This window comes from Muntiacus reevesi, chromosome 9 (genome assembly GCF_963930625.1).
Source record: "Muntiacus reevesi chromosome 9, mMunRee1.1, whole genome shotgun sequence".
Lineage (NCBI taxonomy): Eukaryota > Metazoa > Chordata > Mammalia > Artiodactyla > Cervidae > Muntiacus > Muntiacus reevesi.
In genome coordinates, this window is record NC_089257.1 from 68375820 (window position 1) to 68447908 (window position 72089).

Consider the following 72089-nt stretch of genomic DNA (forward strand, 5'->3'; position numbering starts at 1 on the left):
TCCACCATCCCCGGAGATCTCGTCAGCCTCCTGGGCCAGGCTTCTGGTGGCAGCATCTTCACTCAGTCGGCAGAAAAGTCAGGGTTCCATCCTCAGCGACGCATTCACTGGTGCAGGTGCCTCCATGTTTCTTGGCGGGAGAAGCCAGTTTCCTGCCTGGAGTACCTGAGCAGCTGGATCTGCACTGATAACACCAAACCTTATACATCTGAAAGCCATTCATGTGGGAATCACAGGATTTTGATACAGCCTTGCCCTGAGTGGCGGGTCCCATGTCCCTCCTCCCCTCCACTTGCCCAGCACTTACCTCCATGCTGCCTGCTGAGGCATCGCTTGTGTTAAGACTCATGAGCAGCTCTCTTCATTGACAGGTGGGCATGGCTGGAGGATGCAGACGGGGAAAGCCGTCACCTTGGTTGAGAACCCATCACCCATGCCCAGGTTCTGAAGGGCAGACACGTGTCCAGCACCCCTGTCTGGAGGGGCTGAGTGGGTTGGGAGAACTCCCAGGAGCAAGCTGTCTTCTGAATTGAATGACATTCTGCAGAACTGCGGAATCTGGGAAAGTCAAGAGCATCTCTACCTGCAGGCTGGCTTCTATCCCCCTAGGGAACAGCCTGTGCATGATGAGATCCTAGTTGTCTTGACTTTGGAGTGTTTCCGGAGTGTAGCAGAGTGTTGCATGCAGAGTGAAAAATATTGTACCTGGAAGCCAATATGTGGAGAGGTCTCAGAGGCCAGATTCTGCTCCATCACTTACAACTGAAGATGGGTGGTAGGGAGGCTCTGCCTCCGTCTCCATGTCTATAGAATAGATGTTCCTCATCGCTGTTGTGAAGGTTGACTGGAATCATTTATATAAAGTGCCCAGCCCGATACCTAGCACAGAATGATCAGTAACTGGTTATTTTTATAGCTTTCTGGCTGCACACACTTGACAGAGCGTGTAAGTTAATGGAAAGGGCAGAGACCTTGGAGGCGCGGAGACTAGGCTCAAGTTCCACTTCAGCCCCTCTCAGTAGTTATGACCCTGGACATGTGCTATAAGAATAACCATATATATATACACCTATGGCTGATTTATGACAGGAACCAATACAGTACTGCAAAGCAGTTATCCTCCAGTTAAAAATAAATAGAAAAAGATTAACCACCATCACCAGCAACTACAGTTAATGCAGTTACCCTCATGTACCAGGTACTTGTCCTAAGATACCATTTCATTATTGCTAACAAAGGGTTAAGTCACTTGTTCACATTTCTGCTACTTGAAGAAGCAGAGATAGGATTCAGGTTCATGGGCTTAGTTCATGTTTCCAACCTCTGCCTTTCTTTACTGTGCAATTTCCCCTAAAGGCCTGGAGCCTCAGTTTCCTCATTTGCAAAATGGGGATGACAATGCTCACTTCTGAGGTTTAAGATGAGAATTAAAGAAGATGACACAGGAAGGACATCCCCCAGATAGGAATCTTTCTACTACTACTAACTTCAGAAGGCAACATTTAACATGAAAAATTCCAGTGTGCAGTCAGAGACTCTGGGGCTGGAAAGAGATTTTTACAGAATCATTTGACTCCAACCTCCTTCAGCACCGATGTCAGAAGTGAGACAGCTGCTGGGCTTGGCATGACCCTCTGGCTGATTTCTGGGAGAGGCCAGACTGTTCCAGAAGATAATGAAGGTGTCCAACCAGGATTTGAGGATTATGTTAGGGAACTCTGTGGAGCTGAACATTAGGCCAAGTCCCAAGTTTCCCGCTCTTGTATTCCTTCCCCACTTTGCCCCTGCAAAACTCCTCCTTGTTGGAGAGGACCCAGGCTGCATTTGCAGGGATGCTATCGGTTCTCTGTCACTTGGGGCTATGAAGTGACAGGCTATGGCCCCAGCCTGTCCTTCCCCTGCTCCGACTTCATCACAACCCAAAGACTGTGGAGGTGATGTCTCCTGGGACATCTCCTTGGCTGGGTTTTGTACAGGAACCTTCTCTGGGCTGGGGCCATGGCTTCTGTTTCTGATGGGAAAAGAGGCCACTTGGAACCCAGGGGACCTGTGGTTTTTATTGATGGGACAGGAGGCTGAAGACACGAGAGTCAGGGAGAGTCCTCCCCTCGTTGCTGGCCCTGACTCCCCTTTGACTTCCCTGGGGAGGATGGACCACTTGTCTAGCCCTGGTCCCCTGAGGTTTGGAAGGGCAGCAGAAGCTGTGTGATACGAAACCCGAAGGCTGCCGGACGTCACCACATGTGATAAATTCACAGAGGTAGCAAGAATAAAACCCTGATTACTGATGGCTGTGCAGCTGTGAGAGGTAAAGTTTCCAGAATTGCAATGAGCAGCCTTGTGCTGGGGTTTTATATCATTTGCTTTCAATTCCGTTTACAGTTATTTCTTGTTTTTATATCATGTTTTATTGAAATCCATTTTTTACTTTAATGCTTTGGGTTCAGTCATGGATCTCTTCTCCCCTCCCCGTCTCTTGCCTCCTGAGCACGCGAAAGTTCACATTATGCAAACACCACAGAAAAGAGTTTTGAAGCATCATGGAATTTTTGTCCCTTTCTGGTTTTCTCAGAGGTGAGGATTTTTTTGGAAGCGGGCTGGGGATGGAGCTGTGTGTTCGGGTGTAGCTCAGAACCCACGCTGGGCTCTCTTGGGTGGGCGGGGCCCGCCCCCTCTCACGTCTGTAACTCTCTGGGCACTCAGTCTGGTCCTGGGCTCACAGTGGGTTGCAGCTGCATCACCAGCTAATTGACCAATAGACTAGCTGTTTTCCTACTCTGAACTACAGGTCCTTCAGGCAGAAAGGAGAAACAAGACTGTGGCCTTTGAGGCTCTGAGGCAAACCGGAACTGGTCTGGAAATGGAACCCAAACAGGGATCAGATGGTCTTCTCTGTTCCTGAAGCCCTCACCCAGGACCCTCATGACGTCTTACTTGGCTGCCTCCCACAGGGCTGCCTGCCTCCTCCAGCTCTTCCAACGAGGAGGATGTCCCCCAAATGCCACAGTCCTGGAGCATCTCCTAGCTCCTAGCCTCTGGGCTCCACCATCACTCATTCTCTCCATGGGACTCTCCAGACCTGCTCACAGCCTTGGTGACCAGCAGGCCAGGCCCTTCGCTTCAAGGCCAGCTCCGCTCATTTGGCCAGTGGTCCTATCCATACAGAACGGCTTTGCTTTCTGGTCCGTCTCTCCAGAAAGCTCTCTTGTCCCACTCTGACTGCTGCTGCCCTTTCTAAACTGTGACTATTTGAACAGCTTCCCTGGTGGCTCAGATGGTAAAGAATCCACTGACAATGCAGGAGACCAGGATTTGATCCCTGATTTGAGAAGATCCCCTAGCAGAGGGCATGGCAACCCACTCCAGTATTCTTGCCTGAGAAATCCCATGGACAGAGGAGCCTAGCAGCCTACAGTCTGTGGGGTTGCAAAGAGTTGGACACAACTGAGCAGCTGACACTATACTATTTTATCCCAAATCAGGCAGTTATCACATGGAGGAAGGCTGAAAACTAAGTTTTCAGAGGAGAAACCAGGGGAAGTGCCTGAGAAACTGACCTGCCTTTTGTGAGCTAGAATTAGGATGGACACTGGGGACTTAGAAGACTTTCTATTTTTTCTGTTTGTATTTTTTATAACTATTTTCGTCTTGCAAAGCTTTGGTATTTTATAAAGTTCTCTAATCATGTAGAGACAGTTTCTTTTTATCTCTGTTTCTCAGTGCCTTGCCTTATCGTGTGCTAAATATATTTCACCGTCTTATTTACAAAAGTAACTGCAGCTATTTAGACACTGTCCCCTATGCCTCATGTTGATATAAACTGTGTCCTGAGTGTATTGTCCCTTGATGAAATTTGCATAAGACTTGCTGTAGGTAGAATCTGACTATGAATCCACAAGGACTGTATTATTTCATATTGTTTGGTCTGCGAAGACAATCAACTCAGGTACTCTCTTTGTGTCTCACTTTCCTCATCCATAAACTGGAGATCATTATAGTGCCTAACTTACAAAGATGTTTAAAAATTAAATGAGTTACTATGTTAATACATAGATCAGAACAGTATTTGAAAGTGAAAGTCACTCAGTCGTGTCCAGCTCTTTGCAACCCCATGAACTATACAGTCCATGGAATTCTCCAGGACAGAATACTGGAGTGGGTAGCCTTTCCCTTCTCCATGGGATCTTCCCAACCCAGGGATCAAACCCAGATCTCCTGCATTGCAGGTGGATTCTTTACCAGCTGAGCTGCAAGGGAAGCCCAAGAATACTGGAGTGGGTAACCTATCCCTTCTCCAGTGGATCTTCCCAACTGAGGAATCAAACCAGCATCTCCTGAGTTGCAGGTGGACTCTGTATCAACTGAGCTATCAGGGAAGCCCCTGAATAGTATTCAACATAAAGTAAATACAATATAAGTAAAAGCTTTTATTATTATTAGTTCTAAATAACAAAAATAAACTCAAGACAGCTTAATGTTTTAAAGGATAATTTATTATCATAAGGAAGTTCTACAAATGTCTTGTAGAACCTAAGTGCTGGGGTGGACCTGGTCTCGGGTCGGTGTTGGTGCCAGGTGGGAGGCGTGACCTAGGTCACTCTGTGAGTTTCACCTCTGCCTCTTGGACCTCTAGCAGGAAACACGGCCACCTGTAGCTCGTGGGTTACCTGCCCAGCCATATGGACAGAGAGAGCTCGCCTTACAAATTTTTTGGGGAAACTGCTGATTGGCTTAACCTTCATCCAAACAACTCTCTCCAAGGGAACATGGCAAGACCACACTGTACGAAGTGGCCACAGGAGCACTGTGGTTAGGTGTGTGTGTGCAGATGCAGGGGGTGGCCAGCAGGAGAAATAATGAGGCTCCAGTCAGCCACCAGTCACACTGTGTCTCTCCCAGGAACAGAGAGCTCTCTCTACGTGTCCTATATTAGATCACATGTAGCAAGGTGTGCCTCACACACAACCAGTCCTTATTACAGCTTAACCAAGGTCTAGATGCAGACTCAAAAAGCAATGATCATAGCTCTTTGGATTTTCTCATTAAAGTTTGGAACGAGTTATAGTCAGAGAAATGTCCAGAGCTCCCTGGGGCTTGAAACGATGAAACGACTCTTGCTCCTGCTTCTCCTTTGCCCACCCCCACCCCCCACCGCATGCCAAGATATTAGCCAGTGGAAACCGCTTCAATGAGGAAAGATTGCATTCAGAACTTTGGAAATGTGCGGTTAGCAACACTCTCTTTGTGCTAAGAGCCAGCAGAGGCCTGTACTGCCCACTCAGCTGGCCGTGACCTCCCTTCTCCTACAATGAATGGTCTATCAGACCACAGGCACTGGAAGTTTTCCTTCGGGCACTGACTGGGTGAGCATCGGCCAGGGAGGTCTGTGCAGCGAGGTAACAGAGAAGGCGATGGAAGGGTGCCTGAGCCTACGTCACACACAGGAGTGAGATCAGACTCCAGGGAGGAGTGAAGACCGGCCTCCTTCACCTGGGTCCCAGATCGCCCAACTTTTCACACTCAGCTCATTCTCACCAACAGAGAAACCCACAGAGTCTGCCAGCGCCTATGTTACTTATCTTCATTCCATAGAGCAGTGGTTCCCCACCTTGGCTCTGCTGTGGAATCAGCTGTGAGGTTTGGGTGGGGGTGGAGGTTAAAAATCCCAATTCCCAGGCAGCACCCCAGACTGATATGACTCAGATTCCCTGGGAGGTGGACCAGGCACCCTTCAGCATTTTTAAAGCTCCCAGGTGGTTCCAATAAGCAACCAATTTCGAAAACCACTCATTCATTCATCAGTGTGATTTTACCTCTTAGGTGACTTGAGAACCTGTCTCACCAGCCCTACACGTGCCTGCTCTCATCCCATACTTCTCACTGCCGAGGTGGATCCTCTCTCGGGTAACTGATGGACGTGTGAAAATTATTACAGGTTCTGAATTCTTGTTTCTTCCCTTCCAATTTCCTTATCACCATTTCAAGCTCTTTCCTGCCTTGTCATCAAACGCTGGTTCAGAGCTTGGCTAATCTGCTCACTTCTCTCCTCAGCACCTTCACTTGTGTAAACACTCCATTTGGGCTGCATTAGCTGCTGCTTATGTTGCTTTATTAAAATATCAGTTATTATAAGCTTCTGGAAGGCAGGAAGGAACCATGTTCTCTACTTCTGTGCTTTGCATACCTTCTTAGAGTACCTAGTAAAAGGTTGACTCCCAGTTAATGCAGTTGCCAGCATGGGTGGTTTAAGCAGAGCCAAGTAGACGCCTGCTAGGGCTACAGGGCCTCTTCTAGCCCTCTTAATCCAAGAGGGCAGTACACCAGCCAAGGGCAAAGAAAGAGCTTTATCTCTTATATCTGAGAGTGGTTAAGTATTACAGGAACCTGGAAATGTGTGCTGGGAAGTTCTGTGGGTTTGATTATAAAGGAGGAAGCTTAATAATAATAGGTACGACTGATTGAGTACTCAACTTTGTGTCGGGCTCTTTATACACAATTATTTACAACAGTTGTATTATTTAGATGTTTCTGAACCTCAGGGAGTTTAAGTTATTTGCCCAACGTAAATGGCAGGGTTCCAAAGGTCCCATCCGGTTTTAGTAAGCTGACTTCAGGTAGGGACAAGAGAACCAGGCAGACAGGTGGGTTTGTCCCACTTCCAATCAATCTTCTCCTTCACACTTAAGGACAGTGGCCTGGGTAAAGTTTTGCTTATGGTCCTGGGGTTATGTGGATCACTATCTTTTTAAGAGGAAGACAAGCCACATTTTGGGGGGAAACTGAAATCAAAAATAAAATCTACCTTTCTGCACATATAATAATCATTGTGGTCATCATCATTATTGTTTTTCTAGTGAGAACTAATTGGTTGCAAGTAACAGACACCAACTCAAGTTGACTTAAGTAAAATGAGGGAAACATTGGGCTTACAGGGTCATGATGTGGCAGCCAGAGAAAGGATGTAGCTGAACGCTAGGAAGGGGCTGGGTACCACCAGCCTCCCCTTTCTTCCATCTCTGTCTTTCTGTCTCCCTCTATCTCCCCTGGGACCTGCAGACCTGCTTCCTCTGCTCCCCTGCAAACACTGCCTTGACATAGTACCCAGAACCTTTGGCTTTGCTTGTTACAATCTTTTACACCTGGAAAGCTTGGCTTCCCTCTTGGCTCCATTTCTAACTTTGCAGAGAAGAGCCTCCCTCTGGCCCATATTAGGTCATATGCCTCCTGACAGCATCCTTTTTCCCATCATGCTGGTTGGTGGTGTTTTGACCAGCATTCCCATGTCTCTAGATAGGAAGAAAATGATCAGGGGAAACAGAGAGGACGGTGAATTGGAAAGGTGCCTCAGCAAGGGGTTAAAATAGCAAAAACAATATTTTATTGATGCAGACCCTAGGTTAGAGGTTTTCAGTTTTTCTCTAATTCTCACAACAACTATTCAAGGTAGACATTGTTATTCCCATTTTTTAGAGAAGGCAGTTAGAGATTATCAAGCCCTGACCCCCTGATACTGGTAAATTCAAGCACTTTTGATATCTTCTTTGGGAGATGCTGCAGGGCTATATGTCAGCTATGTTTATTCTTCAGGGTTTGCTCCTAGCAGTAAGATGTACTTGAGTGTGTGTGTTCGCACACGCGCGCGCACTCCCTCTGTGAGTCTACATGTACTTGCTTTTTCCATGGCTGTGTGTGTCCTGTGATTCTGAGAACGCACATTTTTCAACAGGGTGAGAATGTTCAGATGGAGCCCGCCAGCCTGAGTCAGCCTGGAGCCAGAGGCCTGGCAGGAGTGGACAAAGATGCTCTTTATCCCCCAGGAATGCAGTGACCTCACTATGGCTCTCCTCTGCTGGCAGCTGCTTGGGTTAAGCAGAAGGAGAGAGATTTGGGGTTGCTGCTCAGTGCTTGGCCCTTTGGGTTTCTCTGTTCACGTGCTCCTCTGTTCCCCTTTCTTTCCCCTCATCAGCCAGTGTGGATGGAGGCCAGGAGCTCTGGTTTCAGGGCTATGAGGCTAAAATGGAGATTACGTTGGAGCTGGGGCTCCAGCAAACTGTGAAGCAGAGACACCCAGAGCAGAAGGGTTGAGGACTCAAGAATGAGGAGACCTGGTTCCCACCTAGCTTTCTCTAGGCACCCATGAGATTCCATTCAGATCATGTCACCACTCTAGATTTCAGTATCGTGAGGGATCAGAGGATCCTTCGGGAGGGAATGGTTACCCACTGCAGTCTTCTTGCCTGGAGAATCCCAGGGATAAAGGAGCCTGGCGGGCTACAGTCCATGGGGTCGCAGAGTCAGACACAACTGAGTGACTAACACTTTCACTTCACACTTGGAAGGTTAACCCTCTCATCTACAACTGCTCTAGCCCTATTCTTCTGTTCTTTAGGGAAAGCCACAGCTTAGAATGAGTAAAGCAGGTGGGCCTGGCGGTCTTCTTCAGGCTGACATAGAGCACAGGTATGTAGAAGGTCATCCTGCATGTCACTTTAAGCTAGAGATGGAGGGGTGTCAGGAGGTCGTGAATGAGACTAGTTTCTTTAACAAGGAGAGTTAGGAAGTCATGGACTACCTGTGTTACTAACTTTCACCTTTGGGTCCCACCTTCCTCGGCTATAAAAAGAAATTGCCCAAGTAGATGGTTTTCAAGGTTTTTTTCAGCTTTGCATGCCGCGGGTTACTTGGGGAGCCTGAGGACACCCACCCTTTAGAAATCTTTCCCCTGCTTCTGTTTATGCTTACTTTGAACACACCCATTTTATAGTCCACAGTGGTCCAATCATTATGGCAAGAGAAAGAATATTTGCGTTGTGTATGCGAGAGAGAGGGAGTGGGGGGGGGGGGGTGATTGGGAGAGAGAGAGAAAGGCATGGACGGACACTAGGGGAAAAGACAAGAGAATGAATTTTCAAGGCTCCAGGAATCTGTCATGTGTTAATTGGTTCTCATAAACCAAAGCCATCAACTCTTCCACAGAAAACACTCGTCTGGGTAATAAACTAGACATGATGGTCTGAATTGTTTAAACCTTTCATATTTTCAGGACACAATCACCCACATTTGATCCCAAATTCGGATAGACATTGGCTTGGAGACCAGCAGCAGATCTCTGTGCCAGCAGGGGACACTCGGCCTGGGGGCTGGTGCTGGTGTGAGGCCACTGCCAGGGGCTCCTCATCCGATCCTACTTCATGCTGGTAATTTAGCAAGCATCAGAGCTGTTGATGCAGAACCAAAGGTAAATTGCATTTGCAATCAGCGTGTATTTGAGGCGTATCTGTAAAGGGCCGCTACTTCTTGTGGGAGCAGTTACAATTTGGACACCACTTTGCATGTATGCATGCTAAGTTGCTTCAGTGGTGTCCACTTCCTTGCGACCCTAGAGACTGTAGACCTTCCGGTTCCTCTGTCCAAGGGATTCTCCAGGCAAGCATACTGGAGTGGGTTGCTATGCCCTCCTCCAGGGGATCTTCCCCACCCAGGGATCAAACCCATGTCTCCCGCAGCTCTTGAATTGCAGGCAATTTTTTTTTTAACTGCTGAGCCACCAGAGAAGACTGGACACTACTTTGCAAGTGGTACAAAACCTGGATTATTTCATTGGAGCATTTTTCTTATAATTTGTAAATGGTGTTTTATTGGGACACTCAAAGGGATTAGCTGAGAAGAACTGAACTCTCACATTTGGAAATAAGCGGCACACAGAGAAAAAGCTTTAATGCCGCCAATTACAGAGGATATTCAGATATGAAGATCCCATAGGGCTGGTGTTAACTACCAATCTCTCTAAGGATGGTGGTGGTAGGACCTGGGGTGGAGGCCGGGAGGGAGAACAAGAGGCAGGGAGTGCCTGTGACCTGGCCTGACGTGCAGCCTCCTCCTTGTCACCTCATTCTGAATCTGTCACTGCATCATCTCCTCTGAACCTCAGCCTGGCATCCACCAGAAAGGCTGCTTTCAGGCACCAGCGATGATGCCAGATTATGGAGATTTCTCAGGTCTGTCTGCAGCTGCTCAGTACATGTAAGATAACTGCTTTGGCCAAATAGAATCCATCAATCATACTACTCTTTCACCATCAATTTTCATTCCTAAACGTCATTGCACAGACCTCCATGCCACAGGTACCTCAGAAAGGACAACTTCCAAGTGCAAGAGTCTTCAGAAAGTCTTGGGATGTCTATTTTGGTGGTGGGAGGGCTTTCATGATCTCCCAAGGTATTGCTTAGAACTCAGCGTAATTTAAGAGCTTAATGATGTATAGGAAAGACTTCTCATTTTATTCAAAAGCCCCTTCCTCTAGGCTTGTTTTTTATGGTCTCTCTTTGAATCAACTCCTCCCTCTCCTTCCCCTCCCATCTCCTCCATCACACACACACACACACACACACACACACACACACACACACACACACCCCAGCTGCAGTCACTGAATTAAAAAGCTGCCCCTCATAGCAAATTCCACTTCACCAAAACGTTATTCTTTATTTGTTCTTAATTTCAATTATGTGAAAAAACTTTCTATGAAATGCTGTGGGACCCTCCCCACTTATAAAGCTAACCACCAGGGCAAGACTAATTATAAATAGGAAACTTAAAATGCTCTTGAGTTTGGTTAGACAGTTACATGGTGAAAGTTGCATGTTTCTAACTCTTACCTTATTGCTCTTAGAGACCTCCTAGCCTCCCCAAATCAAAGATGTCTGGGTTTGTGAGGCACTGTGTCCCGGGCTGAGTGTTCATGAGGTACTGAGAGCTCTTGGCTGCTGTAATCACCCTCCCGTCTCATCCACCAGCACCTGACTCTCCCCACCAGACTGTAACCCACGGTGGCATCTGAGAGCACTCCCATCTCTGTGCCCCATTACCTCGTAGCTGTGACCAATGCTCACTGATGAGATATGCCTCTTCAAGAGTTTAATTGATCAATAATTCTGTTTGAAACTAGCAGGTCTCTTCAGCAAGTTCATTTTTTCTCCCTGCTGGTAACTGTGTTTCAGTTTTCTTCTTTTTTGCTATGGATGATGATGTCCCATGGATGCACGATGCCAGTGTGGGTTTGGAGGACACTAACATGGCCATACCAGACTACCTGACCTGCCTCTTGAGAAACCTGTATGCAGGTCAGGAAGCAACAGTTAGAACTGGACATGGAACAACAGACTGGTTCCAAATAAGGAAAGGGGTACGTCAAGGCTGTATATTGTCACCCTGCTGATTTAACTTATATGCAGAGTACATCATGAGAAAGGATGGGCTGGAAGAAGCACAAGATGGAATCAAGATTGCTGGAAGAAATATCAATAACCTCAGATATGCAGATGACACCATCCTTATGGCAGAAAGTGAAGAAGAACTAAAAAGTCTCTTTATGAAAGTGAAAGAGGAGAGTGAAAAAGCTGACTTAAAGTTCAACATTCAGAAAACTAAGATCATGGCATCTGGTCCCATCACTTCATGGCAAATAGATGGGGAAACAGTGGAAACAGTGTCAGACTTTAGTTTTTTGGGCTCCAAACTGCAGCCAAGAAATTAAAAGACGCTTACTCCTTGGAAGGAAAGTTATGACCAACCTCGATAGCATATTAAAAAGCAGAGACATTACTTTGCCAACAAAGGTCCATCTAGTCAAGGCTATGGTTTTTCCAGTGGTCATGTATGGATGTGAGAGTTGGACTGTGAAGAAAGCTGAGCGCCGAAAAATTGATGCTTTTGAACTGTGGTGTTGGAGAAGACTCTTGAGGGTCCCTTGGACTGCAAGGAGATGCAACCAGTCCATCCTAAAGGAGATCAGTGCTGGGTGTTCATTGGAAGGACTAATGCTGAAACTCCAATACTTTGGCCACCTCATGCGAAGAGTTGACTCATTGGAAAAGACCATGATGCTCAGAGGAACTGGGGGCAGGAGGAGAAGGGGACGACAGAGGATGAGATGGCTGGATGGCATCACCGACTCGATGGACATGAGTTTGAGTAAACTCCGGGAGTTGGTGATGGACAGGGAGGCCTGGCTTGCTGCAATTCATGGGGTCGCAAAGAGTTGGACACGACTGAGCGACTGAACTGACTGAACCGAACATGGCCACGGGTCAGAACAAAAGTTCTGACAATAATGATTAAGACAGGGTTAAGATAATCGTAGGGGAAGTATCTGGTACATTCCTTGGGAAAAAGAAACATAAAAATCAGATGAGAAAGGAGAGAGGAAATGTGATGAGAAGTTTCACATTAGAGAGAAAGTACAGGGAAGTATGTCCATGGGATCACAAAGAGTTGGACGTGACTGAGTGATTGAGGACACACACACACACACACACACAGACACATAGACACACACACAGACACAGACACACACAGATACACAGACACACACAGACACACACACACAGACACATAGACACACACACACAGACACAGAGACAGACACACACAGACACAGACAAACACACACACATAGACACACACACAGACACACACACACACAGACACACAGACACAGACACACACACAGAGACACACACAGAGACACACACAGACAGACAGACAGACAGACAGACAGACAGACACACACACACACACACACACGTGCATATTGCTTCAACCAAGGGTGAAAACTTTGTTGAGCAGATAGAATACTTGACATTGTGTGGTACTTGGAAAAGAAGTTTCCTGGTCTTGCATAAAAGGAGATTCAAATTGCTCTGGAGGGTCCAGGTGCTTTTGTAATTGGGACTTGTGCCTGGTACTTTCTGCAAATAGCTTTGCTTCCTGAAGGACGGGTGTGGGTAAAGCTTACTGAGGGGTCATCTGACTGTGGCGGGGGGTGCCTTGGCGGAGGGGATGACTTTGGATAAATTAAAAGCAACTGTATGTCGCATGCGTAAGGTCAATAAGGCTAGATTCTGAATCCCTGGTACACACAGAATATTCTTATCAAAATGTATTCTGGAAATTCCCACTGTACTAGAGGTATTTCAACTCAGCTTGCAGGTACCCTTTTCTAGGAAGCCTTGCCTTATCTCCTCCCCTTATTGTTTTTTATTTTCTCCTCTTTATTGCCATAGCCTGGGTGACTAGATGTGCTCATTTACCCAGAACAGTCCTAGTTTGCATCTGTTGCCTTGACATTATCATGAATACAGTAAGTCCCCTACATACAAACAAATTCCCTTCTGAGAGCACAGTCAATAGTCCAATTTATTCACAAGTCCTGAAAAGTTAGCCTAGGTACCCACTTAACATAATTAGCTATATAGTCCTGCACTGTAATAGGGTTATAAAACTTTTCACACAAATACTACATACACTAGAACTAAACACAAAAAATAAGAAAACATTTAATCTTACAGGACAGTGTCTTGAAAAGCATAGTAGTACAGTACAACAGCTCGCATACAGGGCTGGCATCACGTTCAAGTCTTTAAAAGTTCTCAACTTGAAGGTTCATCTGTGGAGGACACTTACTATAAGGCATCCTTTTATTCTTCTAAGTAGCCTAGTTTGGACAATAAATTGCATGGTAACCTTATCGTTGTACCTCTGGACTTCTCCATCTTATAGCCCTCATTGATCTGTATATGATCTGATTGATCTAAATCCTTCATCATACACCATCACATATCAAGATTTTTATGTGCGGGTACCATGACTGCCTTGTTTACTGTTGGATCCTCAGTATCTGGTACAGAGCCAGGCATGCTCTTGGTGCCGAAGATGTTTATTAGATAGATGGATGCTGTGCTGTGTTTAGCTGCTCAGTCGTGTCCAACTCTGCAACCCCATGAACTGTAGCCTGCCAGGCTCCTCTGTCCATGGAGATTCTCCAGGCAAGAACAATGGAGTGGGTTGCCATGCCCTCCTCCAGGGGATCTTCCCGACTCAGGAATCGAACCCGAGTCTCCTGCACTGCAGGTGGATTCTTTACCAGATGAGCTACCAGGGAAGCCCCAGTAGATGGATGAGTGCCCATAATCCTATTCAGATTCCCAGGGGTTGCCCAGCTAGAAATGCTTCATGAATTGTTCTGAGCAAGGTAGAAATCACATAGAGATTAAGGGAAAAGAGTCATCACACACTGTCCCCATTCCACTGTTAAATAACCTGATTCACCTGCACCGGCAGAGCTCAGTTCCCTCTGTCACCTGGGTGTGGTTCCCACAGGCAGTCCAGGTCTTCCTCCTCTTTGCAGTCATTGCTCTATCCCAGCTCCCCTGCAGGCTGGCGTCCACATAAATTACTCCCTGGAAATGATGCTGATCTAAGAGGCCGGCAGCCCGAGGACAAACAAGGTTGAGGCGGGGTGCAGTGGGGGCGGGGGGGGGATGTCAGCAGGAGCTCTAGTGGCAGAGTCCAGCTTTGCCGTTCAATAGCTTTGTGACCTTGGTCAAAGCCCTTGGCCTCTCTGACCTTGCAAGAGGAAGATTTCCCTCCAGCTGTCACCCTGAGTCAACGGTTGTCCTGGGAGTCACTGGTAAATAGGAGCCAAAGGCTGTGAGCCAAGATTGCAATAACATGTTCTGCTTGTGCAAATGCCGTGGAGCGAGTGGCATGGCCTTCGGAATTCTCCATCTCTGCCTCCTCCCCAGCCCAGGGCACGCAGTGCTGAAGCCCCCGAAAAGCCCCCAAAATTCTGTCTGATAGGACTTCTTACTTAGCAGCGCCTTACTTCCCAGGCCTCTATTCTTCCTTCAGATTTCTGTTCACCAATCCTAAGGCATTGGCTGTTCTGCTCCATCAGAGACCTGGCAGAGATGGGAAGGATTTAGGGGTGCATGATCCCAGGTGACCACGTGGGTGTTACCCAGCCTGGCCCAGAGCAGAGTCACTGGGGGAAAATTCTGAGCTACAGGTTGAGAAAGAATGCAAAGGATGAATCAGAGGTGGAAGTAAAGCCAAAAACAGGAAAATGGCATTATGAGATCATAACTGGAACTCTTTGGTTCAATTTAGGAAGCAGAGGGCAAAAATGGTGAAGGTGGAGAGTGGTGTGGAGGCTGCAAGGCAGAAGACTCAGTGAGTGCTGTGCCCTCGTGGGGTTTAGCTGCGTGGGAACCCCCACTGCTGAGAAGGACTGGAACATTAATGGGTAATAGGGTTCACATGGTACTGTGCTTGGGGTTCTTTGAAATCAAACAGAAGCTTCCTAGAGATGCCACACCTTCATTCAGAGCGCTGATAGACTCTCAGACAGTGTGGTGAGCCTGGAAAGGGAGATATTTGCAGCCACTAAAATTGGACCATAAGGCCCCTTGATCTTCCCTTAAAACCGGACTTAGTAAGAGAAGTAGGATCTGGGAGGCGGGGTTATTGAATATGACAAAAGGTGAAAGGTTGTACAGGTTTGCCATGCTACCTCACTTGAAAGCTGAAGACAACAGCTAGTCAGTTGTGAGTGAAGAAGAAGGTCTAACTCTGTGCTTCTAAAACTATCCCTTAGAGCAGAGAAGGGTGCACATGTGCCCTGGGATTCCGGAGGGCAGAGCTTGAAGTCATTCCTTAAGAAATCTGAGGTTCTGAAACTGGTGGTTACTGGAGGGGAGAGGAGTGAGAGAGTCTGGGGGAAATAGGTGAAGAGGATTAAGAGGTACAAACTTCCAATTATAACATAAACAATTCACAGGAATGCAATGTACAGCACAGGGAATGTAACAACTTTGTGTGGTGACAGATGGCTACCAGACTTATCATGGTGATCAATCCATGATGTATATAAATGTTGAATCACGATGTTGTTTGCACCTGAAACTAGTTTAATATTGTATGTCAACCATACTTCAATTTATAAACACATAAGCACATACAAATTTTAAAAAGTAAAGGTTCTTGTGACACCTGCCCTCTTACCTGGGAGGGAATGGGCTGCATCTCAGATACTGTGAAACTGAGGACCCTTGATTGGCGGCTGCTGCTTACTTTTTTTTTTTTTTTGTATTGGAGTATAGCCGATTAACAATGTTGTGATCGTTTCAGGTGAAAAGTAAAGGGACTCAGCCATACATACACATGTATCCATTCCTCCTCCCACCAAACACCCCTCTTGGGGGCTGCTTCTGGGGGACCCCTGACTCTGAGAGTGGCTTCCAATGGACCTTGAAACTCACACAGCCCCTGGGAGCTTCCTCAGAAATCAGCAAAGCCAGGATGGCGCAGAGAACTGCTAGCTGCCTCCCTGCCACCTCTCAATCGTGGCGTTTAAGAATCTCCCTGACAGTCTGGCAACATTCTAGGTGAAGGCGGCAGAGCTAATTTATTAATCTGCCAGGGCCGCGTCCAACATCCTTCTGTGCGCTGACACCCGAGTCCTCGGAAGGCACTAGCTCAGCCGCAGCTCGCCTGCTGCAACTAAGCCACGGCCTTCTCTGCATAATTCATCTATGCATGAAATGGAAGCTTAATAGCCTAAGTAAAGCACTAAGCAGAAATTGGTGGTAAATGTCTTCTTTAAGTCTTAAAGATAGACTCTACTTCACTCATAAAGCCCAACTTGGTTGTACTTAATGGCATAAAATGTTTTTCTCTGAAGCTATATCTACTGAGTGCTTTTTGATCCCCCACCAAGCCCCCCTTTACCCAGCCCTTGCCTGCTGAGATGGGTCCATCACCCTCTCCGTCTCCCCAGCTCTCCAGCCATCTCTTTCCACCTGGCGCTGAGCCCCGCACCCTCACAGGACCCCATACCGTCCCCCAGGGGGCGCTCTAGCAGCAGAGGCTGGAGACACCCAAAGGTCAGGCACAGCCAGGCCTGGGGGTTTTTGGCATGTGGGTCGCTGAGACCAGCGAGGTTCCAGAGTGAGTGCAGACGGACATTAGCATCCATCGTGGGTCGGGAGCCGGAGAGCTGGAGGAGTTGCCTTCTATTCCTGCAGAATCAGGAATGCCTCTGATGAGCTGGTTCTCAATAGATCGACTTTCAGCTGAGCTGCGCGTGCAGAACTGGGTAGGTGCTGAGATGAGTCAGACTCCAGCAGAACTGACCTCTTGCATTGTGAGTTTCATTCCAGTTATCTGCTGCTGCACACACAAAAAATTAAAATACAGTGACTTGAAACAGTCACGAGTCACATTCCCCCTGACAGCAGAACTTTTGAGCCTTTTCATGCTAAAAGAATGCCTGCTTTGTTTTGACCTTAAGTTAGTTATAAAGCTTCCCTGTCTTTACAAGGCACAATGCCTAATTACTGCTAATTCATTCCATTCTGTTTTCTTTTTCCCTAACGGTAGTAGGTGAGGAAAGGCAAGTCAGCCACAGTGAAGTGATCCTTCGAGTCATTGTTTCTTCAGGGCCTGATTCCACCGCAGGACAGTAAGCTCCAGAATGGCAGTGGCTTTGTCTGTTTTGTTCCTTGTGGCTAAGCGGTATGTGGGACCACAGATTCCAGCGTGTGGAAGCACTCACCAAGTGGATGGATGAATGAATTCAGCAGTTCTCATATGCCAGGCACTGTGCTGGGTGCCAGGAATCTAGTAAGGAATAAGATACAGTCCCTACCCTCCCAGAGCTCAGATCCAGTCTCTGTAAGTCCATGTGTATTTCTTGGGTGTTTCTTCCTCAGACCCAGGATCCAGGCATTGCTCAAAAACAATCTGACCATATGGGGACCATCTCTCTGTACAACAGCCCAGATGGTGGCTTCACTAGGCAGGATTATTTAGGGGTGATCTCCCAACCTCCCTCTTCTCAGCCCTCACTTAATTACCCAGCATGCCTCATAAATAAAGGGGGGAGGGATTGCCTTCGCCTTGTGAGCATAAATGTTTTCTAAATGATATTGTTCCTGCAGCTTCCGAGAGCCTCGTAAACATGCCTGGCCCTGGATTTATAACCCGACGATAATCCCGTTTAGCCAGCTGCTGAGATTCACAGTTCTGACCCCTACTCTGGCACCCCACCCTCACCATCACCCCTCGAAGGTGAACTAGGGGCCAAAGGTGAAAGGTCGCAGAGCCTCAGGGACTGTGCCTGGGGCCGGCCTCCAGCAGGCTGATGCTCTCAACCAAGATGAGTGTTGCTGCCTCTTGCCATTACATCTGCCCTCAAAGCAATGGAGCCAGCCTTCCCCCTGGGCCAACCTCCAGGAGTTCTGTGGCAGCAAGACAGACAGGGAGCAAGGGGACCCCGCACAGCCCTGTTGCTCTGCCTCGCATGTTCATCCTTGCAAAGCCTCTTTAACAGAACCCAGCCCACCTGCATCTCTCCTGGGAATGCTTGGATCGCTGCGGACATCAGTGGGTTGCTCCAGCATTCTTCCCCCCTCTCTTGCCCACCCGGTTTGCAGCTTTTCCATGTTCAAGACCCTCTCACACTCATTTTGGCTCCATCATTCAGGTTCTTTCCCTTGGTACTGACAGCCTGGTTTGGGACCAGCTCTCCCAGTTGGCCTCAGAACCTCAACTAACTATGACGTCTGTTCTCTGTGATTTTATTTCAGATGTGTGGATGAGAGATCCAGCAGCCCAGAGGCACCCTCTTGTCTGGTGGCCTTCCTGACCGAAGAAGTACCTTGGACTTCAGGGACTGATTACTGTGACACTGAGACCCTGTTGTCAGCATTTCTGGAACGCACATCCTGTTATCTGTGTGGGCAAATGAGTGTCATCCAAATATATCTGAGCCATACTGCTTCAGCCTCAAGGCCTGGTTTCCTACAGCGCCACATTAAAAAGAAAAACAAATCTAACTCTAAAAGCTGTGAAATAGCAGTGTAATTTTTTTTTCCCCTTAAGGTTCTTGGAGAGATGGCAAAGGAGAACGAACATATATCACATCACACAGAGGAAAGCATTCTAAAGTCCCTGGTTACTCATCCGTCTCTCTGTGGGCCTACCGTATCCAGCAGCAGAGTTGCAATATACAGTTACGCAGGTTGTGCACTGCACAACTTGAGGGGGTGCCACACACATTTGTAGCTATCACAGATAAGTATTTATTATTGCAGTTTTCTGGCAGATGGTACTAACATGTCTTGAAGAAAACAATGGCTTTTCCACTTTTCTATATAGCAGCTTCTCTAATTCTTCTTTTCCATCTCTCTTCCCTCATCTCCGCCCTTTGCTGGATCTCCTGCTCTACTACTTACATTTCTCTCACCCAGGTCTTTTCTTTGAAGTGCAGTGCATACGCTCCCTGGGCCATCAGTTTAACCTCAGCCTCTTCCAGGTCTTTTCCATCTTCTGTCATCACCATTACCCATGACCAGGTCTGCAAGGACTCCCCTCTTCAAAATGATATTGTTACCTCTCAGATCCCAGGGGTGATGTTGTCTAGAAGAAGATTTAGGAACCTAGAGGAGACAGAAGAAGAAAGCTCACTGCTGCGGCAGGAGGCCTCTGGTCTGTTGCCTGCCACACCTCCAGCCAGTCCTTCCAGCCAGGCATATCTGGGGATCTGAAAGGGCTCCATGGAAATGCTCCCAGGGCCTCTCTCTCATGCCTCCCAGCATCTCAGATTATCTCTGCAGAGTGACTTTCATTTCTTTCTCAGGAATCTAAGTGTCTCCCCTGGCAACTTAAGCCATAGCCTCTGGTTCAGACCCACAGTGGAGAAGGGATTTCTGCTGGTGCTCCTCAGAATAAAATTTCTATGCCAGCCATCTCCTCTTTAGACAATATATCCCAAAGTATGGGTTGAGAGGGGAAAGAGTGGCCCTAATAAAACCTCTAACTGGAGGCTGCTCTGAGAGTGGTCCCTGATGCCCATCTGTCCCTTATCTTCTTAGGTCTTGCTTTCAAAATCAGCATATTCTCCCTCTCTCTCTATCTCAGTCCTGCTTGGAACAGTCTCCATCAGACTCTGATGTTTGGAGAAGAGGCTCCATTGTACCTTTCATCATTTAGCCAGTGCTTGCAGAAGGACCTGCTTCCCCACTCCCCACCATGCTGCTCAGTTCTGCAGATGCTGCCCTGTGCTGGGCGCTTGCTTTCTCAGGGGTGGGCAGTGGATTTCCCCCAACCTTTGCCGCCCAGATCAGCCTCCACTCAGTACAGTTGATTGCTCTTAACTTAAGCTGGAACAGCCCCCCCACCCACCCCCAACACCCCACCCCATGCAGTGCATTAACCCTTTCAGAGGAGCCAGTTCCAGAGAGAGAATTCCTTTCATTGGAGTCTCCAGAACAATCCCCACAACATGGAAGACAGCCGAGTTCTCCTGCTTCCCCAAGGTCTCTTGGGGGCTACCGGTTGACCGGTCCTTGCCTGCGGTTCAGACATGAGTAGGTGAACCCCCGTCTAGAGCCCACGAGGGGGACAGGGTCTGCTCTCTCTCCCGCCATCATCCCCTTCATTTCCTCTTTGCCTCCATTCCCCCACCTCTCCATCTTCTCCCTAAAAAACGCATCACAGTCTAACTGAATCAATCACCCTCGCTCAACATCCTTTCCAGGTAGCTTCTTTGGAGAACATGGTACAGTCTTCCTGTCACTTTCTCATCTGCTAAAACCCAGTAGAGATGAGCTGCCGTTCCTGTCGGCACCATCTACTTGGAATGGGGTGGAGGAGCAGAGAGCCGGCAAAGCAAACGCAAGTCCTTGTCTTCTGCTTTCATTCCTACTGGGATGAGCTGGGCTCTGGAACCCGCGCATCGCCTGCCACACACATGCATATGTCCCCACGAATTCCAGAACCAGCATTTGAGGCTTCATCCCCTGGGACAGTCAGCCTCTCTATTCATCTGTCATAGCATTTAGAGATGGAATCATAAGGAGGGTGTCATATGGGTGGGGAAGATCGGAGGAGGACAGAGGCTGGGACACAGTTAGATCTCGAGCTTGGAGGTGAGAAAACGCATGCTGGATCCAAAGCGTCAGATGGAACTGTTGAGGGAACTCGGCTACTGAGGCCTAAACCCAGAAGGAAGAGGTGGAAAGGAGGTCAGAGATGATTGTGGGAGGCTTGGAGAACTGGCTAATAAGAGGTGGACATTTTATTCTGCGGGTGGTTGGGAATCTGGTTGCTTGTGGGTGGTCTGACCCTCAGAGAGCAGCCAAGCCTGGCTTAGATATCGTGTCTCCAGTCCCTCTGCCCCATCCCCACTCTAGGCTGGCATCATCCCACTCTTCCACCCCGGCTGTCCTATATCGAGCTGCCAAAGAATCCTTCCTGAACTCAGTTCCAAATGTGCTGCTCACGCTCAGAAAGTTGCACCGGCCCCACACCCTCCCCCACTGCCCATCAACAGATTCTTTATCTTGACCTAGCCCAGCTTTCCGTGCCCCCCATGCCTTAGATTTTCTCTTTCAGCCTAGCCTTATTTCCACGTCAGGTAACCTTGGATCCATCCAAACCAAAGCCACCAACTGGCCCATCCTGTGTCCTAATCAGAACTCTGATGTCCAAACCATCCCCACTTTTCCAGGTCCGGTTCAGAGACCACCTCGGGTGGGAAGGTTCTCTGATCGCTTTCTCCTCTGTGCTCCCAGAGCACTTTGCTTCTGCCCCTTTGGTCACTTTCTATCTTGACTTACTATTATTTGTGTGCCTCACCACCCCTATTCTATACCCCCAAGGGGCGGGGTCTGCATCTGTCTCCTCCCCTGGGGTGAGATCAGAGCCTGGACAATCAGCAAGCATCGTGGCTCTGTCCCGGGTAAAGACTCCTTTAAGTCATAGGTTAGTGGACATCAGTGGTCACCTTGGCTTCTGTTCTAAAGATAAATAAATAAATAGGAAAAAGACAGACATGAGATGGAGGCTCCGAGAGACAGAAGTAAGAAGAGCTGGGAGTGTATTTCTGGCTTCCCCAGTTGTTTATTATCAGCTGCTCTCAGGTACAGAACACTCTTCACATCCTCACCAACAATTATTGAGGAAGCATTCAACTAATTTCCTCAACTCCAACTGCCTCTAGGACAATCTAATTTTAACATTACTCCCAACTGTTTTTCAAAGATGCAAATAAGCTGACATAGCAGGTGCCTGCCTGCCTGTCTGTCTGTCTTTCCATGGGTGGGCCAGGAGATGCACAGACTTTAGGCGCTGCCACGCTGCCTCTGTTCCCCAAAAACTGGCCAGACAGAGACTCGTCCACTCCCTGGCTCCAACAGGGGAAGCAACCCAAATAATGACTTTTCTAAACTTCTCAAGTCATCAACCATCTGTAGATGTCTCCACAGAAAGCCAAGAGCCCTGCTGTCTGCCCTGTGTCGAAGAGCAAATGGTTTAATTACCCTGATTGTTGGGCAGAGAGTGAGTGCGATGTGGTAGAAGGTGGATGATGAAAGTGAGAAGTTGGCCACTGGCAGCAGACTTTCCTTGCAAGAAGCCTTAAGGTACAAGGACCACCGAGGAGTCTTCTGGCTCATTCTCTGCACCCTGACGGGGCTCCTGGCCCTTAGGGAAGAAAGCCAACCGACTTCTTTGTCACCTGCCCCAGGCTTTCTAACATTCATGCCAAGATTTTCTTTTTTTCTCCTGTACCTCCTTCCTCTTACTGCAGCTTCAGTCAAATTGTACTTTTTCCTTCTCTCAGAGGAGACAAAGAATTGCTTTTTTTGCTCAATGTTGCTTTCTATAAAAATAAAACTGGCTGAACAGCGCTACATCAACATCTTCTACAAACTTCGAAGAGTGTATATATTTTACAAACAAAATGTACACAACACTATACACCTTTTTGAACAAGATTATATTAGACATACTGTGCCTCCCAGCCTACTAAGTATTTCTTCCACCTACATTGTTTCATTTACTCTTTACAACAATCCCATGATTCAGGTACCTTTGTAATCTCCTTTTTCTCTGTTGAAAGAAAAAAGCGAACCAACTCTCCAGGGCTTCGCAGTCAACTTGGACCCGGGTCTCAAGGTTTCAAAGCCAGCATTTCTACCACGCTAGGCTGTCTCTCATTAAATGCCTTCTAAAGGTTGCTTTGAAATGGGTAGCACCAGCCTCACACTGTTAAGTGCCTCTCCCAACCTTGAGAACTATTCATTCATTGGATAAACACTGCTTGAGCACTACTTACTCTGTCTTAGGCACTGGATGGACACTTAACATCGCAGTTAATTAATCAGTCAAGTGTAATTCTGATAAAAGCTGCACTACCCGCCCCCTGACCCCGCCCACCATCACCCTCTGGTTTCTAGATGCTCTGTCTGCACATACTCTGCCTTTCTTCCCTGCCCTTTTTCAAAATCAAAATCAAAATCACAGTCATTGATTCCTCAGAAACTGCATGAACCCACCAAGGCACTCTGAGAGTTAATGACTGACAGCTGAGTGTCTTAGCTTTCCTCTAAGAATTTCGAGAGAGCTTTTTTAAAGAGTATCAAGTCTCCAAACTAAGGTACACCTAGATGTACACGAAGATGTTCTAAGAGATCGTGAGCTTGGATACAGGAAAGGGAATTAATTTCCACCTCTTCACCACCCAGCAGACTCCTACCTAAAACTGCTCTGCTGAGGAACAAGCTTCCTGCTGAGATGTCATGCTGTTTCTACCTTCCCACTTCCCTTTTCACAATCACGTTTCTCCCATTTTACAAAAGAAAAGCATCTTTCTTGCTTGTTCTAAATCTTTCTCTAATGCATGATTTGTGCAAAGGTAAACCACTTCCAGGGCATCAAGAAAAGAGACAACTCAAAATATCAATATACCAGTCAGGGATTAGTGCAGGAAACAGAAACCAAGCAAGAAGGAATTTAGAGCAAGAAGCTAGGTACTTATAAAACCACTAGGAAGGCTGCAAGTGCAGAGTCTAGGCTGGATCCCTTGGAATGATTTCTGGAACAGTAGAGGGCTAGTCCGTAGGGCTGCCTCTGAGCCACCACTGGATCAATGCTCATCTGGTACAGAAGCCACCATCATGGCTCGAGCAGCTCTGGCACCCCAGGAAATTGCATGTGGGCTCCGGAAACTGTGATCTGGGATTAGTGATGCCAAGGGGTCGCCAATGCCATGGCTGTTGCTTGGCACACAGAAAGCAGGAGAATGAACACTAGAATGTGCCACAGACAAATTTCTACCTTTCTGACCTGGGAGATCAGCAGAAGCCTCAGAAAGGCTGCTACCATCTCACTTCCACCTTCCAGGTTCCACACAAGCGCATCAAATGGCAGAAATCAACTGCACCCCCGATCCTACCTGCAAGGGAGCATCAACAATGTAGTTGCTAGCTTTCCATCCTCTCCACATAAGAGTGTGAAATGTAGACTGAAGAGCTACTCCAAGTACATGCTGCAGTTGGTGTCCACAAAACCTTGAAACGCCATAAACTTTCCGGGTGCTCCCGTCCTTCTTTGCCTTATATGTGTTTCTGTTAAACATAAGGTATAGCATGTTGGAAAGTTCTGAATGCATGGGCTGATGGAGTTTCAGTTTAAAAAACCTCACATCTTCTATCCCCAACTCCCAAGGGACAAACTTGCAAGCAAAGAGCCGTGAGAGCATAAGTAGGAAATATGAAGGCAGCTTTATTTCATCCAGGTAACAAATTCATGGCAAGGCACTACACAGCTTAGAATTAGAACGCTGGAGATTTATGAAAAGCTAGCTGAGAAGTTTCAGTCTCCTAATGAGGCATCCAGTCTTCATGTTCACCGTTCTCAATCATGAGAAAGGACTTGATGAGCGACTCTTATTCACCCACGGCTCATTCGTGTCTCAGTTACACAGTTTGCATGGTCGCAAGGAGAAGGAAAGAAGTCCCCACTTGCATCTGACTGCTCAATATTGCACTTTCAAGTCACATTCATTCATCATTTGGGCACCATCTCCTCCTCGTCATCATCCACTTCTCTGCTCAGTTATTCATTCCTTCCATGAGCTTATGAGATGGAGATTAATTTAATGAAAATATATTGTGGATCTTACTGTAAAAAATGCTCTTCACTTCAATCAGTAATAAATATACTATGGTAAGCCCCCATCTACTTATCATTCAACCCCTTCTCTGCTTCTGTTATTAATATTGTAGCAATAGTCAACAGTTATCCATAGACACAAATTAATTGTACAAAGGAGGCTCATGTTGCCCCTTAAGAGACAATTTTTTAAAATATTCTCCTCTGTTTATTTAATGCTTTAACTAAAAAATGTTATATGTGTATGCTGTTTTTAATAAATTATATAATACTAATTATTTTAAAAGTATTTTAATGTGAAGGAAAATACATTACCATTTAGAAACTTATGGTCACAGGAATTTTTTAAAATTAGTTTTGATATATATATATGATGGGATGAGCAATGAGCATTTTTAAGTATAATAGCATAATATCGTTATAGTAAAATTCTGTGGGGAAGTGACATGGAATTTGAGGAGAGAAAGGAGTACCTACCTGTTAAAGAATTTGAGTTTTTTGTTGTTTCTGTTGCTGTGTTTTTTAGGAAGACGAGGGTACGTATCAACTTGCCCTGGTATTTAACTTCCTTCTGACACTTTTGAAAGAGTTCCATAGTGATTTCATTATAAAATGGCAATATTTGTAATAACCTGAGAATCACATCTTATGAAACTATTTAAACTTACGATATAAAAAGTATTAGATGTCAGCTTGAAAATATGCAAGGCAGTACTTGGTTTTTCTCATTTCTTTTTGGGAGCCCACGAGTCAAATGCTTGAGGATCCCTAGTCTGGAGCCAGCAATGGCCAAACCTGAGGGGTGAACCTGCCTGAAGACATTTTGAGCACTGTTGGAGGGCAAAGGGGAAATACTTTTGACCAGGGGCAGTGTGAGGAGGTGACGTTTGTTCACCAGGTCTTTCACTTGCAATGTCTCCTTTCAAGGCCTTCCCTACGGGAGGCATTTGCGATGAGTGCAGCTCTGGAGCCACACTGCCTGGATTCCAACCCTGGCTCTTAGAGCCTGCCTACCAGATGACCCTGGACCCATGCCTTGAACTCTCTGAAAACTGGTCCCTCATAGTTTCTAGGAGGACTGGATGCATCTCCCAGGGGCTGCCGTGAGGACCCAGTGTGATGACTCATGCAAAGTCCTTAGCTTGGCACCGGCCCTGGAAAGGACTCAGTGGACACTTGTTATTTGTATCCTCACCTCTGTTTCCAGGAAGGAGACTGAGGCCCAGAGGAGCTAAATGCCTTGGGACTTGACCCAGTGATCCCCATTGCAGGCCCTGCGCCGCCATCTGCAGAACTGATGGTGACGGCTGGGGCCATGGTCACCTACTGCTGCTGGCCAGCTGTGGCTCTTTCCCCCTGCACCTTCCTGCTTCCCGGGCTTCTCTCCTTCCCCATCTCCATGGAGGGAGGTGGCACAGAAGCGCCCGCCAGGCAGGTGTTCTGGCAGCGGGCACACGGGGGGAGCTGGTGTGACTGGGGAGGTGGGGATGAGGGCAAAGTACACAGTGCCCTTCAGCCTGCCGGGAGATATGCCCATCCACCTGTCAGTTTCAGTTCTTTCATCAAAATTTGCAAAACACCTGCCTCTGATTTGAAGAACTTTCTTGCCCTTATGGGCATCTGAATATATCAAATCTTAGTACATTTCCAAAGGGGTGAAAAGCAAGGGAATGGTGAGCAGATTGAGGTGTCAGCTTGTCACTTTTTCTCACAATTTATCCCAGACCCCAGACTCTGCTACCCCAAAACAAATCAGGGAAGAGAGAGACCTACAGGCTCTGGAAGCCATTGACTGAAGTCAGTGGATGCCCCACTTCCATCTGTGATTCACCCTGTGGACAGAGCTTGGCAGAGCCAGGCTGAGGGGAGACCAGGAACAGGAGAGAGACTCAGCTGCCCCCTGGGCATCTTTGTTCCAGGTCCCCAGACGCCTCAGTCAACAGGGCTCCAACCCTCAATACTCCTGAATCAAAGTTCTTCGGACCAGCCTCCTGTTTCTCCTATGTGTTAACACAAGCCCTTGACAAATTTGTTTGTTTGCTGGTTTTTACCCCTAGAGGAGGGATGAGTGAGTAAGGGCTAATGAGTGCTAAGTCATTTCAGTTGTGTCTGATTCTTTGTGACCCTGTGGATTGTAGCCCACCAGGCCCCTCTGTCCATGGGATTCTGCAGGCAAGAATACTGGAGTGGATTGCCATGCCCTCCTCCAGGAGATGGTCCCGAACCAGGGATTGAACACTTGTCTCTGGCTCCTTACCACTAGCACCACCTGGGAAGCCCAAAAGGAGAGATATGATAATAAATCAGAGGGATACTAACGATAAATCTCAGCATGTCAGGGATCTTGTGTTTTGCCACTGTTTAGCACAGCCTCTAGCACATAGCAGGTGCTCCATAAATGTTGAGATGTTCACTAACAGTTGACTGCATACTGAAAGGCTTCCATCACCTTCATGGACCTGGCCTGGCCCCTTATCCCCTCGACACCCAAACTGACACGTTCACCATTAATTCATCAAAGATTCAGGGAACTCTGGGAATATGCCAGACCCTGTAATAGACATCAGGTAGACAAGGAGCTTGCAATGCAAGAGAGGGACAGAGATTAAATGAGTAAGCAGATGCTTGCCACATTTACCCATCTGGTGGTCTGTGAAGGCAAAGAGGGAGTAATAAGAGAGAGGAAAATTGGGGTGGTGTCTAGTTTAGAATGTGGGGCCAGCAAAGATGTGAGAGATGACTCTAGCAAAGGGAAAGGGAAGAGGCTTTGCAGGCAGACAGAACAGTGTGCAGATGCTTGGAGACAGAAGGATACCCACGTGGTGGCTGAAGAGTGAGCGAGGTGGGGTACCACTGCCTCAGACTGGAGAGGTGGGAGGGGGCCAGAGGGCACAGAACCCACTGACGCGCTTTGTTACAGATGTTTGCTTTTTTTCTCACGCTGTGAAAAGCCTTGGAGAGTGTTGCATGGGAGAGTCACGTGATCCCATTTGTAGTTTAGAAAGATCTCTGACTGTTGAGCGGAAAACAGATGAAAGATGGGCAAGAGTGGAGATGCAGAGACTGGTTAGGGAACCCTTGAAGAAGTGCAGGTAAGAGAGAGAACTCTGGTGGCTTTGACGTAATTTCTGCTCCTCTTAGATGTGGACCTCCAGTGACAAGATCATTTCTTCATTCATTCCTTCACAGTTTATTCATCCTCAAACTCATTATTGATAACTTTGTATGGCAGGTGCTGGGAATACACCCAACAAGGCAGACATGGTCCTTGCCTCCGCGGAGCTTAGGATCTAGCAAGAGAAACAGACCATTAAACCCACACATCCAGCCTTCCAGCCGCCTGAGAGGGGGCCTGCAGGAGCGGAGGGAGGGAGGGAGGTAAGGGGGCCTCAGGAGAGGTACCCGACTGACTTGGGATGTCAGGGACTGTCAGGGTAAGGAGATCTACCCCAGGATTATAAAAGCCCAGGTACCCATGAACTCAACCCGTGTCTGTCTCCTCAAAGAACCAAGGGGTCTCCGTGTTTAGCCATCTGATCGCCTGCTGACTAACTCCACCAAGCAGGCCACGGGCAAATCGTAATGTGGCCGAAATCGTCCCCACGCTCAAACCTGTCCCTCCACTGTCATCTTTGACTCAAAGAACGACATTTCCCTCTGCACAGTTATCCAAGCCATCAACCCTGGCAGCCCTCTCTCACCCCTTGTCTCCCATCGCTGCTCACTGAGACCTATTCATTCAGTTTCCCAGAGGCCTCTTACCTTTCTCTCCTCTCTTGATCCCATGACCATTCATCTGCTCCAGGCACCACCATCTCCTGCCTAGTTGCTGCAATACCTCTGCTTCTTTGCCCACCTCCAATATTCCAAACAACTCCCCATGCATCCAGGGGGGCTTTTCCAAACATGCGCTTCTGCCTGGAGGTCTTCTGGTTTCTCCCCCGAGCTTCATTCAGCTCAGTTGTCACTCCCTTTGGGGAGACCCCTCTGAGCCCTTCTCTGGTTTGGGCTCCCCCAGCCCGAGATGCCCTAACACAGGGCCTTTCCCATTTACAGCCACAGTCACATGTTACTTCACGGGCAGTCTCCCCCATCAGACTCCACCCTTCGATGGCGAGTGTGGTGGCTTTCTAGCCCACCACACTTTGTAAACAACTCCATCCCCTTCGAACAGAAATTTCTATAAAGGGTCATCTTACAAGGGAGCGGGGATCCCTTAGTTGGAGAGTCTGGAGGACTGTCCTGATCTTGTGTGGGTGAGAAGCCCACAGTGGGGGCCCCTCACCCAGCCTGGGCTCCCCCTTCCCCAGCCTTTCTTCTCCTTCACTTTCCTTCCTCCCTGAGCTGGCTGCTGTGACCACAGATGGAGAAAGGAAACACAATTTATACTTCTTTATTTGGTTTGGAGAGTGCTGTGACAGACAGAAATAAATTCTCTCTCTCCTCACCCCACCCCCAAGTTTCTTCTCCTTTGGTTTGTGAATCTTTGAAGGCAGCTATCTGAAAGAGGCTGACAGGCAGGTGCTGGAGGCAGGGAGAGAGCTGGAGGGTGTTTTGACTGGGAGGAGGGTGCTAATGCCTCTTCGGCTGCCACCACCACCGTGACAATTATGGTTACGGAGGAGCTTCCATGGAGGAAAAAGAGAGGCGAGAAATTGTCTCGTATGTGTCAGAGGTGAGAGCAGGGTATGTGGAGGCTGGGGCCTCTCACTGCCTCTGAAGATCTTCAAGGACAAAAATAGACAAACAAGCAAAAACACACACATACACAAACCCAAACCCAGGTCTGTCTGCACCTGGGGAGCATCAAACTGCCCTGATGTGGTGACCTGAGGGGTACCATGTTCTTTTTGTTGCTCCACCTGCAGACCCTTCAGTGGAAACTTCTAGTAACTCAGTACTGAGGCTTGGCCCTGTGCCCCCTGCCCCAGAGTCCCTACTCCTACCCTTAAAGTCCAGGGAATGCAAGGTGATCCCTGAACTCTGCCCTTATTTTACCTAGCCTTTGTCTTCTTCAGATCATGTGCACTTTCAATTTTTTTTTTTTTAAACTTACTTAAATGGAGAAAGGGGGAGATATGCTAGAACTGAGAAAGTGCTGAGAGCTAAAATGTACTGTCAGACCCAAGAGCTCTGTTTAACTGCACAGGCCTATCTGAGAACACACAGAGCCAGCAAATGAGAGAGAGAACAGAAATGTACTAGAGCCCTGAGTCTTCCTGACAGTGAAACCAGAGCTGGAAAATGTCAGCTGACGTCTGCACGTCTGCCGCAGAGGCAGACAGGAGGGGGGCGAGGGCTCAGGATGAGCAGTGCAGGCCCCTCCATCGGCTCCACCCATCTCTGGGAGGGTTCAGGCTCTCCTGGGAGCCAGGCAGGCAGACACAGTCTCTGTTGTCAGATTCTGGGGAAAGGCAAGTGACACCGTGTTGTGTTCCCGCCCTTCCTAAATAGCTAGGTTCTGCTACCCTTTCATCTGCTTGCACCCCAACACACACACACACACACACACACACACACACACACACACACACACACACACACACACCCTACTCCTCTGCCTCCCGCCCCCCACCACCACCACCACCAACCAACCGCAGCTTTCGCTGGGCAGCTGTGTCAGGTAACTTACATCATATTGGTAACTAACCAAAGGGAAGAAGCTAAAATCAAGCCCAAGACCTGGTGGTGTCTCAGTTCCATAAAGGACTCCAATCTTCATAGTCTTTGCCCACCACAGAAGATAACAGAAACAGAACAATTTATTTAGTGCTACAACAGTCCCAGCATAAGCACTTTTAAAGGAGGTGGCCAGGTGGAGAGGGAGGTGGGATGGGAGACCTGGATGGGGAATTCGTGTAACTCTATGGCTGATTCACATCAATGTATGACAAAACCCACTGAAAAATAAAAAAAAATTTAAAAAAATAAATAAATAAATAAAGGAGGTGGCCATTACAGCCATTACCCCTGCTGTAGTCTGGCCTGAGGCCAAACTACAGGGCGGGAACACAGTCCCACCTGTCAACAGCAAATTGGATTAAAGACTTACTGAGCATGGCCCCGCCCATCAGAGCAAGACCCAGATTCCCCCACAGCCAGTCCCTTCCATTAGAAAGCTCCCACAAGTCTCTTATCCTTAATCATCAGAGGGCAGACAAAATGGAAACCACAATTATAGAAAAGGAACCAAAGTGATCACTTGGGTCACAGCCTTGTCTAACTCAATGATACTATGAGTCATGCCATGTAGGGCCACCCAAGACAGATGGGTCATAGTGGAGAGGTCTGACAAAACATGGTCCACTGGAGAAGGAAATGGCAAACCACTTCAGTATTCTTGCCTTGAGAACCCCATGAACAGTACGAAAAGGCAAAAAGATACGACACTGAAAGATTAACTCCCCAGGTCGGTAGGTGTCCAATATGCTATTGGAGATGAGTGGAGAAATAACTCAAGAAAGAATGACGAGATGGAGCCAAAGCAAAAGCAACACCCAGTTGTGAATGTGACTGGTGATGGAAGTAAAGTCCAACACTGTAAAGAACAGTATTACATAGGAACCTGGAACATTAGGTCCATGAATCAAGGTAAATTGAAAGTGATCAAACAGGAAATGGCAAGAGTGAACAATGGCATTTTAGGAATCAGTGAACTAAAATGCACTGGAATGGGCAATTTTAATTCAGATGACCATTACATCTACCACTGTGGGCAAGAATCCCTTAGAAGAAATGGAGTAGCCATCATAGTCAACAAAAGAGTCTGAAATGCAGTACTTGGGTGCAATCTCAAAAATGACAGAATGAGCTCTGTTCTTTTCCAAGGCAAACCACTCAATATCACAGCAATCCAAGTCTATGCCAAACCACTAATGCCAAAGAAGCTGAAGCCAAATGATTCTATGATGACCTACAAGACCTTCTAGAACTAACACCAAAAAAGATGTCCTTTTCATCATAGGAGACTCAAATGCAAAAGTAGGAAGTCAAGAGATCCCTGGAGTAATAGGCAAGTTTGACCTTGGAGTACAAAATGAAGCAGGGCAAAGGCTAACAGAGCTTTGCCAAGAGAACACACTAGTCATGGAAAACATCCTCTTCCAACAACACAAGAGACGACTCTACACAAGGAAATCACCAGATGGTCAATACCGAAATCAGACTGATTATATTCTTTGCAGCCGAAGGAGAAGCTCTATACAGTCAGCAAAAACAAGACCAGGAGCTGACTGTGGCTCAGGTCATGAACTCCTTATTGCAAAATTCAGACTTAAATTGAAGAAAGTAGGAAAACCACTAGAGCATTCAGGTATGATCTAAATCAAATCCCTTACAATAATATAGTGGAAGTGACAAATAGATTCAAGGAATTAGATCTGATAGATAGAGAGCCTGAAGAACTATGGATAGAGGTTTGTAACATTGTACAGGAGACAATGATCAAAACCACCCCCAAGAAGAAGAAATGCAAAAATGCAAAATGGTTGTTTGAAGAGGACTTACAAACAGTTATGAAAAGAAAAGAACCTAAAGGCAAAGGAGAAAAGGAAATAGTTATCCATCTGAATGCAGGGTTCCAAAGAATAACAAGGAGAGATAAAAAAGCCTTTCTCAGTGATCAATGCAAAGAAATAGAGGAAAACAATAGAATGGGAAAGACTAGAGATCTTTTCAAGAAAATTAGAGATATCAAGGGAACACTTCATGCAAAGATGGGCACAATAAAGGAAGGAAATGGTATGGACCTAACAGAAGCAGAAGATATTAAGAAGAGGTGGCAAAAATACACAGAAGAACTATACAGAAAAGATTTTCATGATCCAGGTAACCACGATGGTGTGATCAGTCACCTAGAGCCAGACATCCTGGAATGTGAAGTCAAGTGGGCCTTAGGAAGCATCACTATGAACAAAGCTAGTGGAAGTGATGGAATTCCAGTTAAGCTATTTCAAATCCTCAAATATGATGCTTTAAAGTGCTGCACTCAATATGCCAACACATTTGGAAAACTCAGCAGTGGCCACAGGACTGGAAAAGGTGTTTTCATTCCAATCCCAAAGAAAGGCAATGCCAAAAATGTTAACTACCACACAATTGCATTCTTCTCACATGCTAGCCAAGTAGTGCTCAAAATTCTCCAAGTGAGGCTTCAATAGAACATGAAACAAAAATTTCCAGATGTTCAAACTGGATTTAGAAAAGGCAGAGGAACCAGAGATCAAATTGCCAACATCCACTGGATCAAAGAAAAAGCAAGAGAACTCCAGAAAAACATCTATTTCTGCTTCATTGACTACACCAAAGCCTTTGATTGTGTGAATCACAACAAAATGCGGTGGGAATACCAGACCACCTTACCTGCCTCCTGAGAAATCTGTTTGCAGGTCAAGAAGCAACAGTTAGAACCAGTCATGAAACAATGGACTGGTTCCAAATTGGCAAAGGAGTTCATCAAGGCAGTATATTGTAACCATGCTTCTTTAACATATGCAGAATACATCATGTGAAATGCCAGGCTGCATGAAGCACAAGCTGGACTCAAGATTGCTGGGAGAAATATCAATAACTTCAGATATGCAGATGACACCACTCTTATGGCAGAAAGCAACGAGGAAATAAAGAGCCTCTTGATGAAAGTGAAAGAGGAGAGTGAAAAAGCTGGCTTAAAACTCATTCTAAAGCATTCTAAAAATGAAGATCATGGCATCTGGACCCGTGACTTCATGTCAAATAGATGGGGAAACAGTGGAAACAGTGACAGATTTTTATCTTCTTGGGCTCCAATATCACTGTAGAAAGTGACTGCAGCCATGAAATCAAAAGACACTTGCTCCTTGGAAGAAAAGCTATGACAAACCTATACAGCATATTAAAAAGCAGAGACATCGCTTTACCGAAAAAGGTCTGTCTAGTCAAAGCTATGGTTTTTCCAGTAGTCATGTATAGATGTGAGAGTTTGACCATAAAGAAAGTTGAACGCCGAAGAACTGATAATTTTGAACTGTTGTGTTGGAGAAGACTCTTGAGAATCCATTGGACAGCAAGGAGATCAAATCAGTGAATCCTAAAGGAAATCAGTCCTGAATCTTCATTGGAGGGACTGATGCTGAAGCTGAAGCTCCATTACTTTCACCCCCTGATGTGAAGAGTCTACTCATTTGAAAAGACCCTGTTGCTGGGAAAGGTTAAAGGTGGGAGGAGAAGGGGATGACAGAGGATGAAATGGTTGGATGGCATCACCATCTTGACGGACATGAGTTTGAGCAAGCTCTGGGAGTGGGTGATAGACAGGGGGGAAGTCAGGCATGCTGCAGTCCATGGGGGCGAAAAGAGTCAGACATCACTGAGTGACTGAGCTGAACTGAGGGCTAGGTACTGTGCTGAATACTTTGCAAGACTTATCTTGCCTTATCCCCACAATGACTCTCTTGATAATTTCAGTTATTAACTTCATTGTTTTTAGATGAAGTACTGAGGCTAGAAACTAAACAGACAAATAAAGCAAGGTAACCAAAAATCCTGTGTATTGGGTTAGCCAAAATATTTGTTTGAGTTTTTTTTACAGCTTGGGGAAAACCTGAACTAACTTTCTGGCCAACCCAGTAGCTACTAAGGGTCATGGCCTCCAATAAGTCTTCTCTGATTTCCTGTAGCTGACTTTGATGCCTTTCCTTGGGTTTCTAGTAGGATCTTAGCACTTTCACACAGATTATAATTAGAAATTTATACGCTGTAACCAGGGGCTTCCCAGGTGGCTCAGTGGTAAAGCCTCTGCCTGCACTGCAGGTGATGCTGGAAATGAGGGTTCAATCCCTGGGTTGGGAAGATCCCCTGGAGGAGGGTATGGCAACCCACTCCAGTATTCTTGCCTGGAGAATCCCAAGCACAGAGGAGCCTGGCAGTTTAGAGCCCATGGTGTCACAAAGCCTTGGACACAAATGAAACAACTGAGAATGCATGCATGTGCTATAACCAAGCAGGGCCCTATGGAGCCTTCCTGAGACAGATGCCACCACATCCTCTGCCTATCTCTTGCCTGTAGAAAATCTTTAGTCAAATAATAAATTTAATCGGAGAAATGAAAAAATTCAGAAACAGAGGAAAACAGTCAAATAAGACAAAATAATAGTAGTTTATCCAGTAAGTTTCCCTGGTGACTCAGACGGTAAAGAATTCGCCTGCAGTATGGCAAACCATGGTTTGATCCCTGGGTTGGGAAAGATTTCCTGGAGAAGGGAATGGCTACCCTCTCCAGTATTCTTGCCTAGAGAATTCCATGGACAGAGGAGCCTGGCAGGCTACAGTTCATGGGGTCACAAAGAGTCCGACACAACTGAGCAACTTTCACTTCACTAGCCAGTAAGCAAAGTCAAGAACTTTTATTTCCTCCTCAAAAACTATAGATAATATTCTAAGCCATATCCTGCAAGCTGTCTTATACTGAAACCCCTACCAGGAAGAAGTTAACTATATAATAGCCAGACTGTAGCCATGATATAAGCTGCCAAAATTCTGAGAAGTGGACTCAAAAAAAAAAAAGGAGGGGGGGAACTGACCCTGGAACTGAAGATCAACTGTACTTAAAACAATCAAGATGATGCTGATCAGACCACTGATGACCAATTTCAAGAGCTGACTGTGCTGCTCTGTACGTAGCCCCCTTCCTCTGCATATACACCCCTGGAATTCCCCTTTAAAAGTTCCTGCTCCCGATTGAAAGCGGGGAGTTGACTTTTGGACATGAATCCACATTCTCCCCAGGTTGCCAGTTTCTTGCATAAAGCAACCCTTTCTTTTCTTCCAATACTTATATCTCTAGTATTGGTTTGTGAGCAGCTAACAGCCAAACCTGAGTCCAGTAACAATTTCATGACCAGATTCTCACTAATCTAACATCAGTTGAAGCTACAAGTGTAATTTTTAAGGCCTATGTGCACCTGTGACTCAGCTTCAACCATGTACACAAAAGTAATGCCCTACAACAGTGGTTCTGAAACTTGGATACCATTGGACTGAATGTGTAACCAAGTTCAAGAACTACTGCTTTAGAAGATACTGGACAAACAAGATGGAAGGAACCTGGGTCCCTGGATGACTGTCTGTAGCAGAATCTCTTGCCAGTAGGAACATCTGCCTTGAAGAGTTATGTGAGAGACATCAACCTCTATCATATTTACCATCACAAATATCATGGAGAAGATGCTTAAGGAATAATAAGGAAAATCTGATAGCACTTGAATGCCTGGAATGTCAACTATTGCTCAGGAAATGCGAATGCAGGCATCAGCAATCACTTGCTTGTAAACACACTTGTGCATACGTGCACACACACACACACACACACACACAGCTCACATACTTTTCCAAGTGACTTTCTCTTCCTAGCCACTCTTAGAGCAGCACTCAGCTAGAACCACAGCTTCCCTGGCTTCCCACCAGATTCTGATTAATGGGGAACTTCTCAACCCACCTTCTCCCACCCCGAGGCAAGCTAATCTCCAACTTCCTCCTCTTCCTGATCCTATAAAGCAATTAAAAAAAAAATTTCCTGTAGACTCTGCTTTTCCTGTTTTCTCTTTTAGAACCTGGCTCAGATTCTTCTGGTTCTCGATCCACAACTTTCTTCTTCCAGTTCAGAAGGTGAGGAAATTCCACAGTGACACTGACTGCAGTGGGGCCTCGGGCACCAGCGTTGGTGTAAAGCTCAGGTAGAATCCTGCTCCTTGGCAGTGTGGGGCCAGACCAGCTCAGTGGCCTGGCAATATAGGAATAGGGCTCCCAGCAGGCAGGGCCCTGAGTATGAGGAATACTTAGAGGAACGGCAGCAATTCCTCCGGGACCCAAAGTGCTAGAGTCTGAGTCCAGAACAACGGACAGGGAAGAGCTGAGCTGAGCAACGTGTGCACAGGAAGACAGGTCTTTCTCTGACTACTAGGAAGAAGCTACGCCCTGCCTGGGAAATCAGCACCAGGAGAAGACACCTTAGACATCATGCCCTCCATAAATAGGAGATGGTGCCTCTTGGAGATCTGGGTTCAAAACAGAAATGTCAGTGAAAACCATATACAGTGATGCAAGCAATCCTGGAAAAGGTCCCAGCCATGAGGTGACTTCAGTTGCACGGAACAAAGGATGCTATAGAGCTCCATTAGGGCTTTTCTGGTGGCTCAAATGGTAAGGAATTTGCCTGCAAAGTAGAAGACCTGGGTTCGATCCCTGGGTTGGGAAGATACCCTGGAAAAGGGAATGGCTACCCACTCCAGTATTCCATGGACAAAGGAGCCTGTTGGGCTATAGTCCATAGGGTCACAGAGTTGGACATGACTGAGCAACTGATGCTATCACATAAGCTCCATGAGGGAGATACTTGCACCCAAGCTAAAGTCCCCTCCTGCTCCCTGTGGGGCCTTGGGCAGGTCACTGGGCCTCTCTGAACTTCTGTTTCCTCATCCACAAAATGAGTATGATGGTAATATCTTCCCTACTAACTCTATTATTGTGTTAATAAGATAAATTAGATGGTGTACCTGAAAGTAAAGGGCAAAATGTAATTGTGATAAATATTCACATGCTCTGATTCTCTCCTGGCTGCAGATTGAATTCAAGTGCTGAGTAGACAGACTCTACTGTAGAAGCTACTTATTAAATATTTACTAGAGCATTGTTGATTTTGCTGTTTAAAAAAAACAGAGTGAAATGAACTTGGTGGCTTATTTTCATAGGGGAATGGAATATCCTCCCAGTCGTAAGAGGACATGGGAGACAGGGTCAGAGGTCCAGACCTGCTGGTCCACCAGTGCTCTTCAGAGGGCTTCTCATCACTGCCTTAGTGCAGGTGCCTTGGAGCCTCCATGGACTGAGCAGGAAAGAGGACAGCAGAGAAAGAAGCCCTGGGAAAGGCCCTGGGCCCCCAGACACTCTTCCTTGTTGTTCTAGATGGATCTGCTATACCTGTTGTTCTTGTCTCAGGACCTGTCCTCCCCACGCCTCCTGCATCTGCTCCCCACAGCCCCGAAGGAGGCGTGTTCTGCCCTGCAGAGCATCCCCTCTACTGACTGTAGTTGAGTGGTAGACCGGCCCAGGGGTCAGTCTACAGACTGGTCAGAGGCCAACTCAGGAAAATTCCCCTCGGAGATTAACATCTCAGAGCAACATGGAAAGAAAAGGCAGTGAACGGTGAACACCGAAGCTGAAGGGCCGTGAGGTGGAGAGGCTGGATGAGGGAGCACAGTGAGCCACGGGCGGGCCAGAGTTCTGAGCAAGCAGAAGCCCCAGACTGGTTCATTAGATGGGGCACAGAGCAGGAGAGTCAGGAGGCAGCAGGAAGAGAAGAGGATGGACCTGCCATGAGACAAACTCAGAGAGAGGAGCTGAGTCGCCTGATGACTCTGCTCTAATGCTACTGCTGAGACCTGAGAACCAGAGCAGGGGTCGAGGGGGACCTTCTGGCCTCAGCCTTCCCAAGGCCTAGCTCCCCTGGGTCTGCTCTGACCAGAGCCTCTTTGTTTAGCTTCTCCAGAGCATCCGGGAGGCCCAGCTTTGTGCCCGGGGTCCTCGTTTCTTATCCCCCATCTGCGTGCTTGTCACAAGCCCACCACTCTTTGTGGAAGCCTGATCGAAGTTCTGCTTCTTGAATCCAAAAGCCAAAGTAACAGGCTGCCTCTGGGAATCTGGAAACGTGAGTTTCAGAGCCCAGGGTCACTGGTGGGTATCTGTCTTGTCAAGCTAAGGGCCGAGCCCTGCCCCCAGTCTGGATGAGCCAGCCTTGAATGCCCGAGACTTCTGTTGCTGGAGTCCAGTCTGAAGTCCTCGCCAGTGAACTTCCAATGAGCACGGTGGCTGGTGTGCGGGCCTGGTCCTTGTCCACCCACAGTAATTAACCAGGGAGGATCCTGCCTGTGCCTTAGCCCTGCCTTGGCATCAGGACTATAATCAGCCAAGAATGTCGTGGAAGGTGGGTAGCCTAGAGGTGGATGCCCAATGTGACATCTTATGCGGTCACTGCCTGAAAATTTGCAAAGCCTGAAGCAAAGGTACAGAGCTCCCTGCCAAGTGCCTTTCTCTTTACACCCCTGGCTCCACCCCACACCACCAGGCATCTCCTGTACTTATGCGTGGGTTCCCTGCCAACAGTTCAAGATCTGTCCATGTCCACCTCCATCCCCATCAATAACCACTCTTTGACCAATCTTCAAGCCTAGAGGGGCACACACCAGTGGTGAAGTTCACCCTTGGGAGGATGGACCGACCTAGAGAAGAGGCCATTATAGGTAGCTGAAAGGTAGTTCAGGTGTGTTTGGTCTGGGGTTCCAAATACCTTGAATGTTGTCCAGAAGGGGATCCTCGGTTTAGAATAAGCACTATTCTCTGTCCATAGCACCCACGGGAGAGCAGCTGCTCTTCTGGCTTCTTCCTGGGCTGTGGATGACAACAGCTATCTTTGACAGAGAGCTTGCTATGTACAAGGCACGGTTCTAAGCATGCTTCTTATATCCACTTACCTGATGGCCAAACAACCTTGAAGGTGAAAGTTGCTCAGTTGTGTCTGACTCTTTGCCACCCCATGGACTTTACACAGTCCATGGAAATCTCCAGGCCAGAGTCCTGGAGTGGGTAACCTTTCCCTTCTCCAGCGGATCTTCCAGGAACCCAGGAAGCGAACCCAGGTCTCCCGCATTGCAGGCGGATTCTTTACCAGCTGAGCCACAAGGGAAGCCGGAACAAACAACCCTGAGTTATCATTATTCATATTCCAGAGATGAGGAGACGGGAACTGAGACATTAAGTAACTTGCCCAGGAGCACACAGCAAGTAAGCGGCAGCAGCAAGGTTCTAACCCGGGCAGTATAACTCCCGGGTCTCTGCTATAACCATCCTGGGACACAGTCTCAGCAGCTGAAGTGGCAGAAGGACTCCCGGCCCACACCACGCACCAGGCGGGGCTCAGTGCAGACTCAGAAACCACTCTCCTCTCATTTCCCTTCCTGTCCATAGCTCTGAGCATAACACCCCTGTCTCAGCCTTGTCTGCCTGGGAGCCTCAGCAGGCAACTCACAGACGCGTGGAACAGAGGCCGTCTGGGGAGGGAGTGTCAGGGGGCCTCCCCCATCTCAGACAGAGGAGGGACGAGATCAAAGCTAATTCCAACTCCTTGGTGAGCCCCTGCGATGTGCCAGGTATGGGCTTTACCTACATGATCTCCTTTAATCCTCGTATGACCGAGAGGTGGCTATCATCCCCACTGTAAGACGTGTACCTAAGGCGTTAAAGGGTCAAGCAATTTTCTGAGTCACTCAGTAGTTGGCTCAAGCAGGATTTAAACCCAATTCATGGGGCTCTAAGCAATGGCGGCTGGCAGGTCACAAGGCGCCACCTCCCCTCCCTTCCGCACGCCTCCTGCCCTTCCTCCCTTTCCTCCACTCACTTCCGCCCTGCACAACATCGCTTCCTCGTCCCTTCTCTTTTTCTCTGCACCTGGGGGGAGACCCCCTGGGTGGGTCCCTTCCAGCTCTGACAGTGCCCGAGGGGTGTCCCCGAGTCGGCACGCATGAAGCTGCCCGGGGAAGGCTGTGGACGCGCGGGAGGCAGCTGTGAGAGCGAGGGGATGAGAACCCGCCACCGCGGCAGGGACTGCAGACGGCCACGCTGGCTGCTGACCGCCGGAAACAGGGGTGGAGGTTGGTTGTGGCTCTCTCTGACTCCACCCCCTCCGATAATAAGACAAAACATCTACAGATAAATGTTAGATTCACGTGATTTGCAGCCTCAGTACCACTGAGCCTCAGTAACAGTGAGTCTCCCCACAATACTGACCCCAGTGGCAACCTGGAGAGGGCAAGCTGGCCTGGGACTTGAAGCCAGGGTAGGGAGAGAGACCAAGCAGTGTTCCTCGCTCCTCTGAGGGCTTTTCTAGGACCCCTGGCCCGTAAGTCTCCAAGAGCGTGGGGGACATTTCCTTACCAGCGTGTTAGGGAGCAGTGAGCCACCTTGGAGGGCTTCCCTGGTGGCTCAGGGGTTAAGAATCTGCCTACAATGTGGGAGCTGGGGGAGACGTGGGTTCTATCCCTGGGTTGGGAAGATCCCCTGGAGGAGGGCATGGCAACCCACTCCAGTATTCTTGCCTGGAGAATGCCCATGGACGGAGGAGCCTGGCAGGCTACAGCCCACAGGGTTGCCAAGAATTGGGCATGGCTGATGCAAGAGTCACCTTTGAATGTCTGAGCTGAGGGAGACTACTTTCTGTCACCCCTTATTTCACAAAACTTCCACAACGTCGGAAGCCACCCACGGTTCTAAGATCATGGTGATTTGGCAGTCGTAAAAGACAGAGTGGGCTCGCTGCTACAAAGAACACCTTTAACACAATATGGCTGTTCTTCCTTCACGTAGCGATTCTCCAGGGCTTAGCAGAACAGCCAGAGAGCTCTGCTTCACACGCTCATGCAGGGACCCAGGCTCCTCCTGTCTCCAGCAAGTCAGCACAAGCTGAGAAGAGAAGGTGGGGGGGTGACTCGTGGGAGGTTGAGAAGGGCCAGGCCTGGAAGTGCTGTGCCCTACTCCTCTCCTCACGGACCTGAACTCAGCTCATAGCTGCCCTGAACTGCAAGGGAGGCCCAAAAGGAGAGGGGAGCTCAATACTGGGAGTCCAGCCATACCACTGCTCTCTAGAAAGAGACCTGCCTCTCTTTCTATGACTCTCTCAGGCAGGGATAATCATGAAAATGACAACGGATCATAAAAAAGAGCCAGCATGTTTGAGTGCTTCCCATATGCCAGACCCTGCACAGAGATTATTTTATTCACCCCTCATAACCACCTAAGGTCAAGGTACAGGCCTTATTTCCATGTTAGAGGGCAGGCCAGGTTAAGAGAGGTTTAATGGCTCCTCCTGGGTCATACAGGGTGTGGGTGGTCCCCCTAGGAGTTTAGCCCTGCTTTGTCTGACTCCTGGGGGTGCTCCAGGGCCTCGCAGCTGCTGAGTACACCCAAACTGAGGAGCCAAAGACAGCCAGGCTGGGTTCCAGACACAGTTGGGCCACTTCACGCTCTTGCTGACAACAGAGAGGCTAGACCACTGTCCTCCTCAGAAGTCTTCTCACCCCACCTCCCAAGCAGGGATTGTGAGGCAGAGAGTATCCGAATCACCAGGCAACCGGACCACACATCTGCTGAGCGCAATTGCTTTAAAATCAAGCATGAAATAATCTAAAAAAGAGTGGATATGTGTCTATGTATAACTCACTCACTTTGCTATACACTTGACATGAACATAACATTATAAATCAACTATACTCCAGTAAAAAAAAAAAAATTTAAAGAAGCACTTGCTCTTTGCACTCTTATTCAGGATGAAATTGCATGTTCTCCAGCATATCCTGCTGCCCTTTCCCATCAGCTTCCGCCTTCTTCATACCTCCTGCTCTCAAGCTGCCCCTTTCCTGGTAGGCAGCAAGGCCCATGCCCTGAGCCCTGGTCCTTCCCCATCGTTGGAGGAAGCTGACTTCACAAGATGGGCTGGGCTGCCCCCAGCTGTGGTCTGGCTGCCTCCCTTCCATTTCCTCTTGGTCCCATAGCCCCAGAGCCTGCCAGTGCCTCTGCTCCAGGTCTGAGCGCACTCACCGAGACCACAGACGCTGGGGTCAGACAGGCTGGTCTCAAAGCTGGCTCCACCATTTACACGTTAGTTACGACACCTTGGTCAATAAGTGATCTCCCTTGGTTTCTTCGTCTGGTAACTGTTGGTAATAATACCTGCCCCACAGGACTGTGGCAAAGATTAAGTGACATGATGCAAGTCCTTGGCCCAGTGCCAGGCACACAGGAAGAAGAAAGAACTCGCAGACATTATTAGTTCTGGGATAAACACAGTCAACTCTTTCCTCATTCCTGAGTAAAATGGGGCCACCTTAGCTCAGCTTCTCATCCCTTCTCTGAGGCAGTCTCTGTACCAGACTAGCTCCCACCCCTGAGTGACGTGAAGTCCCTGTAAGGGAGCCTGAAGAAGAACTTAGCTAGAGAGGCAGAGTTATCTCTGTGATAGCCTGAGGGGGAGGAAGTTAGTCCAGGTCCTCTGAGCAGACACCAAGATGGGATTAAGTGTGCTGACTTCATTAAGGAAATGCCTGTGGAAAAGAAAATAGCAAGGAGGCTGGACAAGCCCGGGAGAGGTGTCAGGTCTGGCCACAGAAGAGAAAGAGAGAGGTGAGTTGAGGCACCCTTATCTGACCTGCCTTGCAGTCTAAGAAAATTTCAGCCAAACCATTGACAGTCCTTGAGCCAAAGCTGGCTGACAAAGTGTGTCCTGTGTTCCAGGAACAGGTCTGCCTGAGTGTTCCAGCCACATGCGGTCAGTGGTGGAACAACCCAAGGAAGCATGACCTTGGTGCAAAGGTGGCCATGGATTTCAATGCACAATAGCCAGGGCCCTAGATCAGTGACTGAAGCACAATTGGTAACAGGAGGCCATTCTCTCGGCCACCACAGATGGACACAGAGAGAAAGAGAGCGGGCAGAAGCTGGAGTGTGAATGGTGGAGGGGGCTGTGGAATGAAAGAATGCAGAGCAGGATGGGAATAAGAGGAGTGAGAATCTAGAAATTGTTGGAAAATACAAATCATAATCTCGTCCATATTTCTATAAAGATACAAGTTAGAGCCTGGGAATTCTTTTGACTATTTTTGGCCACCTGGGCTATGCTTCTCCCAGAGTGATTGCCTCTGAGACTAGTTCCAGTTCAGTCAGTCAGTTCAGTTCAATCTCTCAGTCATGTCCGACTCTTTGCAACCCCATGAATCGCAGCATGCCAGGCCTCCCTGTACATCACCAACTCCCGGAGCTTACTCAAACTCATGTCCATCGAGTCGGTGATGCCACCAAATTATGCTATAAAATATGGTGCCTACGATGCCACAGATGTGGTTCTAAGTGCCTTATAACTATTGAGTGGTTTAATCCTCACAACAAACTTTTGATACGTGTGTGATTGTCATGGTCATTTTAAGACATGGAGACCTGGAGGCACAGAGAGTTTGGGTAACTCGCCTGAAGTAACAGCCAGGAAGTGGTGGAGGTGGGATTGGAACTCCAGAATCTGGACTCTTGCCTGATACACTAGGCTGCTACCTGCCCCTGGCTACCTCCGTGTCTCCTGTTTCCCTCTTCCCACTCCTCTCCTCTTCATTACAGCCTCAGCCCTGCACACCAGTCCTGCAGCCACTCCCCTGTCTGGTCCCCAAGTCCCCTGCAAGCTCCTCCAGCACTTAGCACAGGCCAGCCGAGGCAGTCACTACATATCTGCTGATTCTGGGTTTGGATAATCTTCTCAAGCATTTGTACCCTACACCCCCAAAAGTTGCTCAGGTATTTGGACTAACCTTACTCAATCAACATTAGGGCTTCCCTGGTGATTCAGATGGTAAAGTGTCTGCCTGCAATGCAGGAGACCCAGGTTCGATCCCTGGGTTGGGAGGATCCCCTGGAGAAGGAAATGGCAACCCACTCCAGTACTCTTGCCTGATAAATCCTATGGACAGAGGAGCCTGGTAGACTACGGTTCATGGGGTCACAAAGAGTTGGACACGACTGAGCGACTTCACTTCCACTTTCACTTTTATTCAACATTGCCTTTTAAGTAGGGCTGAGTTTCATTCTGAGTGAGGAGGAAGAACATCCCCAAAGGAGGACACAGCACAACCTTCAGTGTTGCCTACGCCAGCATCCCACAGCCTTCTGAAGGTCTAACCACTTCTTGTTATTCCCTCATCATACCCTTTTCCAGACTCTTAATAAAGTCTTCATCCATCTGCCTAAAAGTAGGATTAAATGCCACCCATGTACTTGCCTCCCTGGTTGCTGCCAGGTGGGGCCCGAGGCACCTGTGAGCGTCTGCGCTTGCCAGAAGTATCCCCGAGCACAAGACGGTGCAACATGAAATAGAGTAAAAACACTGTGACAGATTGAGATGCAAGTTTTATATTGTAAAACTTTGAACAGGGAAAAGTTTTAGATTTTAGAATCTTTAACCATAATTTTCCCTGGATTTTTAACAAGGAGTCCACATTTTTATTTTGCCATAGGCCCCACAAATGATGCAACCAGCCCTGTGTTCACTGCCCAAGAAGTGTTGGGACTTCTCACTGAAACCAACCTGACAAGCTTTGAGCTGGGAAGCAGGGTCAGGTCCCACAAAGATAGGGACCTCCAGGAATGCAGCAAAGAGGAGGCATCAGCATTCCATCTTCAGTCTTCAAGTCCCTAACTCACTAGCCTACCTTGGTGGGCTGTGACAGCACTTGGCCTCCTTCCATGTTCCCCCAGCCTTTCCTGATTTCCTGTCCCAGCTTGCCTCTCTGCTGCTCCTCCACTGACTTTTCTGCCTTTGCCCCCTAACAAGAGTGACCCTCAGTGCTCTGTGCTTCAGTCTCTCTTCTCTTTCTTTCCCTAACTGATCACGTCCCCTTCTTGGCTCTTGCCTACTCCTCTGGCAGCGATGACTTCCTAAGGCCACTCCCCACCCATCCCTTTTCATCCCAGCTCCTGTTATCCACTAACAAAAACAGCCAGTTGAGCAGGTCTTCCTTGGATGCAGGTGCAAGGCATTCCCAGGGAAGACTGTTACCCATTCTCAATGTGCTCAGAATGGAAGCTACTCATCTTCCTCCTCGAGTCATTCTTCCTTCTGATTTTTCTATTTCCAACCGTGACATTCTCATTCTTACAGACATCCAGGACTGAAACCCCCTAGTAGTCTTTTTAAATTTTTTTAATTGGTGGAAATAACAATTTTGTTTTCTGTCATACAACAGTGCAAATCAGTCATAACTCTATCTATTTATCTATCTATCTATCTATCTATCTATCTATCTATCTATCTATCTATAACCCCCTTCCCTCCTGAGCCTTCCTCCTCTCCCCCCATATCACCCTTCTAGGTCATCACAGAGCACCAGGCTGGGCTCCTTGTGTTATATCGCAAGTCCCCATTAACTGTTATACACATGATAGTGTAAACATGTCAATGCTACTTTCTCAAATCATCCCATCCTTTACTTGCCCCGCTGTGTCCACAAGTCTGTTCTCTCCTGGTGGTCTTTTACTCTTCTCTTTCCTTCACCCCTGACCTCTAAGAGAGCTCAAATCTTGTCATTCCTTCCCTAAAAATGTGTCTTGTGTTTTTTCCTCCCATGAGTTCCTATGAGTGTCATAGTTCACACCTTTATTAACTCCCATTGAGACAAGGGTTTCCAAATGGCCTCTCAGCCTTGAGTCTCTTTCCCCGACAATTGTTCATGTACATGGCTCTAGGAATAAGTTTATTAAAAATTGCCCTGCTGATGGAATCATTCTGCTGCTCAAGATTTTTCAGTGGTTCCCTATCTGCAAGCCTAGCACTCCTGTCTCATTTACTAGTCACAAGGACTGGTCATGTCGGGTACGATCATGTCTCTCTCCTACTAAAACCTTCATGGCTTTCTATTGCTCAGAATAACCTTCAATATGACCTGGACGCATGCAGACTAACACTCACTTTGCCTGGCTAATTCCTGTTAATTCTTTTGAGCTCAGCTTTCTTGACATAAAGGGTTATAGTACTTCATATTCCTCTTGTGAAACACTTACCGCTATTGTAATTTCACTGTGCAATCAAAGGTTTAATTTTACCCTTTCCTACTAGAATATAAACCTAAGAGTAAAGACTGAGTTGATCTCATCCAGACAGACCACTCTCCTTGCCCGACATATAAGTGATGTTTAGTAAATATTTGTTGAGTAGATGAATAAGCTACCATTTATTGAGCACCAGGGTGATCTCAGTCAGGTATTTCATCTCATTTCATCCTCACAATACCTGCTTGATATTATCTTCACTTCACAGAAATTGAAAATACCAAAGGTCATAGGTTTTATAGACAAGAAGCTGTTCTGCATCCTGGCTAAACTGGTCTCCACCACTCGCCAAACACACCTTGTACTTTCCCACCTCTCTGCCTTCCTGGATTTGCCTCCACCCAAGATTTCCCTTCTCCCTTCATCTGCTGAAATTATTGCCACATTTAAAGCTCCTGCCTTCAAAGTGGCTCCTGCCACCTTCTTGTCTGGCCTTGGATATGTGTAGTGGATTGGAACATGACCCCTGAAATCAGCCAGACTTGGATTTGAGTTCTATTAATAACTACTCTCTACCTTTACTCACTGGTGACTTTGAGCAGGTTACTTGAGATCAGTTCTCTCATCTACAATGCAGTAATGTTAAATACCTATCTCAGAAGGTTTAAATGAGATCAGGAATCTGGAGAGTTTAACACAGAGCTTGGTTTATAGAGGGGCAACAGCAACATTAACTCTTCTTTTCATCCTCTTCTTTCTTCTTCTTCTTATCCTCTCCTCTTCCTTCTTTTCCAAAATCTGCTCTCACTATTATTTCTGTTCCATTGACTCATACTTACCTAGTTGATCTACTCACACCATCCTGGAACTCACCATTTCGCCTTACAACATGCATATCAGTGACTGCTAGCAACATGTGCCATCCATCATATTGAACACTTGGTGTAGCCCATCTACACATTTGCCCCCTGAACGTTTGCCGGATGATAGGAGAGAGGAGGCACATTTTTCATCCACATCGAATATGTGAGCTCTCTTACACTGGAACCTGATAAAAGGCCCTCAGGGACCCAGCTCCCAGAGGTCCCAGATTCCTCAGTAGGAGAACATCTGGTGAAAGTTGAGTATAAAAGGACTTGAGCTTAGATTTCATGGTCATAGAGGCCCAGGGGTGTTTCACTATCACTCAGCTTGGCCGGGATTCCCATAACACTTCTGAGCAACTGCTCTGTGCCAAGTCTCATGTTGGACAATGTACATACATCACCATCCTTTCCTGCCTGCTCTATGAGGTAGACCTTATCATCCTCATTTTAGCTCCATCATGTGGGTGAGAAAGGTTTTTTAGAGGTAGACATTTCCCTCTTGACTTCTTGTACATTAGAGAAGTCTAAAAAGTTGACACCACAAGATACCCTCCACAAGAATGATGGAGGGTACATACTCCAGTCACCTGAGACAGAGCCTGGAGGAGGATCCCTGGAGAAGGAAGAAGCTATTTCTTCTGTTTGGGCAAAAGCATGACAGTCATTAAGAGGTGAATTTAACATTCACTTCTCCCCAGTCCCTAAGCTCTGCTCAGCTCTTCGGTCAACCCTACAAACTCAGGCAGTCCCAGCACTGAACATAGCACTCCATAATGGGCAGCAGGTGATGCAGCTAATTCAGCATGGAAGCTGAGTGCAGCTTTTGGCCATTCAAAGGATTATAATAAGCAGCCAATAAGAAAAAAATTAATGATAAAGAATTACTTCCACCCCCAGAACCTGCTGTGTTTGTTTTTGCATATTTCCAAGCACTTAGGATGTCTGAGAGGTGTTATTTAAGGGAATAAATAACATTTTAGGCTTTTCCCAGAGTGAGGGATCAGCTTTGTATAATCCCCTGAAACTGTTCTCAGCATGGATGTCCATGTTGGGGAGTAATCTCTTGGGGAGTCTGAGGGTAGGTCTTGCTGGAGCATGGGCCCCATGGTGGGCAGATCTGGGTTCCCAGGCATCCACTCGAAAGTACTTCCAGAAGCATCACTGGCCCAAACTGGCTCTCTTGGGGCCTACTGCTGGACCAAAATCTACTTCCGCACAGAGGGGAACTATTTGGGGTGTTTTTAGTCATTAACGGGCTTCCCTGGTGACTCAGACAATAAGGAATTTGCCTGTAATGCAGGAGACCTGGGTTTGATCTCTGGGTTGGCAAGATCTTCTGGAGAAAGGAATGGATACCCACTCCAGTAATCTTGCCTGGAGAACCCCATGGATAGAGGAGTCTGGTGGGCTACAGTCCATGGTGTTGCAAAGAGTCGGACACAACTGAGTGACTAACACTTACTTACTTAGTCATTAATACTACAGAGAGAATTCAACAACTAGTTATTTTCCATGAGGGCAAGCTCCTGGAAGGCCCAGAAGCAATAGGAGTTTGGATTGAAACAAGAAATCTGAATTGCACTATGGGGAAGAGGGCTGACTTGATGGGCCTAATTGGGGACTGAATTGGTAGATGGAGAAAAAGGAAGTGGATGGCAGGAGATGGAGATCTGCTGAAATCTCATTTTCCAGACCCTATGATTTTACCCTTTAGAATCAGCTTCCTCACCCAGTGTTCTCTCCTTTTCCACCCCAGCCCAGCCCTGTCTTCCAACTTCAGTGATTTCCTGTCAGATCCCCCATACCCCTCTCCAGGGAGTATCCTTTCTCCTTAAAAGACATGAGAAAATTGAACAATTAAGCATAATGCTAATTATGCTCTGCTTAGGATGGGGGCATATCCAGGTATCTTAAAGGATCCTCAGGACCCCCAGAGGTATACTTACAATAAATGAAGAAGTTTCTCTCCAGGAAGACTTCACTTTAAAGAAACGAGGGTCAAAGGGAGATGACTTCTGAAATCAGAAGAGCAGAATGATTCTGAGTTCAGGCTTGCCTCTGACCTTGGAATCCATCTCCAAGCTCTAGGGTGTGGAAAGCGAAAGTAAAAGTCACTCAGTTGTGTCTGACTCTCTGCGACCCTGTGGACTATACAGTCCACGGAATTCTCCAGGCCAGAATACTGGAGTGGGCAGCCTTTCCCTTCTCCAGGGGATTTTCCCAACCCAAGGATTGAACCCAGGTCTCCTGCATTGCAGGTGAATGCTTTACCATCTGATCCACCAGGGAAGCCGAGGAACATTGAAGTGGGTAGCTTATCCCTTCTCCAGCAGATCTTCCCGGCCCAGGAATTGAACTTGGGTCGCCTACATTGCAGACGGATTCTTAACTAGCTGAGCTACCAGGGACCCTGTTGTAAAAGAAGAAGTCAGAATGATGGTTATGATCATGGTCATGCAACACAACTTCATTAGTATCTGCACTGGGCATATAGAGGTATAGGCAACTGGGAACAAGTTTCTATCACATGGGATGGGGGAGCTGTTGCAACCTTGGGCCAGTGGCAGCTGCAGGAGTGGCCTTCAGCCTGAACAGACACAATTTAACTCCAGGAGCAACTCTATGAGGAAAATATCTGATCCACCACAGGGGGATGAAGAGGTCCAACTTGTATAAACCTTGTTAGGCTTCTGAGACATTCTCTATGGACTTCCAGAACCATTTTGGAGGTATAAGAATGGGGTTGGAATTCCCACAGAGTGAGAAAGTAAAGAAGCAGAGAAATCCTGATTGGTGGAAGAAATCCTGAAGGTTCACAAGGATGAACCTTGTCAAGCATGGCCTGACAAGTTAGGTATCTGACTTCAGAGGTAGAGTAGGCCTTATGCAATCATGGAGCGTCCTCTATCAGAGGTAATTCCTTGGATCTATTTGTCATTTCCACTGTATAATACTTTGCCCACCTGATGCAAAGAGCCAACTCATTAAAAAAAGACCCTGATGCTGAGAAAGTTTGAGGGCGGGAAGAGAAGAGGGTGACAGAGGATGAAAAGGTTGGATGGCATCATCAACTCAATGAACATGAATTTGAACAAACTCTGGGAGATAGTGAAGGATAGGGGAGCCTGGTCTGCTGCAGTCTATCAGGTCAAAGAGTCCAACATGACTGAGCTACTGAAAACACAACAATGTATCCTCTACTCATAGCTCTATCTTTGTTAAAAGATAATTTTTCTTAGAAAGTTCTAGGCAAAGGCTCTAAAGGAAAAACAGGATATGTTTTCCCTTTACCCTATAACTTTGCCTAGCAGCTTCCCAATCCAATGTGACACCTTCTTGCAAAATATAGAAAAGAGTCATCTCATGGTATGTATTTCACTGAAAGTTCCAATATTTTGTTTACTATAAATAATTTGCTTCCCAGACAGGGAGTGATGGAGGTAGGTACTCAATCAAAATATATGAAATTCATTTATTCATTGCAGTTTCAGTTATCTCAGTTCCTGAAATAGTGGGGTAGCTTTTATTTTTTTAACTTTTTTTTCCATTTATTTTTATTAGTTGGAGGCTAATTACTTAACAATATTACAGTGGTTTTTGTCATACATTGACATGAACCAGCCATGGATTTACATGTATTCCCCATCCTGATCCCCCCCTCCCACCTCCCTCTCTACCTGATCCCTCTGGGTCTTCCCAGTGCACCAGGCCCGAGCACTTGTCTCATGCACCCAACCCGGGTTGGTGATCTGTTTCACCCTAGATAATATACATATTTCAAGGCTGTTCTCTTGAAACATCCCATCCTTGTCTTCTCCCACAGTCCAAAATTCTATTCTGTATGTCTGTGTCTCTTTTTCTGTTTTACATATAGGGTTAACATTACCATCTTTTAAAATTCCATATATATGTGTTAGTATACTGTATTGGTGTTTTTCTTTCTGGTTTACTTCACTCTGTATAATAGGCTCCAGTTTTATCCACCTCATTAGAACTGATTCAAGTGAATTCTTTTTAATGGCTGAGTAATATTCCATGGTGTATATGTACCACAGCTTCCTTATCCATTCGTCTATTGATGGGCATCTAGGTTGCTTCCATGTCCTGGCTATTATAAACAGTGCTGCAATGAACATTGGGGTGCATGTATCTCTTTCAGATCTGGTTGAGGGGTAGCTTTTAAAAACTCTTAACTAGCTGGTTGTTTTTTCATACAATGAAGATGATGTTGCTTATAAGAGATCAATTTTAAGTTTAGCCTCTGGATCATATTGCCTAATTAGACACTATTAACCTCACCATAAAACTGCACTGTTACTAGAAAACAAGGAATGAAAAAATAAAAAAGTATTTAGCTTCACCTAGAGAGGCCTTTGATTTTTCCAGTAGTCATGTATGAATGTGAGAGTTGAACTATAAAGAAAGCTTGAGCACAGAAGAATTGATGCTTTTGAACTGTGGGTTGGAGAAGACTCTTGAGAGCCCTTGGACTGCAAGGAGATCCAACCTGTCAATCCTAAAGGAAATCAGTCCTGAATATACATTAGAAGAACTGAGGCTGAAGCTGAAACTCCAATACTTTAGCCACCTGATGTGAAGAGTCCACTCATTTGAAAAGACCCTGTTGCTGGGAAAGATTGAAGGTGGGAGGAGAATGGGATGACAGAGGATGAGATGGTTGGATGGCATCACCAGCTCGATGGACATGAGTTTGAGTAAGCTCTGGGAGTTGGTGATGGACAGGTAGGCCTGGCGTGCTGCAGCCCATGGGATCACAAAGAGTCAGATACCACTGAGCAACTGAACTGAACTGAACTGAGCTGAGAGAAGACTCCCCTCTTCCTACCTTCTGGGATTCCCACAGCTCAAATTATCTGAGATGAGGTCAGTGTAGTTCTGTGTCTTCTGTCTTCTGTGCTCCTTGAATGCTTGATTCACCTTTAGTCAGTGACGCCAAAGGATAGCTTGGGGGGCCTTCAGCCTTGTCTCCATCCATCTCTCCAAATCCACCTCAAATTCAAAAAAGGCACTATTGTTGGTCAAAGACAGTGGCTATTTTATCCCTGAGATATAAACAGCATCTTTATTCAATGTTACTCCTTTTAATGATGTCTACATACTCTGTAAAATAAAGCACAACAGAGTTTCATGTAAATGAAACTCCAAAATATGACCCTTGACCTCTCTTTAATCAGAGTCCCAACTTTGGGGTAAAGCATCAGTTTTAGCCAATAAATAAACTACTCCTCATTTATGTGGCTGGTTGCTTTGGTCAACATAGTGAATGTGCCAACAGAGGTAGGAACATTATGTCATTTTCTTGAAGTATTTTCATTGTGGTTATTGCTGTAATTGTTGAAGAAAAGAAAATAGCACCTTTGTTGACCATTCCACTTCCATTCCCCCATATAATCATTGCAATTCATTTGACATATGCCTTTTCAGCTCACTTGTCATATTGGCCAAACATAATAATAAATAATATTGTTTTGTGTGGTTTTGAATTTTACCTATATGAGGTCATAATGTAAATATGCCACAGCTTGGTATATTTTCTCTCACTAATATGGCTTGAGGTTGATACAAATAGATGATGCCTTCCATTTCATTTCACTGACCTGATAAAATCCCAGCTTGCTACATTTCATCTCCCCAATTGCATATTGTTGGTCCATTTACATAGACTACACTTTTCTCCTATTAAAAGTGAAAGAGAGACTTGTGCTTTCAACAAAAATAAAGTGCCGCAAACGGATTACCTTCCTGCCTCAAATGACTAAAAATACTGGAAAATTGTATGAAATAATAATTGTTAAGAAACTTAAAGATCAGACAATAAAGGGAGCCACATCTAAGAGACAGGAAACAAATGAGTTGAGCACAAAGACTTCCCCAGTTTACCACCTTGAGACCATTTTCAAGCCATAGCATGGCAACTCAGGCAGAGACCTCTTCGATTTGAGGAGATGAAGCCAAGAGTCTGGGGAGACAATGACAGCTAGAGACTCCAGGGCAGAGGACAGGAACAAGCTGTACAGAGATGGAACTCTCGAGAGCTACAGAGGGTCTCAGTTGAGTCATTAGCAGAGAACTGATCAGAACATGTATGTGAAGAAACCACCAAAGACCGAGGAAAGAACCACTCAAAACGGAGTAGGAGGAATGGTACCTAGTGCTTGTACATGGCTTGGAATAATACCTGCTCCACTAGCCACACTGGAAAAATCTCATAATTCATAGACCACTGGACTGGATATTTAGAAGAGTCTTGCTTTAGTAGTGAGGAATAATCATCTTTAAATTAAATTCTGATTCAGTCTCATCTCAGTTCGGTTCAGTTGCTCAGTCGTGTCTGACTCTTTGCAACCCCATGAACCACAGCATGCCAGACCTCCCTGTTGATCACCAACTCCCAGAGTTCACTCAAACTCATGTCCATTGAGTTGGTGATGCCATCCAACCATCTCACCCTCTGTCGTCCCCTTTTCCGCCTGCCCTCAATCTTTCCCAGCATCAGGGTCTTTTCAAATGAGTCAGCTCTTCGCATCAGGTGGCCAAAGTACTGGAATTTTAGCTTCAACATCAGTCCTTCCAATGAACATCCAGGACTAATCTCCTTTAGGATGTACTGGTTGGATCTCCTTGCAGTCCAAGGGACTCTCAAGAGTCTTCTCCAACACCACAGTTCAAAAGCATCAATTCTTTGGCGCTCAGCTTTCTTTATAGTCCAACTCTCACATCCACACATGATCACTGGATAAACCATAGCTTTGACTAGATGGACCTTTGTTGGCAAAGTAATGCCTCTGCTTTTTAATATGCTGTCTAGGTTGGTCATAACTTTCCTTCCAAGGAGTAAGCATCTTTTAATTTCATGGCTGCAATCACCATCTGCAGTGATTTTGGAGTCCCCCAAAAATAAAGTCAGCCACTGTTTCCACTGCTTCCCCATCTATTTGCCATGAAGTGATGGGACGGGATGCCATGATAATTGTTTTCTGAATGTTGAGCTTTAAGCCAACTTTTTCACTTTTCTCTTTCACTTTCATCAAGAAGCTTTTTAGTTCTTCTTCACTTTCTGCCATAAGGGTGGTGTCATCTATATATCTGAGGTTACTGATATTTCTCCTGGCAATCTTGATTCCAGCTTGTGCTTCTTCCAGCCCAGTCTTTCTCATGATGTACTCTGCATATAAGTTAAATAAACAAGGTGAAAATGTACAACCTTGACATACTCCTTTTCCTATTTGGAACCAGTTTGTCATTCCATATCCAGTTCTAACTGTTGCTTCCTGACCTGCATACAGGTGTCTGAAGAGGCAGGTCAGGTGGTCTGGTATTCCCATCTCTTTCATCTAACAAATCTTAAAATCATTCATCTGTGTCTGAGTGTCTTCAGTTCAGTTCAGTTCCGTTGCTCAGTCATGTCTGACTATTTGTGACCCCATGGACTTCAGCACACCAGGCATCCCTGTCCATCACCAACTCCCAGAGCCTACTCAAACTCATGTTCATCATGTTGGTGATGCCATCCAACCATCTCATCCTCTGTCATCCCCTTTTCCTCCCACCTTCAATCTTTCCCAGCATCAGGGTCTTTTCCAATGAGTCAGCTCTTCACATCAGGTGGCCAAAGTATTGGAGTTTCAGCTTCAACATCAGTCATACAATGAATATTCAGGGCTGATTTCCTTTAGGATGGACTGGTTGGATCTCCTTGCAGTCCAAGGGACTCTCAAGAGTCTTCTCCAACACCACAGTTCAAAAGCATCAATTCTTTGGTGCTCAGCTTTCTTTATATTCCAACTCTCACATCCATACATGACTACTGGAAAAACCATAGCTTTGACTAGATAGAACTTTGTTGGCAAAGTAATGTCTCTGCTTTTTAATATGCTGTCTTTTTAATATGCTGTCCTTTTCTTCCAAGGAGCAAGCATCTTTTAATTTCAAGGCTGCAGTCACCATCTGCAGTGATTTTGGAGGCCCCCAAAATAAAGTCTGTCACTGTTTCCATTGTTTCCCCATTTATTTGCCATGAAGTGATGGGACTGGATGCCATGATCTTTGTTTTCTGAATGTTGAGCTTTAAACCAACTTTTCCACTCTCCTCTTGCACTTTCATCAAGAGGCTCTTTAGTTCTTCTCTTTCTGCCATAAGTGTGGTGTCATCTAGTATCTGAGGTTATTGATATTTCTCCTGTCAATCTTGATTCCATCTTGTGCTTCATCCAGCCTGGCATTTCACGTGATGTACTCTGCATATAAGTTAAATAAGCAGGGTGACAATACTCCTTGATGTACTCCTTTACCAATTTGGAACTAGTCTGTTGTTCTGTGTCCAGTTCTAACTGTTTCTTCTTGACCTGTATACAGCTTTCTCAGGAGGCAGGTCAGATGGTCTGGTATTCCCATCTGAGTATCTTAATTCATCCCAGAATAAAAACATCAAGAATATTTATAGGGATACAAAGATATCTAGCACCCTACAAGGTAGAACTCACAATGTCTGACTTTCAATAAAAAATGATCAGACATCCATATTATGTGCCTTCTTGAAAGTAGAAATTAAACCAATAAAAAGATACCACCATACACCTATTGGAATGACCAAAATCCAAAACACTGACAGCACCAAATGCTGGTAAGGATGTGGAACAACAGGAATTCTTATTCATTTCTGGTGGGAATGAATACTGGTATAGCATTTTGGAAGACATTTTGCCAGTATCTTACAAACCTAAACATACTCTTACCATATGATTCAGCAATTGTGTTTCTTGATATTTACCCAAAGAAGTTGAAAATGTATGTCCACACAAAAACCTGCACATGGATGTGTTTATAGCAGCTTTATTCATAATTGCCAAATCCTGAAAGCTGCCAAGATGTCCTTCAGTAGGTGAATGGATACATCCACACAATGGAATGTTATTTGGCACTAAAAAGAACAGCAAACATTATCCTCAATTGGGAAAAATTGAAAGCATTTCCCCTAAAGTCAGGAACAAGACAAAGGTGCTCATTCTTACCACTACTATTCAGCATAGTTTTGGAAGTTTTGGCCACAGCAATCAGAGCAGAAAAAGAAATAAAAGGAATCCAGATTGGAAAAGAAGTAAAACTCTCACTGTTTGCAGATGACATGATCCTCTACATAGAAAACCCTAAAGACTCCACCAGAAAATTACTAGAGCTAATCAATGAATATAGTAAAGTTGCAGGATATAAAATTAACACACAGAAATCCCTTTCATTCCTATACACTAACAATGAGAAGCAGAAAGAGAAATTAAGGAAACAATGCCATTCACCATTGCAATGAAAAGAATAAAATACTTAGGAATATATCTACCTAAAGCAACAAAAGATTTATGTATAGAAAACTATAAAACACTGGTGAAAGAAATCAAAGAGGACACAAATAGATGGAGAAGTATACCATGCTTGTGGCTTGGAAGAATCAATATAGTGAAAATGAATATACTACCCAAAGCAATCTATAGATTCAATGCAATCCCTATCAAGCTACCAATGGTATTTTTCACAGAACTAGAACAAACAAATTCACAATTTGTATAGAAATACAAAAAACTTCGAATAGCCAAAACAATCTTGAGAAAGAAGAATGGAACTGGAGGAATCAACCTGCCTGACTTCAGACTCTACTACAAAGCCACAGTCATCAAGACAGTATGGTACTGGCACGAAGACAGAAATATAGATGAATGGAACAAAATAGAAAGCCCAGAGATAAATCCATGCACCTATTGACGCCTTATCTTTGACAAAGGAGGCAAGAATATACAATGGAGAAAAGACAATCTCTTTAACAAGTGGTGCTGGGAAAACTAGTCAACCACTTGTAAAAGAATGAAACTGAAACACTTTCTGACATCATACACAAAAATAAACTCAAAATGGATTAAAGATCTAAATGTAAGACCAGAAACTATAAAACTCCTAGAGGAAAACATAGGCAAAACACTCTCCGACATAAATCACAGCAGGATCCTCTATGATCCACTTCCCAGAGTATTGCAAATAAAAGCAAAAATAAATAAATGGGACCTAATTAAACTTAAAAGCTTTTGTACGACAAAGGAAACTATAAGCAAGGTGAAAAGACAGCCTTCAGGCTGGGAGAAAATAATAGCAAAAAAAGTAACTGACAAAGAATTAATCTCAAAAATATACAAGCAACTCCTGCAGCTCAATTCCAGAAAAATAAATGACCCAATCAAAAAATAGGTCAAAGAACTAAACGACATTTCTTCAAAGAAGACATACAGATGGCTAACAAACACATGAAAAGATGCTCAACATCATTCATTATCAGAGAAATGCAAATCAAAACCACAAAGAGGTACCATTTCATGCTATGTCTGCTATCTAAAAGTCTCCAAGCAGTAAATGCTGGAGAGGGTGTGGAGAAAAGGGAACCCTCTTACACTGTTGGTGGGAATGCAAACTAGTACAGCCACTATGGAGAACAGTGTGGAGATTCCTTAAAAAACTGGAAATAGAACTTCCATATGACCTAGCAATCCCACTCCTGGGCATACACACCAAGGAAACCAGAATTGAAAGAGACACGGGTACCCCAATGTTCATCGAAGCTCTGTTTATAATAGCCAGGATACGGAAGCAACCTAGATGCCCATCGGCAGACGAATGGATAAGAAAGCTGTGGTACATATGCACCATGGAATATTACTCAGCCATTAAAAAGGACACATTTGAATCAGTTCTAATGAGGTAGATAAAACTGGAGCCTATTTTACAGAGTGAAGTAAGCCAGAAAGAAAAACATCAATACAGTATACTAACTCATATATATGGAATTTATAAAGATGGTAACGATAACCCTATATGCGAGACAGCAAAAGAGACACAGATGTAAAGAACAGCCTTTTGGACTCTGTGGGAGAGGGCGAGGGTGGGATGATTTGGGAGAATGGCATTGAAACATGTATATTATCATATGTGAAACAAATCACCAGTCCAGATTTGATGCATGAGACAGGGTGCTTGGGGCTGGTGCACTGGGATGACCCAGAGGGATGGGATGGGGAGGGAGGGGGGATTCAGGATGGGGAACACATGTACACCCGTGGTGGATCCATGCCGATATATGGCAAAACCACTACAATATTGTGAAGTAATTAACCTCCAATTAAAATACATACATTAAGCTCTCAAGCCATGAAAAAATGTGAAGGAAACCTTGATGCACATTAATATGTGAAGGAAGACAGTCTGAAAAGCCTACATACTATATAATTGAAAAATCATAACATTCTGGAAAAGGCAAAATTATGAAAACAGTAAAAAAGATCACTGATTGCCTAACAGCCAGGAGGAGTGATAAATGAAGTCTATGACTTCTAAGAAATTTTTGAAGACAATGAAACTAGTACTCTCTGTGATACCACATGATGGTTATGTGTCATTATACTTTTGTATAAAGCCATAGAATGTATGTCATCAAGAGTGAACTTAATAAGGGTAAAACATCAAACTTCAGTTGATTATGATGTGTTAACATAGCTTCATCAACTGTACAAATGTTGATAACAATTTATTGTTGATAATGGGGAAGCTATGAATGTGAGAGGGCAAGAGCTATGTGGGAAAACTGTCACCTTCTGCTCAATCTCTATGTAAACCTAAAATTACTCTAAAAAAATAAAATCTATTTCTAAAGAATTATCAGGCATAAGAAGAAGTAGGAAAATCTGGCCCGTAATGAGGAAGTAAATCAGTCAATTGAAACTGAGCCAAGGACTGACATAGATGTTAGAATTAACAGACAAAGATGTTAAAGCGTATTTATAACTGTATTCCATATGTTCAAAAAGCTAGAATAAAGGGGGAAAAGCTATAGGAAATATTGAATATGTTGAGTAAAAACCCAAATCAAACCTGTGTAGATGAGCAGTTCAAGATATTAACATGAAAAATATATTGGATGGGGTTAATAGATTAGAAAGGCAATACAAAAGATCAGTGTACTTGAAGAATACCAATAAAAAATATACAAAATAGAGGAAAAGAGACTAAAATGTGAACAGGGCATCAGCGAACTGTGGGACAATTCAAGTAGCCTGACGTACATATAAGTGTGGCCCCTATAAAAAGGAGGGTGGGCAGGAAAATTATTAAGAAATAATGGCTGAAGTTTTTTTCTGAATTTGATGAAAACTATAAATCACAAATCCGAAAAACTCAATGAGCCTCAAGCATAAGAAACATGAAGACAATGAAACAAACACACATCATAATCAAGTCGTTCAAAACTTGTGACAAAAAGAGAATCTTAAAAGTAGTCAGAGAAAAAAAGATACCTATGTACAAAGGAACAAAAATAAGTATGACTTCAGGTTTCCTGTCCAAAAAAAATGCAAGTGATAAGTCTTTGGAGCAATATCTTTAAAACACTGAGGGGGCACTATCTTCTCAATATGAAGGCAAAGTGAAACACTTTGGTCATTTAAGTGAAGTTGCTCAGTGGTGTCCGACTCTTTGCGACCCCATGGACACCAGGCTCCTCCGTCCATGGGATTTTCTAGGCAAGAGTACTGGAGTGGATTGCCATTTCCTTCTCCAGGGCATCTTCCCAACCCAGGGATCGAACCCAGGTCTCCTGCATTGTAGACAGACGCTTTACTGTCTGAGCCACCAGGGAAGTCATTTAAAAGCTGAGAGAAATATCATCAACAGCAGAAATGCACTACAAGAAATATTCAAGGACTTCTTTCAGAAAGAAAGAAAATAGTAGCTGAGGAAAATCATATCTACACAAAGGAATGAAGAAAATCAGGAATAGTAAATCCATGCATAAACCCAGAGAATATCTTCCTTTATTATGCAAATCTCTTTAAAAGATAATTCATAATTTAAACAACAATATTAATAATGTAGTGTGACATTTGTAATATCTACAGAGATAAGATGTAGAACAAAGATGCACAAAGTCCATCTTTATGCATAGGGGAGAAATAGAAGTATACTATTGCAAATTTATTAGAGAAGGAAATGGCAACCCACTCCAGTATTCTTGCCTAGGAAATCTCATGGAGAGAAGAGCCTGACAGGCTACAGTCCATGGGGTCGCAAATAGTTGGACACAACTGAGTGACTGAGCATACATGTATGAAAAGGACTGTACCATCACCTGAAGTGGTACTAAGGTAAGTTAAAATGTGTATAGAAACCCTAAAGTAATCACAGTAATAACAAAACAAAGAATTACAGCTAAAAAGTCAATAAAAGAGATAAAAATGAAATAATAAAAATTACTCAGTTAAATCAAAAGAAGTCTTTAGAAGAGGAAAAAACAGAAAAGAAGAGATGGGACAGAAGAAGACAAATAGCAAGATGGTAGATTTAAATCTAACCATATCAATAATCACATTATTTAATGTCTAAATACTCCAATTAAATGGCAGAGACAGATTGAATTTAAAAAAAGACCCAACACTATGCAGCCTGCTAGAAATTCACTTTATAATGAAAAAGAATAGGTTAAAAATAAAATGAAGGATAAAGTGTATCAGGTGAACGCTAACAAAAAGGGAGATGAAATGGATATATAGATGTCCTGCAAAGAATATTAATAGAAGTATAAGAAAAGTTCCTTTTATAATTATAAATTGATCTAGTCATACAGAGAACATAATTTTAACATATATTCACCTAATAACAGAACTTCAGAATACATGAATCAAAAACTGAAAAAATTGTAGATAAATCTACAATCATAATGGGAAATTTTAATATCCCCTCAATAATTTATAGATTAAGTAGACAAAAAATATGTAAGTATATTAAAAACTTAAACAATAACATCAAGCATCCTTCAGCTGTAAGTGGCTGAAATCTCCAATTCAAAGTGAAAAGTGACAAGCAACAAGCAGTAAATTATTTTTTTTAAGAGGAAGTCCAAAGTAGGGGGATTCAGTGTTTCAAGAACTTGCTGCTGCTAAGTCACTTCAGTCGTGTCCGACTCTGTGCAACCCCACAGATGTCAGCCCACCAGGCTCCTCCGTCCCTGGGATTCTCCAGGCAAGAACACTGAAGTGGGTTGCCATTTCCTTCTCCAATGCAAGAATGTGAAAAAGGAAAGTGAGGTCGCTCAGTCGTGTCCGACTCTTAGCGACCCCATGGACTGCAGCCTACTAGGCTCCTCCGTCCATGAGATTTTCCAGGCAAGAGTACTGGAGTGGAGTGCCATTGCCTTCTCCGTTCAAGAGCTTACATCCTACCATTTTGTTATTCATCCGTCTTTAGCAGTGTCAGTTTTCTCCTCAGACAAGCTCCTTTTCATGGTCACAAGATAGTTAAAGGTATCACATGAGACGTATCAGTATGTAAAGGAAGAAGAGATCTCGTCCCTTCTTTCTTCCTATGCCTCTCTCTTATAAGAGAAAATCATTCCCAGAAGCCCTCCAGCAGACGTCCTTTCAGGCTCATTGGCCAGAATCCTGTCACATACTCATGTCTAACCCAGTAATTAATATGGAAATAAGAGCACCGTGATTGGCTTAGGACAATCAGGCCTGGGTCGAAGAATCAAGCAAGGCTCCCCCTTGAAGCATGACTGAATGAAAAGAGTAGGAATATAAATAAAATCAGGGTTCCCCTTGGGATGGAGGAAGGGGATGAGACTGGAAATTAATACAAGCCAAGCAATCGATAGTAGATGCTACCCCTGATTTCTTCTGGATAAGGAGGTTTCCCAACCTGGGTGCATTCTAAAAAGAGATCTAGTCATATTTGGAATAGACCGGAAGCAGCCACAGGAGTGAAAAACGCATGTTCCAGCAGAACCAGAGATCAATACAGGGCTTCCCAGGGACACTGGCTCATCTCCTCCTGGGCCATTTCTCCCACGTGCCTCCATGCTGCTGCCTCCATCTCTTTTGCAAAATCTAACTTAATAAAACCAGAAGCAACTAGATTTAAAACTGCTGTCGTGGGAGCTTTGGCTCTTTTCAAATAGCAAGATTAACAGTAACCTCAGGAGGCCGCCCCACCAAGGAGCCATTAGCCAAAAGCACTGACAGCTGGAGAGCTGGAGTGAGTCCACCAGGCCAGATCTCTCCAGTTGTGAGGGGGTGGGGGCATCGTTGTACACAGTTGGGCTTGTTGACATCATTAAGCCATGTTGACCTCATTAAGCCGTGTTGACCTCATTAAGCCGTGTTGACCTCAGGAGTGGGGGAATGCTCTGTTCCCACCCTACAGAGGCATTTTACATGCACAGCCAACCTAAAGGCCAATGGGAAAGGGGGCCAGTACGAAATAAGAAGCAGCAGAAATTGAATTTCAAAGATCAGTCTTCACTGTTTAAGATTGCTTTAGACCACTTCTGAAAATGTAGTATCATCAATATCATCATCATCAACTGGGAGCTTGGTAGAAATGCAATTTCTGAGCTACACCCCACATCTATTGAATCAAAATCTCAGGATTAGAGGCCTGTAAATCTGTGTCTTAACAAGATCTCCAGGGATTTCTTCAAGTTTAAGAGGCATTGCTTTAGATTTGTGCTGTGCTTGTGGCTTTTCCTAGAGCACTGGCAGATCTTAAGAGGGTGGGGTAGTCAGAAGGGAGGAAGGGCAATGGATGAGGCCCCAGACATCCTCCACTGGAAGAAAATAATCACCTAGATATAAAAAATGGCGAGGGCCTGGACAGATCAGTAACTTACCCTGAATGGGTATTTATGTTTAGAGGTATCATCAATCTGTAATAAAATCCAGTGGGTATCAGCAACATAACAAGGATATTGCAGGGAAGGGCTGTTATGAAGGAAAGGCCATATACTTGGGGCCACTGCCTATGTCTCTCTGACCACCTACTCTACAACTCTCAAGGAAGCTATGATATTATTAGTGTCCTGGAACTGCACAGCCTGGTAGCCCTGCTGATAAACCCCTGAGATCAAAGCATTTTGATCTAGAAAGGACTGTAAATCTCGATCCCTTCAACTTACAGACCAAAGAAAGTGAAATAACTTGACCAAGATCACAAGGTCTTACAAAACAGAGCCAAGATCTGAAAATACAAATTTCTATCTCAGGAAGTGAGTCCTTAGAGAAGAATTCAAAAGAGATCAAGAGCTGAATGTTAAAAAATATTGATTTCATTTCAACAACAGTAACAGAAAAAACCCAAGAGATGTTTCTAAGAAGATGGTAGAGGTTATATAAGTAACATTAAATTTAATTACATTAAATTATTATATAAATACATAAATGTATATGTATATATATATACACACACACACACACACACGCCTAAATTGTATATGCATAAATATGTATACTACCAGTCATGTAAGTGAAGAGGCTATCTTGGACATTCCAGCAGATGTTCTGTATTTTCAACTGGAGGCAGTTCTGGCACCAAATGGTTGTGATTCTTAATTCCTCTTCTCTCCACAGCTGGTGACATACATATGAATGTGAGAGCTGGACCATAAAGACAGCTGAGCTCTGAAGAATTGATATTTTTGAACTGTGGTGTTGGAGAAGACTCTTGAGAGTGTCTTGGACTGCAAGGAGATCCAACCAGTCCATCCTAAAGGAAATCAGTCCTAAATACTCATTGAAAGTACTGATGCTGAAGCTGAAACTCCAGTATTTTGGCCAACTGATGTGACTCATTTGAAAAGACCCTGATGCTAGGAAAGATTGAGGGCAGGAAGGGAAGGGGATGACAGAGGAAGAGATGGTTGGATGGCATCACCGACCCAATGGACACAAGTTTGAGCAAGCTCTGGGAGCTGATGATGGAGAGGGAGGCCTGGTGTGCTGTAGTTCATGGGGTCTCAAAGAGTTGGACACAACTGAGTGACTAAACAGCAGCAACATTTATGTGTATACTTATATCTTTATATATCTTTATATATCTTTATATATAGTTATTATAAAATTCATCTTTCTTGAGCCTTCTCTCTTATCAGAGAGTAGAGAGTGGAAATTAATGATGCAAAGAAACATAGGCAGCTGAGGTGTCTATGAAGTTTAGCACAACAGATTTTTAAGATTTATGGGCTTCAGATAAATATTTCTGAGATTCAGGGCTAGCCTTTATGGACTCTCTGCCTAGTCCAGCAGAACCTAACATGTAGCCCACCTCCTTAAAATGAAATTTTATTCAACCAGTTTGTCAGGGTGGGTGGAGTACACACTACTATTTTCCTGGTTTTGATGCTTTAATAGGATTCACCTGAATTAAGCATATGATAATACCCGAAGGATTCTTTAACAAATGATTTCATTAAAACCATGAAAGGAATTGTTAAATCTCTAAACCAAATCACTTATGAAAAATGTATGCACACCACCATCTCTGATTCCTCTTCAAAACATTTGTATGAATAATGGAACAGGGTCTGTTTGCCCCCATCTAAATGCCTATTTCATGCTCTCTACATTCTCTTCCATATATCCCATCCTGTCTGAGCAGCAATGTCTGACTTTGCAGTGGCCTTTGCTTCTTATTAGAGAAAGTTCTCATCTTTGTGTAAGCCATTTTCAAAGAAGGGCCTTTAAGGACCAGTTGGTTTACCTGGAAGATTTGGTTTCTCTACGAAATGATTTATAAAATGCTGGGTGCCGAGTTCATTTGCTAATCTTAGGAATGGCTTTTCTTCTCCACTCTAGTCACTGTTTATGCGTCTGTATTCCCCTTGGTCTTCATAAGTGTTCCCAGAGGAAGGAAATACCTAAACTTTCTTTGACAAGAAGCATAACTTTCTTATTAAGTTTCAACCTGGAGACGGCTTCCCACTATGCATTCTGCATAATGCTGTAAACATCTCCTTGGCAGCAGGAGCTTGTTGGCATAATAGTACAGTCACTTCATGCCCAGGATCATGTGTATCACATGCACATCATGTACAACTGTTTATAGGAAAGACTAGAAGAACCAACAGGAAATAGTACTATTGTGGAATTGTAGGTGAATTTCTCTTTTACCCAAGTTTTGCCTACAGATATTTCTGCTTTTGAGATTTAAATAATTAAAAAAAATAAATCTGTGCTATTTCCATCAAATTATACCATCTCTAATAGTCCTTCTTTGGATTCATTGAGCACATTTCTCAAAAGAGGAGGTTATGCCTTTCCCACCCACTGAACCCCAAGAACCCAATTTTGGAGAACATATCCTACTTTCTTTGACACTCTGATTTTAGTGAAAACTTATCAAATACAACAGCAGTATGAATCTGACCAGAAGTGCCCCGTGGAGGTTCTGGATTGGTCCAAGTTGCCATTGTCCTTGCAGAATAGCATGAAGAACTTCAACTTAGGGAATGAAGGATTTTATTGACAATAAGACAAGTGCTGTGGCTTTGCTGGGGAGGTAGAAAATCCTAGGGGATACCCTCAGTAGATGCCCAGTCTTAGAGCCAAAAAATTCCCATGAGAATTACTTAATTTCACAACATCATCCCTGAAAAAGGTCAGAGCTTTGTATTATTTCTCCAATAAAGGATCTTGGATTTCACAAGAATGGTTGTTATGGCCATTTGATCAGCATGCTTGACTCAGCAAACAAGTTTCTATTGAAATGTCCAGGTGATTTATGGGCACCCAGGGGAATAACACACAAGCTGTCAGGGGGACTACAAAATCTGTGCTTCTTCTAGGTAACTCCCTCCACCTGCTTCGGCTTTGGAAGCCTTGCTGTGTTTATTGTTGTTGTTGTTCAGTCACTAAATTGTGTCTGACTATTTGTGACCCCATGGACTACAGCATGCCAGGCTTCCCGGTCCTCCACTATCTCCCTAAATTTGCTTAAGTTCAGGTCCTTTGAGTTGATGATGCTATCTAGTGATATCTTCTTGCTGTGCTAAATCCACAAGTGTCCAGACTTACACCATTTCTGATCATGGTGTATAACTATAGAAAATACTGTTGGATTGATTGCTCAGTTCACAAGTAAAGTCTCTGTGAGATACTTTATTTGCAGGAGCAGCCACAGAGTCTGTATTGGTTCTCTACCACCTCTCTACAACCCTGAGCCTGAGGACCTGTCCAAACCTGGCCAATCAGATACCTTCCCTGGGATTTAAAAAATTGGATATAAAGAACAAGGGCCGCTCGTTGATGATCCAGGAGGTGAAGATTAAGAACTTTCAGTGACTATTTTTTAAAAATTCATTTATCAGAAAAGAGAGGAAAGAAATGGAGACTAGAGATGGAAAAACTCCTAGGGTCATTTAAGTCTCTAATTGCAATGCTTACTGAGGCCCTTTTCTTTTTCAGTTGTGTAAGACTAAAAATATTTCAGTAATCATCCAAAAAATTGCTATTCATGCCTAAAATGGTTTCACTATGGTAACACTATGAGAAAATGTCCTCAAACAAGGACCCTGGGGGAGGCAAACCACACAGATCTGTCACATAGGAACCCCCAGTCATCATCCGTCCTGTCCTTGTGAGGGAGCAGATTTGATCAAAGGCTACTGGCAAGTGTCATCAGTAATTCTGCTATGAAAAGTGGAGAGAGAACACCATAGACTCAGCCTCAATCAGTCTTCCCAACTTTCTGTTCCAAGAATGTCCTGACATCCAGGTACTAGACCTGGAGAAAAGGAACTCTTTTCAGCTTACTTGCAGAATCTTTCTCTTGCACATACCCTTTCATCCATGCTTCTGTGTGTGTGATCACCAGGGCTGGGATGAGAGTGAAACAAGCCAGGCACTAAATTGAAAGACACACAACTCTCATGGTCTCCCAAATGCCCTAGCCCCCCACCTGCTCACCCTAGTGCTGGCCCTGATTAGCACATGTGCCTCACTGTGGTTCATGACACGAGGTATGCACATTCAGAGTGGTGAGGTATAAAAAATTTAGAATCAGGACCAAAAAGCAGAATTTTCATCTTGGCTAATTCACTGACTCAAGTTAATACCACAAAACTCTGTAAGCTGTCTGGTCATCCATTTCTAATTGATAAATTAAGGATAACCACCTTTATATACATTGCATGTGTGTATGCATGCGTGTGTGTGTGTGCTAAGTCACTTCAGTCATGTCCGACTCTTTGTGACCCCATGGACTATAGCCAGTTTCCTCTGTCCATGGGATTCTCCAGGCAAGAATACTGGAGTGGGTTGCTATGCCCTCCTCCAGGGTATCTTCCCAAACCAGGGATTGAACTAGCATCTCTTGTGTCTCCTGCATTGGCAGGCGGATTCTTTACCATTAGCACCACCTGGGAAGCTTATACCTAAGCTTAAGCTTATACTTAATTAAGCTTAAGCTTATACATAATTCCAAAGAATATGACGAGAATAACATAAAATTGTGTATAGGAAGGTTAAGAGACTGAGCCAAGGTTGGAAGATTCATTTTCCAAAACACTAGGCCATCTCTCTTGGGTTTGCCTGTGACTCATTACTTATTTCATTAAACAAACATACTGTGACAAGACCCCAAGGAAAAATTCAACAAATAATATGTCTAAAGCAGGGGTCCCCAACCTCCAGAATCTAATGCCTGATGATCTGGGCTGGAACAGATGCAATAATAATAGAAATAAAATATACAATAAAAGTAATGCAATCAAATCATCCAAAACCATCTCCAACACTCCAGCCTGTGGAACAATTGTCTTCCATGAAATTAGTTCCTGGTGCCAAAATATTGAGGACTGCTGTTCTAGGGGAAATGGATGTTGGATAAAATTCGGGTGGACACCAGTACCCATGTATCTTCACGCCCAGTGATCCCTGTGACACAACTGTCTTCCACCCCAGGCTCTGAGCTCGCCCAGATCTCTCAGGTGTAACTTGTTATTCAAGGTCTACATGTATCCAGAGACCAGTCAGCAGGAGGCCCAGAGTTATACTGGGAGGACGCTCCTTAGAACTGTCTTAGGAGAAAACGAATCAGTCCCAAGAGCAATCACCTACACCCTTGATTTACCTGCAGCCTCCTAGTGCCAAACCCATAAGACAGAATTAGGCAATGAACATGTCTAAAGGAGAGAGTTCCCAATGAATATTCTTTACTGCTGTTTTTGGTCTTTCTTGACCTTCAGTGACACAATCTTATATTCTGAAGTCCAGGACAATTGGAAATAAAATGAAATCTCCTATATTCGGGAGTTTGAGCAAGTTCTGGGAGATGGTGAAGGACTGGGACACCTGGCATGCTGCAGTCCATGGGGTCACAAAGAGTCAGACACAGCTGAGCAACTGAAACACAACAGCAATGTTCAGAGTTCACAGCACCTCTGAACGGCGGCTGGGGAGCAGGGGATTACACTGTGCACTCAATACCCTGCATCATCTAGCAAGGTAAAAAGTCCCCTGCAAATCTCCTCTTTTGCTGCCCTATCTGTACCAAGAGATGGCACCAATTTAACAAGCACAGGGGTGTAAATCATGCATTGAAATCTCTCACCATGGAAAGCCAAAGATTTTCTAAAAGAATGAAAAAAAAAAATCACCCAGCACTAGGCATTTTTGGAGTCAGTGTTCATGTTTAAATGTTAAACATTTACATTTTACAGTGAAGTGACATTTTTAGAGGGGTTATATTGCCCATTTGCAGCCATTACTCACTGCTGGCCATGGACTTGGAGCTGGAGCTGGGTGATGAATCAAAGACACTCTTTGTGTCATGTCACTAAGCAACTCCCTCCTCTTCTGTCTTTCGCAGAGCCTGGGCTGGGCACACAGCCTGTGTCATCCACATGGTGGATTTACAGGTCGCAATTTATGCCAGCCAAAGTTTCCTGAGGAAAAGGCAGCTGGAGCTGGGTTTTGGCCATGTCTCAATTACGTGCTGGGAGGAAAATGTGGAGAGAAAGTGGGGATTGGCAGGCATGGACGAGGTCAGACCTGGCCCTTTGTTACAGGCTTCCAAATCAACTGTCTAGAATGATGCTTTAGTCTACAGAAGACAAATACATAGCAGAGGGCATGACCCTAATGCAACCCAGAACAGATATGTGTAACTGATCACAGTGCTCTTTCCTGCTGAGTCAGACATGGACTCATATGTGTACTTGATCCACATTCCAAGTAGCCATTTCACCTTGGTCAGCTGGTACAGAGATGAACTTGTTTGGCATCCCTGCCTTGGTTTACATGCCAAAGTCTGCCTCCGATCTCCGCCTTTTTACAGAAAATGGGAGGCTTCAGGAATCCTCCATAAATAGCTAGTTATGATAACAACAATAACAATAGTTGTTTTTTTTAAAAAAATTGAAGCATAATTTATGTACAGTGTTCTGTTGATTTCTCATGTACAGCAAGGTACATCATTATACATAGATATTCTTTTTCATTATAGGCTTATTACAAAGACAATATAGTTCTCTGTGCTATCGTAGGACCTTGTTGTTTATCTATTTTATATATAGTGATTTGTATCTGCTATTTCCAAACTCTTAATCCAAATTCATCCTTGAATCCAAAATTCATCCTTCTCTTCCCTTTCCTTTTGGTAATCAAACACTTGCTTTCTATGATTGTGAGTCTGTTGCTGTTCTGTAAATAAGTTAATTTTTATCATATTTTAGATTCTACATATAAATGATATATTTGCCTTTCTCTGACTTTGATCTCTAGATCCATCCACATTGTTGCAAATGGAATTATTTTATTCTTTTTATGGCTGAGTAGTATTCCATTGTACAGACTACATCTTTATCAACTCATTTGCTGATGGTCATTCAGGTTGCTTCCATGTCAAGATCTTTCTCAGCCACATGCCTTTACACCTGCTGTTCATTGTGCCAAGAACTCTTATCTGTTAACCATCATCTGTCCCCTCCTCCACGATCTTCATCTCCCCAGCTCTGGTGCTTCCGTCTGGCCAACTCTCACCCATCATTCAGGTTTTAGCTCATCTGACCGCCTACTTCCTTTTGAAAGCTGAGTTATATGCTTGCTCTGTGTTTTCCTTAGCACCCAGCACTTCCTCCAGGCCAGCATATGCCACACGGTCTGCCTCCTCCACTGGGTTATAAGCCTAGTGGGGATGAGCATGTGTTTGACTTGCATCCCCAACAGCTGGTACTGTCTCTGGGTCTGTACTAAAAGACAACTGAATAATGGATGATTGAATTGAATGGATGGATAAACCCACTGTTGAGAAGCAACCGGACTGGCATGCATAGAGAGATTCTACCCACCTCACTTCAACGTCTAGTTAACTGTGATTGACAGATTCCTCCAGGCTGGTGGGAAAATGAGAGCAACCACCACACCCCACAGGAAGTTCAATAGTGAAATCTAAGGGTGATGAAAAAACATGCCCAGAAAGATTGCTTTATTCAGATGCTGTCCATCAAACAACTTTGGCTATAAAGGAAAGCAAACATGAGCAATTGCATCTTACTTTCATTGCTTATCATAGCCAAAATCTATACCTGATATTGAAAGAAAAGTTCAAAATTTGGCCTTGGCATATTGATTTTTCAAAAGTAGATATGTGTTTACCTATCAAATGAGAATCCTTTCCAGAATTTAAGGATAGGGCTATTAAATGTCACCTACTTGCCATAAATTTAGTGAGATTTGCCAACTCAAGATCAATGAAGGAAGAAGGGCACTTGACTGATTTACATAGTTGGGAAGAAGGAGGTGGAATGTGTCTCAGGCGTGGTTGGACCCAGAAACTCAAACTATATCATCATAATTCTTTCCTTCTTGAGACTCAGCTTTGCTCTACATGTTGCTTCCTTTTCTTCTACTGTAGATGGGCTTCTCCCTTGGTTTGTATGTCTTCAGACAGCTTTAGTCACTCATCATGCTGGCTTGGGAACCCTAGAGGAGAAAGAGAGCTTCTCCACGTATATGAATTCCAGAGGAGGCTATCACCTGATGCTGCTTGGGTCTCATGCCCCCACCCCTTGACTCAAGCATTATGGGTGATAGACACTATGAGTGGGCAGACCAGTACCCAGCTGTGATATAAGAAGATATATTTGGTCTCTGCCTCTGGTTCTTGACACAAAGCTCCTAAAACCCTTGTAATTTCTCAAATTATAGGAATATATTTTGCTTTAACATTTAGTCTTAGTTTCTGGTTTCTTAAACAAGAGATTCCAAGATGCTTGAACTCTTCAAAGTAATAAATGTATTTTTTGTATTAATAAGAAGACTAATTGTTGGGGTCTCTAGAAAGTTTGTTGCCAGATGAATCAACTGTATAATTATAGGGTTGGAACTTTCGGTCACATCTTCAGCTCCAGCCTCCAAAGAGGGGAGAGAGGCTGGAGACTGAGTTCAATCACCAGTGACCAGTGATTTACTCAATCATGCTTATATTAATATATTGGAACTTCCACAAAACTCCTATAGGGTTTGGAGACCTTCCAAGTTGGTGAATGCATCCATGTGCAGGGCGTGTAGAGCACTGCAAACTCCATGGAGACAGATGCTCCTGAGCTGGAACCCTTCTGGACCTTGACCTCTTCATCTGACTGTTTGTATCTTTTATAATAAGCCAGTAAACACAATTAAAGGGTTTCCTTGAGTTCTGTCGGCCATTGTAGCAAATTATTGAACCTGAGGAGGGGATGGTGAGAACCACCAATTTGTAGCCAAGTCAGAAAGAACTTGCAGGTAACCTGGGGACTCACTACCTGTGACTGGTGTCTGAAGTCGGGAGGCAATCTTTTGGGACTGAGCCCTTAACCTGTGGCATATGTGCTAACACCGGGCACTTAGTGTCAGAATTGAATTGAACTGTGGCATGCCCAGGTGAGGTCCACAGAGAAGCTGAGAATTAGTTGATGTGGAAAACCCATACATTTGGTATTAGAAGTGTTGCGTGTAG